At 29.1% G+C, this 72,089-nt stretch overlaps 7 protein-coding genes across 7 annotated transcripts; 6 read left to right on the top strand and 1 right to left on the bottom strand.

Annotated features, from left to right (window-relative positions):
- The first annotated feature begins 5,379 nt into the window (after window positions 1-5,379).
- Window positions 5,380-7,998, top strand: LOC126661042 (EP1-like glycoprotein 3). The gene is made up of 2 exons (XM_050354797.2): window positions 5,380-5,946; window positions 6,819-7,998. The coding sequence occupies exons 1-2, from the start codon at window positions 5,557-5,559 to the stop codon at window positions 7,818-7,820; spliced, it is 1,392 nt and encodes a 463-aa protein (XP_050210754.1). The 5' UTR covers window positions 5,380-5,556; the 3' UTR covers window positions 7,821-7,998.
- A 10,780-nt stretch (window positions 7,999-18,778) lies between these two features.
- On the top strand, window positions 18,779-22,652 carry LOC126661082 (transcription factor bHLH61-like). The gene is made up of 4 exons (XM_050354850.2): window positions 18,779-18,884; window positions 19,043-19,153; window positions 19,335-19,505; window positions 22,499-22,652. Exons 1-4 carry the CDS (start codon window positions 18,807-18,809, stop codon window positions 22,586-22,588), a joined length of 450 nt encoding a protein of 149 aa, XP_050210807.1. The 5' UTR covers window positions 18,779-18,806; the 3' UTR covers window positions 22,589-22,652.
- Window positions 22,653-33,679: 11,027 nt separating this feature from the next.
- On the top strand, window positions 33,680-35,256 carry LOC130014509 (peroxidase 2-like). The gene is made up of 3 exons (XM_050354840.2): window positions 33,680-33,971; window positions 34,054-34,248; window positions 34,517-35,256. The coding sequence occupies exons 1-3, from the start codon at window positions 33,747-33,749 to the stop codon at window positions 35,072-35,074; spliced, it is 978 nt and encodes a 325-aa protein (XP_050210797.1). The 5' UTR covers window positions 33,680-33,746; the 3' UTR covers window positions 35,075-35,256.
- Window positions 35,257-39,372: 4,116 nt separating this feature from the next.
- On the top strand, window positions 39,373-40,845 carry LOC126661051 (peroxidase 2-like). Its single transcript, XM_050354809.2, has 3 exons — window positions 39,373-39,653; window positions 39,740-39,934; window positions 40,088-40,845. Exons 1-3 carry the CDS (start codon window positions 39,429-39,431, stop codon window positions 40,646-40,648), a joined length of 981 nt encoding a protein of 326 aa, XP_050210766.1. The 5' UTR covers window positions 39,373-39,428; the 3' UTR covers window positions 40,649-40,845.
- A 10,026-nt stretch (window positions 40,846-50,871) lies between these two features.
- On the top strand, window positions 50,872-52,421 carry LOC126680551 (peroxidase 2-like). The gene is made up of 3 exons (XM_050375691.2): window positions 50,872-51,133; window positions 51,231-51,425; window positions 51,671-52,421. The coding sequence occupies exons 1-3, from the start codon at window positions 50,912-50,914 to the stop codon at window positions 52,223-52,225; spliced, it is 972 nt and encodes a 323-aa protein (XP_050231648.1). The 5' UTR covers window positions 50,872-50,911; the 3' UTR covers window positions 52,226-52,421.
- Window positions 52,422-53,601: 1,180 nt separating this feature from the next.
- LOC126664803 (aspartate aminotransferase, mitochondrial-like) lies at window positions 53,602-57,204 on the top strand. The gene is made up of 10 exons (XM_050357358.2): window positions 53,602-53,906; window positions 53,997-54,082; window positions 54,576-54,782; window positions 54,944-55,049; window positions 55,146-55,250; window positions 55,335-55,507; window positions 55,911-56,070; window positions 56,236-56,331; window positions 56,568-56,662; window positions 56,787-57,204. The coding sequence occupies exons 1-10, from the start codon at window positions 53,736-53,738 to the stop codon at window positions 56,851-56,853; spliced, it is 1,266 nt and encodes a 421-aa protein (XP_050213315.1). The 5' UTR covers window positions 53,602-53,735; the 3' UTR covers window positions 56,854-57,204.
- A 5,934-nt stretch (window positions 57,205-63,138) lies between these two features.
- On the bottom strand, window positions 63,139-64,065 carry LOC126669013 (uncharacterized). The gene has a single exon (XM_050362294.2). It carries the CDS (start codon window positions 63,925-63,927, stop codon window positions 63,340-63,342), a length of 588 nt encoding a protein of 195 aa, XP_050218251.1. The 5' UTR covers window positions 63,928-64,065; the 3' UTR covers window positions 63,139-63,339.
- Between the last annotated feature and the right edge of the window lie 8,024 nt (window positions 64,066-72,089).

Raw genomic sequence — 72,089 nt, 5'->3', positions numbered from 1 at the left:
AACAAAAATTAATTTTAAAAATAAGATTTAGTTAATCTAAAAGAATCTATAAGAAAGAGGCGATAAATATAATATATTTTAACATTAGCATTTAAAGTAGAGTACAAAATATTTTATATTCCTTTATGTTCAATGGATTATAAATATTACTCCTTCCGCACCAATAGAGTTGTTTACTTTTATATTATCATAAAGTTTACAAAAAATACAATTATTACTATAATTTTTTACAATTCATTTCTTGTTTTTCTATATACTCTTATTTAATATAATCATAAAAATCTCATTTATTTATAGATAGTAATAAATACTATTAGTGAGTTGTAAAAAAGGATAATATAGAAAAAATAACTTTAAACATTGTTACTTTACTAGAAATGAACAAGAAATTTTGGGACAAAATATAGAGAAAATAGACAACTATATTGAGACGAAGAGAGTATTTGATAATAACAATCAATAAAATATAGTTAGGAATATCTTATATAATGAGCACCAACTGAGCAACTAACAAGCGATACAAAAACAACTAAATAAAAACCAATGAGCAACCAATAAGCAACACCAATATATATATATATATATATATATATATATATATATATTAAAAAAGAAAAGAGAGAAGAAGATGAATATGTTTGTTGTTATTGTTAAGTTTATTTTCTATTTCAATTTCAATTTTTTTTGTTTTTTTTGTTGCTCTATTTTTTTGATAATATTTTGATTGCTATTTAATTATTTTATAGTTTCTTTGTGATTGCTCTTTAGTTGTTCTTTGATTGTTTTTTAGTTTTTTTAGTTGTCTTTTAATTATTCGTAAATTATGCTGTTATTTTGTTGCTCTTTACTTGCATATTCAATTTTTACAATGAACATATATATATATATATATATATATATATATATATATATATTCATTTTTTTTCAATAATTTTATTACATTATATGAATATTCGAATAATTTAAATTTTGATTTCGCTTTTTGTTATAGTATAAAAATATAGTACATTTTTTTAACTTGATTGCTCTTTAGTTGCTCTATTTTTAAAATACTTTCTATATATATTTATTTGTACTATCATAAAATTTTGATAAAAAATAATTTTAAATATTTAAAAAAAAATAAAATAACTAAATAAATATATGTGAATTCATTTGTCAAATTCGATTCGTGAATTAATGAAATTTATGCCCAACTTATAAGTACAATAATTTAATCTATTATACAAAATAATGTAGTTACTAGCTTTTAAAAAGAAAAGAAAAAACTATTAAATACTTTTATTTAATAATATTTACAACAATTAACTTGTGAAAAAAATTGTAAAATTTTAGTATTATTTTAAAAGAAATATTTAATTATTTTGTTATAATTTTATATAAGCAAATATCAATATTTAAATTTTTAGTCTGATATAAATAATTTTAATTGGTTAAAAATAATAATTTAAATATGATAATATATTGGTTAAAAGAGAATAATTTATATAAAATAACTCATTTATTTTTATGTTATTTTTATTTTTATAAAAAAATTAGAAGAGATCAAAAGAAAATAAATATATTATAAAACTGTGTGGTGATTTAAAGTCTAAGTCTAAGATCTAAAGTCTAATGCCACGTGTGGGAACCCATTATTTGTAATGTAATTAGACTAATGACCAAATAAAGATGTATGTACATTTGTAAACTTTAAAACATAAAAAGCGTATACATGCAGATAAACTTTTGTAGGCGTATAAATGCCATCCACATCACTAATTCAAGCATATCTGAAGAAAGCCCAAAGATATGTATCAGCCCTGAAAAAATTTATAGTACGGAACTGCAAATAGAAATTTGGGATGATATTTTTAAAATGAACGAAGGATCATTTTACCCCCCTTAACTTCACACAAAGTATCAAAAACGTCTAAATTGAAAAAAATATATTGTTTTTACTCTAAATTTGGCAAAATTAGTACAAAAATCCCCCTCCCCACTCTCACTCAAGAGAGTAAGATACACTCTATGATTTTCAAGTTGGTTTTTTTAAAATGATTTTTAATAGAAAAAGGTTTAAAATGGTCCTACTTTTTTTTCAAAATTTAAAATTAATACCTAATAATTAAAAAAAAACAATTATAATCCCTTTAATTTAAAACCTTTATATAATAAATTAACCCTACAATTTTATATACATAACAAACTAACTCTAAAAATCATATTTTTAACAAACAAAAAAGTCTTAAACTTTTCATGCCGACCACCATTTTTTCCGGTCGGCCACCATCGTTTTCGGCTGTTCTTCACGGATCCGTGAAGAACAGAGATCTTGTTCTTCACGAAAGGTGAAGAACAAGATCTGGGTGAAGAACAGATACGTGCAAAAAATAATGATATCTTGACCATATAAAGAATTTAATTATAAATAATAAATAATAATTAAAATATTTTTTTATTCTAAGTGTTTATTATTTTGTTGTAAGTATAACTTGATGTATGAGATAAATACTTTTGTTTTTAATGTAAGTGGGAGGACATGTCATACTTGCGTTGAAGTAGTGTCACCAAATGCCATGTCAGCAAGTGACTAATACATCCATGCATCTTACACGTGGCAAGTAGAAACTTTTCTTTCGCACTACTTGAAAGGAAGCAATCGATTGTTCCAGCAGAATTTGATGATCCCCTTGTCCCTACCTCTCTATCTCTATGCATGTCATTTTTCTTCTAAACGCCACAGCAAATTTTTCTATATTTCCCTCTATTCACCTGGCCAAATTCATAGACAATATAAGTACAAATACTGGTACTTTTATTTAATTATATAATAAATATAATATCTTTAATTAATTTTTTATAATATATAATACTATACTCAATAAAATGGGTCATTTATATATAAAATTCCCACTTTTAACAATATATTATCTAAAATTATAGTCCATTATCATTTTCCGTCTGTTGGAAGTCCATATGGAAAAATATAATTGGACTATAAGTCGTCAAATTTAAAATAATATATTATATCGCTATAGACGAGAAAAATTAGGCAAATAATTTCAAATAGAGGTGTCAAAATGTCCCTAAATTGCCGATGCATTTTTATATAGACTTCAAACAGCCGAAAAACGGTAATGAGCTACACAATGCAAGATTTAAAAAAGATAAAATGTGGGATGTCATGTTTTAGATGAAGTACACAAATCGCTATAAACATTAACTTTCATAATTTCATATAAGTAATCTAATAAAAACACATATGATATTTACTCATTTATATAATAAAATACACATTTTTAAATAATTTCTTAAATAGTTTTTATTAATTTAAAATAGAAAGTCTTTATTATTTTATACAAATTTCTTTTATAATTAAAATTTTAATATTTTTTTAGACTTAAATGCACAAACAATCACCAACTTTCGCGTATTTTTGGTATTTAATATGAACTTTTAATTTTGGCATATAAATACATGAAATTTCAAAATTTTGCAATAGTGATGCTGACAACATTTTGAGTGTAAAACGAAGCCGTTTTGGATGTAAAACGGCACCGTTTTAGATATAAAACGAGACGATCTAAATGAAAAAAATGCAAATGTGATACATAATTGCAATTAAGTCTTTTTTATTTTGATATTTTATATAAATTGTGTTGGTAACCAACACATGCTTCTTTTTAGCGAAAACTCTCTTTTCATTTATTTTTTAAGGGTGAGAGAAAATAATTTTTCTGGCTAAAACCAGAAAATCATCTTGTCTCCGTCCATATTACTATTTATTCTAGATATATTCTTTATTTTTAATAAGTATTTGTTTTTTTTTTTAAAAATTCGGTTTGAATTTATATCTTGTTTGAATAAATGTTTATGGTCTTTTTTGTACCTCTTTTGATCCGATGTTTTAGATCTCTAAAAAATTGTTAGTGTTTGTTTGGACTTTAAATTTTAATTTCTTGTAGTTCTAAAAAATTGGAAGGTTATAGATCTAACTTTTTAAAATCTTATTGAAGATAAAGATCGGAAAATACTAAACTTCAATGGATCTAGTGGATCGTATGTCAAATCGGAAAAAAATATATTGAAATACCCCGTTTGACGGAACTTTATTCATTGTTGTCTTAAGTTTACTGGAATTATGTCTAGATTTTTCTTATTTTCGATTAATTTTTTTGTTGTATCTTAGATTATTGTTTAGTATTTAAAAGATCATATAATTGTTCTTGTTATATGATTTTCTTCATTTGCACTTTAATCTTCATAAATAGATTCTATTTAAAAAAAACTCATATTCAATTAAATTTTCCTTCGGTTTGATCATTTATATTCAAATACTTTATTGATAAATCGTTAAAGATGAATACATGTATTAAAATTTTACTAAAATTAATTAATTAATAAAAAGTAACATAATTATTTTTATTTAAATTATGTAGTAGTAGTCTACTCTCTAGAAAACTAGCATTATAAAACAGAGTAATTAATAAGAATATTATGGTGCTATATATAGTAGTAACACACAGTAATCACTAATTACCCTACAAGCCTTTAAAAACCCCATAATTTAACGCACTCCTTAAAACCCCTTCACATGGACAGCCTGTGGCCAACTAACTAGAGTTTAATAGCATTACTCTTTTTAACTCACTCCACTCTGCAAAATTATACTACTAAAAAACAGAGTCCCAAAATTAACAATCTTTAATGCCATAATATTAACGCCTTTATAACTAAAAAAATACTCCATTTTTTTTAATTTTAATTATAACTATTTATTTAAATTAGAGTAAAAAAATTATATAAACCTTTTATTTATGAAATTTTATAATAATAAAACGATAAACTGGATCAGTATGATGCAATATGAAAAATATATTTAATTTATTTAAGTTTGATTTAAATGAATGACTATAATAAAGTTTAAAATTAAATTGAAAATTGACGATTTTAATAGTTCAATAAAAAAAAGGCTTAATCATCCAAAAATACTTCAATTTTTTTGAATTTTTTTATTTATAGATTCATCTTTTAAATTTTTAAATTTTAACCCATTTTCTAATTTTCATTTTTAATTGTAACCATGTATTTAATTTTTAGTGAGAAAAAATTTAAATAAACCTCACATATTATTTTATTTTTAAATTTATTATCATAATAATACAAATTGAAACAATACGAAATAATATAAGCAAACACTATATTTGGATTTAGTCCATACCAATTTGGACAAAAGATTATAATTGAAAGTGAATTAGAAAATGAGTTAAAATTGAAAATTTTGAAAAGTAAAATAGAAGATGGAATATTTTAAGGTTATTAACCCAACAAAAAAAGAATCAAAAAGTTAAAATATTTTTAGACGAAGAAGCCTAATGTAATCACTAACCCCACTCCATTAAACCAAAAAAAAAAAAAAACTCACTCCCTTTTTGCGAGTGCAGTGGCAAAAGTTTCCCAACAGTAGTGCCACACTCTGTCCCTCACTTTCTCTCCACACCCATTTCCGAAATTTTCCCGGAAAATCCTAATGCACTAAAAAGACACAAACTTTTCCTCAATTCTTACACTTCCATGGAGTTTTATCCACTGGGTTTCCTTTATTTTCTTCTCTTATTCACTCTAATTCGCAGCAAATCAGATTTTCACATTGGTCACAGAGTCACCATTGCAGTACCAGTCGAGTACAGTGTTGGAATAATTGGGAGAGCTTTTTTGATTCAGACCAATCAAATCGAACCCATTTTTAAAGTTGCCTTAAGTGTTTTGCCAATTAATGGCAATTATTCTTGCTCTTTGGAAGTGTTTCTTGGAGATGTTAAGGTGTGGAATTCTGGTCATTATTCTCCGTTTTTTACCTCGGATGTTTGTGTTGTCGAGTTGACAGGAGATGGAGATTTGCAGTTGAAGGGTGCGAAGGATTTTGTCGGGTGGCGAACTGGCACTTCTGGACAAGGTGTGGAGGTAACACTAACACTGACAGTAACACTAACACTAACCTTGCAATGAAAAATGGGAAATATTTTTATTTATGTTTTGTGGATTTTTTTTTTTGAGTTTTTCTGATAATATTTGTTGTGGGTAATGTGATTGTTAAATTTCGTATGCAGGTGTTTATATTGTTTTTATTTGTGAGTGATTTTTTAGATTTTTGTTTATAGAAAATAGGTGTCTAATTTGTGGCTGAATTAGAGATGTTACTCAGATGGAGTGAAATTTGTTTTAGTCTAGACAGAACAAGATGTTTTTTGACTTTATTGAAAACATTTAGACCAAATGATATTGTAGTTTGACTCAATTTTTTTTTTAAAATAATTCGATCTCTTTGAAAAAATTATTTCATATGCATCGATTTCGGAAAATTCTCGGAACCGGGTGGAACAGCCACCCCACATTGCCCCACTTTAGTTCCGCCAGTGTGTCTAATTTTTATTATTTATCGAAATGGCGTGAAATGTTTATCTGCGGGTTTTTGAGAATTTTGGTTTGTGAAATGTTTCGGAAATGGAAAATGCAGTTTCAAAAACAAAAATGTAGCTTTCTCAAAGTTTCTGTACTTCATGGCTCATATCATATTCTTGCGAAACTCTCATTTCGCTATTTTTCATTTCAGCATATTCCGGTGTTTCATTTCCGTACTTTCCGCTTCAGTTTTCCTCTATTTTCGGGGTTTCATTTCCGTACTTCATAGATTTCTTTTTTCTTGCATAAAGATTTAAGTTTTCTTCCCATATGCCAACTGGGTACTTGAATTGTAGAGTAATACTTCTGATTTAGAGCCAATTAAACAAAAAATTAAAAAATTAATCTATTTTTCATTTTGTTATTTGATGCAGAGATTACAGATTCTGGGTTCTGGCAATCTGGTTCTTGTAGATGACTTGAACCGTATAAAATGGCAAACTTTCAATTTTCCAACAGATGTTATGCTATGGGGACAGAGACTAAATGTTGCAACTCGTTTAGTTTCATTTCCAACAAATTCAACAGCATCATATTCTTTCGAAATTCACCGCAACAAAATCGCTCTTTTTTTGAATTCCGGTAAGTTAAACTACTCTTACTGGGAATTTAAGCCTACAAAAAATAGAAACATCAGTTTTATCCAACTAGGAACACAAGGATTAGACATATTCAACGATAAACATCACAAAATCGCGTCGATTACATCTTTATCGAGTTGGCTTCATCTTCAACCCTTAAGATTTTTAGCCTTGGTGAACAAAACAGGAAATTTAGGACTTTACTTTTACTCACATGAAAAACAAGCATTTCAAGCTGCATTTCAAGCGCTAAACACTACTTGTAATCTTCCGTTAGCTTGTAAACCTTACGGAATTTGTACATTTTCAAATACATGTTCGTGCATTAGACTTTTAACTAAAGATAATAACTCTGATCAGTGTAGCGAAGGATTAAGAAAAGAAAGCGAATTTTGTGGCAAAAGTGAAGTAGATTTGGTTGAATTTAATGATGTGGGTAGTGTACTAAATAGTAATGCTCCTACTAAGGTTAATATAAGTAAAGAAGATTGTGCAAATATGTGCTTACAAGATTGTAAATGTGTTGCTGCATTATATTCAAGATTAAGTGAGTGTTTTGTTTATGGATTGGTGATGGGTGTTAAGCAAGTTGAAAGAGGATTAGGGTTTACTTATATGGTAAAGGTTCCGAAAGGAACTCGTGTTGGGCACGGGAGATCCGGATTGAAGAAATGGATACTGATTATGGTGGGTGTGATTGATGGTTGTGTTATTCTGCTTGTTTTAGGCGGTTTTGGGTATTATTTGATTCGGAAGAGACGAAAGAATGCTCGTGATTCTGATAACACTACTTAAGAAGTTTTGCAAATGGAAGCTGAAACGAGAAACGGCGAAATGAGAATCTGTGAAAAGATAATTTTTGTACAAGATATAGATTAGAAACATAGAGTTTGTGAGTTTAATTGTTAAGCCGAAATGTAGGGCTGAAAAAGTTTTTGTAATATATATAGAAAATTGAAGATTCTGTTGGAAATTTTGTTTTTTGTTTTATTTGATTATAGAGAGAATACAATTTTTTGTTGTCTTCTATGAGATGATTTAATTTAAAGATCAATTATCAAAAAAAAAAAAAAAATTAAAGATCAATGAGCTACTAAGATTGTATTTCTGTTTCTTTTTTTTCCGGCGGTCATTCAAATGTAAGATAATAGAATTTAGTATATGTTTTTAAAATATATACTACAATTTTTAAGATAATAGTGCTTATATGAATGCAACTATATAAATTAAAAAGGGTTAATTCCTAAAAAAAATCACGAACTTTACACGAAATTTCATTTTAATCATGACCTTCAAAAGTTGTCATTTAAAGACACGAACTTTCATATTGTTTCAAATTCATCATTTCAATGTATTTTTATTGACTAAATTCTTCACTAAACCATTAATGAAACACCCAATTTATTAATCAACATCAAATCTTATTATCTTTCAGTTAGAGTATTTAGGATTAGGAATTTTTAGTCAGATAAAATACACCGAATTTTACTTTGCTGATAGATTTGAAATAAAATGAAAGTTCGTGCTTTTAAATGACAACTTTTAAAAGTCATGGTTAAAATGAAATTTCGTGTAAAGTTCGTGATTTTTTTAGGAATTAACCCAATTAAAATAAAATATGGCTATTGTAGTTTTCTAAAAACTGAAGCTAATTAAGATAATAGCAACATGAAAAAAAGGATATGCATTCTTATTCTTTCAAGTTGATTGAATATATTATGTCCAATCAATCTATACTCTTCATTACCAATTGAAAAGTGTAAATTAATTTATAAACTGTTTTAGTTTACAACTATTCAATTTATAATGAACAATATAAATTGATTAAATATGATAGATCATGTTCAATTGAGTTGAGAAGATCGTAATCCTAAAAACAAAATAACCTAAACATCGATAGCTTCAAGTCCAACTACCTAATGTAAAACAAAATGTTTGGCTTAATGTCATAAAAAATTCGACTTTATATCCACTTTTCAGTTTCACCTCTACATTGTAAAATTGCAAATTGTATCCAAATCCACACCTTGGAGTTTTTTGCATCCAGAAACAATTAAAACAACAATTCCTTATAAATGACTTATTTGATCTCTTTTTCAATTGAAAAATTCAAAATAAATGATTTATTTGAACTCTTTTCCAATGAAAAAGAGGTTAATTTAGTACTTGTGAGTACAATTGAAAGTGAAAGATATGAATTTGGATACAATTGACGATTTTACAAAATTGAAGTGAAATTGAAAAATAGCTAAAATGTCGAGGTTTTTTAGAACATTAGGCCAACAAAATATAGCATGCTGAAAAAGTTATTAACACATATGAAACCATTATAGGAGGAGTGTGTATGCGTTCCAAACTGAACTGAATTTTTTTTTTCATTTTCAAAACTAAATTTGAGAAAATATTATTTTCAAATAAAATAGATCAGTCCGTTTGGTTATTTTTGCTTCAGTTTATATTAAAAACTATATAAAAAAATTTAAGGTCGAAATCGATCCAAAATGAACATTCAAATTTTTGTTATAATATCAAATCGAACCAAACCGATAAATTTGGTAAGATTTTTTCATCTTCTCTCATTTTTTGGACATTCCTAATTATAAAGTTTAGAAAGGGAATTTACAGAAATGCCTAAAAAATTAACTCCATAACTGTAACTTGAGAATCTTATCTCAACATGTTTCATAATTTAATTTTTAACTCTTGCGTTTTGGTTTCCTGCCAATTTTTTTTATTTCAGGTGTGTTCTAAACCATTTATAAGAAACGTCTCTTAAATAGTTTCTAAAAGAGTTTCAAACATTTTATACAAATACAATTTGCAACCGTTTCTAAAAAGTGTTTCTAACAGTTTTAAATGGTTTTCAAAAAGTAAATTAAACAGAATAATTTTATAAATTTAGGGAGTATGGATAAAAATATTAAAAAAACTAAAAAAGTTTAAAAACGAGAATATTCATATAAATAAAGTTAGAAATGGATTTTTTTTTAAAAAAATCATCTTCTAGAAATTAGTAGAGTTTAAGGTGTTGGCCCCTTTTCTATCAATCCAAGTTCAGGCTATGCTGGGCTTAAACATGACCATTTTGTGAGGGCTAAATTAAGGATAGTACGGACTTTGGCATTAGGACTTGATCTACATTTAGGGCTTAAACATAGCCATTTTGTGAGGACCAAACCTATGTTATGTTAGAAATGACGATTAGGGGTTGGCAAAAATTTAATTATTCCTAATCATTTCTTTAACATAGATTAGGGGCTGGCAAAAATTTGGTTATTCCTAACCAATCATTCTATTTTGGTTAGGCAAAAGTACAAAAAAGTCATTATATTTTTTTATTTCGTTGTTCCTTACTAGTTACATTTTTGTTATGATCCATCTTAACATCCTTAATCATATATAATAAAAAGGGTTAGTTTTATATAAAATCACCACCTTTACATGTTTTTCATTTTAATCATGTTTTTTTAAAAAGTGTCATACAAATTTACGATCTTTTATTTTTTTGCAAATCTATTTTCGATGTAAAAATTTGGTGTCCTTCTCCTCTCAAATAAATATTCTAAAATGCCATAAAAAAAACACATTTCTCTCTTTTTTTTGTCGATTCCGGTTCTCGAGCTAATAAAATTACATCGGATTTTTACACTCGGTGATAGATTAGCACAAAAAAATGGTAAATTTATATATATTTTTTTTAAAAAAAATATGATTAAAATGAAGAAATATATAAAACATGACGATTTCATATGGAATTAGTCTTAATAAAAATAATGCATTTTCCATCGAATGTAACTCTGAGAATAGATTTCCTAAACTTAAAAAAAAAAAAAGAACTCTGAAAATAGGGCTAGTTTCATTTTGGATAAGCTGCAGAACGTAGCCCGTGAACCTTAATGTCACAACAAAGAAGCGGCATTGTGTGTCGCTTAAGTATAAGTTGTCGTTTTGTCATACATGCACAGCCATAGACCCCACTAATCTAACTCATTAATATAATTCTATGATTAATCAAATATTATGATAAGCATTCGGTAAGTGGTAGATAAAGAGTAACATGTTCTTGTGTAGCTCAATGTCTTATAAATTGACAATTAAATTGGATTTATACAACTTTTTATGAGTTGTTATGATTCTAATTTGAATTTTACATTTAAATTCGACAAAACTCATCTTCAAGTTTTTATATTTTTAATTTTTTTATTTAATCCGTCTCTGATCTATTTTATTTTTTTTAGTTAGTTTTTATATTTCTGCATTTGTCACTGTCTTATGTAAAATTTGTTATTTACTTAGTGTCTTTTAAACTTCATTGTTTATTTACTTAGTCCAATTAAGTACGAAATCATAGTAAAATTTGATTGTAAAAAAGTAAAATAAACATTTTTTTCTAAACGACCAAGTAAATAAAAAAATAAAAATATGGAGACCTAAAGAAGTGTTTTTGCCTTCACATTCTTGAAAAACTCTCCAACCAATTTTATCAAAATGATGATAATCATACAATTATGATCACTAAAGTTTGAGAATAGTTTGTTAATTTTTTTTTTAAGTTCTAATAAATATGGAAGACCTAATTATAACAAAAAAAAAAAACAGAATAATTTATCTATTCATTCTATATGCATATGTCAATATATCATAACTTTAAAAGTTTACCGGTATGATTCATCATCTTTTCGAATATATCAACTACATCTATTTTTAGTTTGCAGCTGATGTGTCGCCATTTATTTATACAAAGTATGCTAAATTTATATATGCGGACGGACATGCCAACTTTATATGAGCTGTAAATATATTTGACAGATGTCGAAAAATTGATAAATTAAACTGACAAAATTTTAAAATTATAGTAATATATTTAACAAACGAGGTATAACTGCGGATGATAAATATAATTTGCCTAAAAATATAGTAAATAGTATAGATCAAATCAATTAACCTAAACACTTTTGATTTTGATCATTCATATTTTTTTGTTAGTTGCCCATCCAGTTTTTAGGATTTCGCCCTGACTAATTCGGATTCGACCGCGTCGCGCACCTGGCATGGTGGGTGAGTATGCCAACGGAGATTTTCTGCATTTACAAGACTCGAACCCGAAACTTTACTTAAGCATAACAAGCCGCTTACCACTTAAACCAACCTGGTTGGTGTGATCATCCGTAATTTATAATGATGGTAGATTAAATGAACTTCATCTCTCATATTCATTAACTTAATTAAAGGATCTTAATTCTATTTTATTCTTATCATGATACTTTTATAATAATTCAATAAAACTATCATGTAAGAGCATCTCCACTCTAGTACCGAAAATACCTCACAATGTTATAATTTAGCATTTAGTATAAAAAATACATTTTCATTGCACTTCTATTTCATATGCTAAATTTAGCATATGCTAAATTTTGTGCCAAATTTATTAGAAAGTTTATCATATGCCAAATTTTATTATATCTAAATTATTTACAGATTTGCCATATATCAACAATGATTATCACTTATAAAATTATAAAATTAGCATTTAGTTTAGCATATTGCAATGGAGTGAATTTTAATAATATGTGCTATATATAGCATTTTATCTTATTTTGTACTAAAAATAGCATAAAAAATACAAAATACAATGGAGATGCTCTAAAAAATAGTTAGTCTGAAATCAGCTAAAATCTTCTTGTTATTAAAAGATAAAGTTTAGTTCTTAGATTTGTTTTATTTATTTTATTGGATTATCCACTTTTATTTATCAACATTGAATTCTTATATTTTAATTTTTATAGATATTAAATTTCTATGTTACAAAAAATATTAATGGTATCAGTTCATACCAAGAAAATTGATTTAAAGACATAATATCATAAAAATAAAAATATTTGGACTAAATTCTAATAACATTGTATAAAAACATTTATTTTAGCCCCACTAATAACGCATGAAATACACATATTTTATTTTCGTGGTAAAGTGACTTAATGTTTATAAAATTAAAGATATAAAAATTCAATATTGATAAATAAAAATTTTAAACTTTAATATCAAAAATACAAAAATATAAAGACCGAAATATGCATTTTAAAGATATAAAAATTCAATATTGATAAATAAATTTAAATTCTGAAATTTTCTAGCAACACAAATGTTATATTAAATAAAGTTTAATTAAGTTAGTTTGTTGAGTAATCCAATCGAGAGTTCAAACTCTAATAATCTATCAGAATTGAACTCTTTACACAATGTACAAGATGAAGTGCACCAACTTTTAAAGAAATTTCATGCACAAGAACTGTTGGATCACTTAGTTTAGAAAATGAAATAGAAAAAGTGATAAATGAAAGGCGAGATGCAACCAAAAAAGGAAAAGAGTTAAAAATATGAAAGGACACATAATGAAAAGAAATTTTTCAAATTAAAAAAGAGAAAATGATACATTTTATTATAGATCCTATAACCAAAACAACCAACATGAATAATAATAATTTGACCTAAGACCTTATAAAATCCTTAGATATGATGGAGAAAGCTTATTTGTATATATTATCCACAAAAAAATTTATATACAAACTTAATCATTCTCGCAGGATAAAAAAGTTTATCATAGGGCTATTATTAGTATTTATAGTGAACTTTTTTTGATACAATTAAGTTTTAATTTATTAAGGAATAACACTTCTAGTCCTAATAGAATATTAAATGCTAAACAAAATTTAGTATCCTAATTCTAATAAAGAATCAATTGACAAATATAAGTGATTATTCAACAAACACATTTATAGTTTAAGGTTCTTAATGGAATGAAGCAACAACAAAAATACAACAGCAAAATTGAGGAGATGGGAAGAATTGGAAGCAGGGGAAGAGACAATGCGGGGCAGGTTGTGTATTTTGATGGGTTTATTGTTTGGTTATGATGATTAATGAGCATACACATGTGAATTGGTTGGTACTTTTGTATTTTTGTTAGCATTAAATGGAACCAGGATCACTTTGTTTCTACAATCAATTTGAAAGGTCTAGAGTTCAACATTTTACTGTCTTTATTTAAGTAATTAAATGTATATAAAAATATGAATGTTTTTTAATGTTTTAACTTCAATATATAATTAGGAATGTGTTAGAGATAATAACTAAATTATAGTAGTTTAAGGCCTTAATTATTTTAGAGGAGGCCTTTGCCCCCTGTATTGCATTGGCGTCTTCGTGGACGGCGTTTTTGGGGCAGTTTTAAAAACACGGTTAATACTTATAGGAGTTGTACCCCACGTAACAAATTAACCGCCTCTATATGCACATTTTGTTAAAATGATTGTTATAGGTAGTTTCGCCTTTCTAATCAAGATAAATCAAATATTTTTTAATGATGTCAAAAAATTAAATAAATCTATTTAAAACTTTTAAAATTTATAAGTCTATCAAATTTGATGATTTAGTTGTAATTTTATCCAATTTTATTAATTTTTTTTGAATTTCTACAGTAACTACTTAGTTAGCAAAAACTAATTTTTAAAATTCTAAATTTAACTTTTAATCTAGAAAAAACCCAAAAACAACAGCAACATTTAATTATAAGTTTTTTTTAAGGGGCCGATGTATGAAAAGAAGTTGATACAATTAACTTGATTAAAAAATATTGGGCAGAATTGTAATGAAATAATCAAATTGAGATATTTGCAAATTTTAAAATAAATTTCTTATTTTAAAAAAATTAATTTTTTTTGGCACGGTTAGACTGTGTTTTTTACTATTTTTTTTGATAAGTCTTTACTTTTTTTAGTCTATTTACCCCAATCAAACAAGTCAAAATATATGATAAATAAGTCTTCTAGAATTAAATATTTTGTATAAAAATTATTTATTAAAATATATTTATGTAATGTGTACTATATGCACAACGGACAGTATTGTACTGCAGTGGATATCTGTTCGCATAGCAACAACAGCCTGCTCTCTGGTTTTTTGTTTCATTCTCTTGCTGCTGGCTGCTGGTTTCACTGCCAATTAATTGATACTATGCACGTCTATGGATTTGATGATCATGCTGAAAATAGTCCGAGTTTAATGGTTAAATCATTTTCACCAAAATGAAAATTATCTTTTTTTGTGTAAAAACCGGTAGATGTTCGAGCTTTCACTGCCCTAACTAATTCGGACCGAGACGGATATGACTCGTTAAGACGACAAAACTCTCTCAGAAACTTATATGCTTATTTCAGAACACAATACACTCAATCAATGTGTTGTTCCGATACAAATCAGCTATAACTCAAATATTATAAGCTGGACAGTAAATTGTTAAGTCGCGAGTTCAAATCATGCCATAAGCGCTCCTCTTATCCAATTATTAAAAAAAATTGTCGTACTGTTCGTTGAAACTGAATGAATCCTCAAAAATTATATTCTCCATAAGACATTGAACTTGAATAAATTGTAGATTTTAAGTGTGAGTACATACAGTATAGCACACTTTAAAATTATTTTGATTTGATATTGTGTATGAATAATTGAGGAAGTTGATATTAAGAGAAAGGGGAGATGACACCCATTATTTTGGAAGGGAAGCAGAGGGGTCACGTGGAGAAAGAAAGGCATGCACGTGATCGGAGAACAAAGAACAAAGAACAGAATCAGCTCGTGATCGGAGAAATATGGAATTGGAACAAATATAGAGGACAGCAATCATCGAAACCGCCTCAGATTTTAGCTGTCAATCCCTCCAAACTCTTCTCACGGGAAAACTTTTATTTTCTCAACTTTTTTCTATTTTCTTTGTTTTTTTTAAAATTTCTTTTAATAAATTATAAAGGTATTATTGTTTTAAAATTAAACTACTATTACTCTACTATAATATTATCACTTAATAATATAATTATAAACATAAATTTTTAATTTTTATAATATAAATTATGCACTTAATTAATAATCTATTATTATAGTTCAGGTGGACTTAAAATAAATTTTATAATATTTTATTCATTTCAGGTTAAATAATTGTTAATAATTTTTATTGGATTGGTAATTTAAGAGGAGTTGATTTTGAAGTTAAATTGAATATAGTTAATTAAACTGATCAAATAAGTAATATACACTTAAAAATTACTTAAAATCCACCTAAAACCTACTCATATATAATATATTTTCTCCGTTTTTTTATTTGTCGATTTAGCCAAATTTATTTGTTTATAATTGCTTGTCCTTTTAGGATTTCTAGATGATTCTAGTTATTATCTTCAAAATTTATTCTTTCCTAATAAATAACTATATGATTCAATTGATAGAGAATTAGTTAGTTAATAGGGTTATTGATGTAGTTTCTGAAGCAGAATTCGACTCCATGAAGAAAAAGGAACACAAAGTGGCGTAGTGACATTTTTGCAATCCTGTCAAAGTTAGAGGTGTACGATTTGGACAGTTTCTCAGTAAAATATATTGAAGATGGAACAACGATCGATACTCATTACCTTTATTTATGATCTACGCCGCTTTTTGGCCAATTTTACCGTTTGATCCACGTTATATCCACCTCAAATTCATTTCAGGAAAAAACGATAATAAAAAATTACCAAAAATAACGACAAATCAACCACCGGAGTCCTTCAGATTAACATCAAATTTAAATTGTGATCCGATTTAAAAATTAAAAAACAAGCGCACAAAACTCCACCAAAATTTTCGACAGCTAACTCCAATGGTGGTTTTGGTGTGTTGTTTTTAGTGGCTTTCAAATTTTAGTAAAGTTTTCTTAAAGAAATTTTGATATTTCAAAAAGAAAAAAATCATATGCGTCTGTATTTTTATAATTATATTTTTCGGACAGTTTAGTAAAAATTCCTAATTTATTATATAAACAATTTTATATTTATCAAAATATGTTAATTTAAAATTTTCACTATTAGTTTATCTAAATAAGCTATTATTCTATTTGATAGAATAAATTATTACTTACTTTCGTCCTACTTTTTAATTTGGAATGTCCATTATCAAAAGTGAAAATTTTCATTTAATTGATTTTTTATTATTTTATTTTAAAGTTATTTTAAAATAAATTATATTGAAAAATCCAATACCATCTGATAAGGATAAAATAAAAAAATTAATAAATATTTTTTTAATTTTGTGTAAAACAAAGAGAACTTTCAAAACTGGGCAAATGAAGTACTATTTTTATATTATTACATAACTTGAGAAAGTAAACTATTTTAATATGATTATATTATTTGATAAATAGATTACTACTATTATAATTTAACTATAATATAAAAATTTAATAAATATATTTTAAGTATTTAGTTATTAATAAAAATATCATATCTAATTTATTATAGCCTTTCCGTCTCGATAGAATTGTCCATATTCTTTTATTCCAAAACTTTTACCAGTTTTTAGTAAACAACAATCTTTCAAATTAATTTTTATATTTTTTGTTGTTGTTATGTATTAAAACTTTATTATAATCTACGTAACAAAATGTGATCTTTTTAGCTATCTGAAGTAAAAACTGATTTTTTTATCAGAGAGTTATTATATACAAATGATTTTATTTGTTAATTACGAGAAAGATTAAATAATGTCTAATTTTCGTATCTGAAGTAAAAATTACGAGAAAGATTAAATAATTGTCTAGCTTTCGTAATTGTGCGGAAGATTAAACAATTTATTAAATCAGTTAAAAATTTAAAAGTTGTTATTTTTCCAAAAAAATAAATAAATTTTGTTATTTTTTTTTTCTATATGCCCCGTAGTAGAGATGTTGTGAAAGTATATCTTTTAGGTATTGATATGTATCAAAGTAAAAATAAAGTATAAGAAGTAATTTTTTAAAATAAAAGTAAATATTTTAGACCTACGATATATATATTTTTAAAAATTAAATGATTATTTTTGAACTGTTTCTGACTTTTTCCAAATATATCCCTATCGCTAGCTAGATAATGCCACAAAACAATTAACTACGTGTATTAGCTAGCAATATTACGAAATTTGATGTAATCAACAAGTTTCCCTCGAGCAAATGATGAATAATATTGGTGTCAAAGAAAAAACTGGCATGGCTGCCATGTTTGATTTTAACTTTTCTTTAAAAACTTACTTATTATGTGACAGATATTATAGTGGTAAAGAAATTATTCTTTAATAGATATGATTTCTTAGCTTATCGTCGTACTACTCCGACTAATAACTCGGATAAAATTTGTTCCATTATGGAGACCCAAAAATTATTTATTCATGTATTGTGAATATACTTGTTTGATTTAGAACCGTGTACACCAAAAACTTGGTTTGATGTAGGGAATGAATGTCCAAGTCGTTTGATTTCTTTCCATAACGAGTATACCTTGTTCCGAGAGAAGGTTATGCAAAAATATTTAAAAGATATGAAATGCAAAAAAAGCGGATTTTTCAGATTAAAAATCCAGCTCCGAATGATATTATATATGGAAGTTTTCTAAAGACGGTCTTCTATTCCACTTACATTGATTTTGCTTTCCGTATTCGGGATTAGATTTTATTAAGAGTCCATATTGTATTTTATTCCGGTGACTTGTATTTTCTTCGCTTGTAAAATCGTTGATTTTAGTGTGCAACTTTTTATGTGTCATTTCTATGTAGTTGAATTCTAGCCACTTCTTACATATGATAACTTATGTAATTTTAATTCAACAAAAAAAACCTTGTCATAATTTGCAGTAGAAAATTAAGGTTAAGAAAAGCCAATTAAGAGAGATATAAATATATAAAGATAAGAAGAAAAACAGAAAAAAACATCACAAAAAAAAAAGTATGTCTTCCCGGAGGCAAAAGAAAGCAGCTCTTTATGAGAAGCTAAATTCACTTCGAGATGCTACCACTTCTACTTCTGTAAATATATACTCTAAATTAAACTTATCTTCTTGCTTTTCTTGAATCTTGATCATCATTTTCATTAATTTTCCTCTATCACGGTTTTGTGATTGAGCTAATAATTCCATCGTTTATCTAAAAATACTATTTTTTCTTTTATATTTTGGTATTGGCAGGTGAATAAAACCTCAATCATAGTAGCTGCATCAAAATACATACAAGAATTGAAAGAAAAGGTGGAAAGACTAAACCAAGAGATTGAAGCTTCCCACAATCAATTGCCTGTGGTAATTCTAGGTTACAATATTTTACGGTTACCAAATTATAGTGTTTTTATACAACGGTATTCATTAAATATCTGCTTATACGGACACCGGAAATAAATTAAATCTTCAGTATATGTTATTTACTTTAAAGTTATCAAACGCTATATGAATAGTTTTCTCGTTTCTTGGCATGCTTGAGCAGGTTACGGTGGAATCGTTAGAAAAAGGTTTTCTTATTAATGTATTCTCAGAAAAGAACTGCCCCGGTTTGCTTGTTTCGATATTGGAAGCTTTGGAGGAATTGGGGCTTGATGTTCTTGATGCTAGGGTTTCATGTGAAGACAATTTCCAACTTGAAGCTGTTGGAGGAGAAGTAAGATCTCATTTCTTTTCCTTTATGTTATTTTAAGCCAAAATGAAGTAATGTTATCTAAGCTATGAATTATGAAATAATTGATAAGTAATTTTGTGAATTATATCATCAATGATAAAAATATATATTCTCTTTCTTTTGATAGTTCATAATTGGAGAAAATTCACATTAGTTTAATAAATTAATTATCTAATTTTATCAAAATATTTATGTTGTGTGAAATTAAAGAATTATGGATAATTATCAAAATATTATAAAATATTTCTTAAAAATACTATTTTATCTTAAAAGTAATTTTAGATGTTGAACTATATCTCATATTTATTAACTATATGTTTCATTTTTTTATTCTCTGCATAACTATAATTGATACCAAATAAAAGTTATTAAATTAAATTGGTATATACTTTTTTATTGCTCTGAATATTTCGGCCTGCCTAATTTCAATATCAATAATAGTAAAAATAACAAATTTTCCAAAATTAATGATCAGTTGTTGACTTTTAATGATAAACATACTCTAACTATCTAGATATTCTCAGCTTCCTTGGATTTTTTGTCCTGAATTAATGAATCATATAGATTTTTAATTACTATTTTAGAGCATCTCCAAAGCCAAATTACTCTTTAAAATTGTCAAACTCTTTAATTTAAAGAGTTTGGCAATAAATTAAAATTTCAATGGACTCTCTATTTTTTAAATTTAGAGAAGAGAGTGAAAATGGCTCTTTAAATTTCAAAAAATAAGTTAGTTAGTTTTATTTTAAAATATATTATTAATTATTTTTAATATTAAAACTGAATAAATAAATAATTTAAAATTAAATTAAATTTATATTATTAATATACATTATTAGTATTTTTTTAAATTAAATTAAATAAAAAACTTTATATTAGAAAATTCATTAAATTAATTTTTAATATTTTTATTATTATGTACGAAAACTAAAAAAGCTTAAATTAAATATAGAGAGTTCATCGGAGTAAAAATAAAAATATCACTTTCAATATTAAAGATGCTCTTTAAAATAAAGAGCACCATTGAAGATGCTCTTACAAAATAATTATTAAATGAGTTCTCATTCATTATAGTATTTTTTTTTTAAAAAAGACAAAACGACAACAATTCTACCATAATAAATAAGTATAAATATGATATATTTAAAAAAACAATTAAACTCATTTATTTAAAAAATTTAAGTTTTCTAATATTCATATTTATTTCAAACTGTATAACAATTTTGGAGTAAAAAAAATAAACTATAATATATTTTATCATTAGGTTAAAACTAGGTAGGTGAAAATGTCTTTTTTTTTTTACAAAGTAGAAACTATTTATAATGATAATGGCTACATCTATAATTAGGTTTTTTTAACTTTATATATTTTAATTAACAGGTCCATAAATTTTTATTTTGCTCTTTCTAATCACTGAACTATGATTTATTGATACATAATAGTTTAAGAACCAGAAATAGCAAAATTGAAGATCATAGAACAATTAATCAGAATATGAATAGTTAAAAGACTTGATTTTTTTTTTGTATTATGAGTTTAACAATACCAAATTATATTTTATAATTATCACTTCGTTTGCATTTCATACATTATTTATAAATCTTTTAATTTTGATGAAACGATGCAGCAAGTGATGCTAATTATATCATTCATTCTTTAAGCTTATTATTCAATATTTTAAGTCTATTTTTTTCTACGTAAATCATTATTAATTTTATTACTTTTTGCTTCATCAAGATTTAAATCCAAGAAAAACGACTCATTATAAAATTCAAAGAAAATGTCTTATTGCTAAATTCTCGTTCAAACCCTTTAAATATTAGCATAATTGTGCACCTTAATGACGACGTCTCTCATCTCCAAATAGTTATCACAACTCAACTTTTGTTTGAACAGAATACACATGATGCATGTCCTGCTAATGCATATAATCATTCATTATTTTCTTTATTAATTATGTATGTAGTGATGCATTTCTATTTATATCGTGGCAATCATACATTACTATATTCAGTTTAGGAACAAATATACTCTCAAAATCGTTTAAACAATAACCTTAATAAGTTGTAAACCTTTAGTTTTCGAAGTTCTCCAACCTTAAACTCTGTAACTATCAAATTCTTTTATTTTCTGAATTCATGCTTTTAGTCAATCATCTCTTGCCACTATTATCGAATATGACACCATCTTCACGTTATATATTGCTAACTACATGAGTCTTGTTATCGAGTCGTATTAATACTAGTCGTCTATCTCGCACGCAATAACACACATATATCACTGACCTATATTTGAAACGGGAAGACTGTAAATGTTAGAAACTAGAAGAACACGTGCAAAGAACATGACTCGAACTCTATGTGTTCTAGCTGTTTATAGATCCAAAAACTCAATTAAAGTTAATGCTCCATTCGATATGTTTTGGAGCTAATGGCCAAAGAGTCATTGACCTTTGAAAGACCCTATGGAGTATGGCAAACCGAATTTTGAGTTGCGAATCAGAAGATTAAAATTCTTTAAAGCGGAAATACGAATTTAGAAGAGGTTAAGAGTTTAGAGGATTAACACAAGAGATTTAGAGTGGTTCGGATCACAAATCGATCCTACTCCACTACTCAATCAAAGATTGAGATTTAGAATCCACTAAAAGAGATCCACAAAAAGTTTTCTAAGCTAACTTCAAACTTTGTGTTTTATAGCTAAACACCACCTATGAGATTTTCTAAAGGTAATCTCTAATTTACAAGGATTGAGTTTTTTCAAAGTTAAACTCTAACTCACAATTGATTTTTTTAAGGCTAATCAAGAATGCATAATGATTTAGGAGTTTATAAGTTTATTCCAAAATTACAACAAAACAAATATGATTTAAAGTTACTCAAAAGTAATTGTATAATGATGTATATGATGTGAATTAAATTAATATTTTCTTTTCAGTTAAAAATTAATTGAATTATGTTAATTAATTTTTGCAGTACCAAGGAGATGGTGATAGTATAGATGCTCTAGCGGTGAAAAAGGCAGTGGTGCAAGCTATCAAAAACTGGAGTGGAAGTAATGATTAAAAATTAACCAAAATCTTGTATATGTTTCCCATAAATAGCCGATGCAAAACAAAAATTTCTCAAAAAAATAATTGGATTAAAATAATTAAAAAATAAATTAAACTTTTTGTCGGCCTAGTTCACAATTATATAAAGAGTAATGTAAAATAAATTCATAAATTATAACTGTTTTTTTTAATTTAATTATAAATTTTAGGTTTAATGGCAAAAAAAACCTAAACCTTTACGACTGTTGCAATTATATCCAAACCTTTTAATTTTTGCAATAATATCCAAATTGCATTATTTTGTTACAATAATATCCAAATTGCACTTTTTATGTGATTTTTTTGAGTTTTTTGCCATTTTTTGGAGACTTTTACTATATTATTATACATCAAAACATAATAATAGGCTAATATCTTAATTGAAAACAACAAGTTTAGCCATCAATTTGACTATTATTGCTACAAAAAATGCAATTTGGATATTATTGCAAAAATTAAAAAGTTTGGATATAATTGCAACAAGTTATAAAGGTTTGAGGTTTTTTTTTACCATTAGGCCTAAATTTTAAAACGTCTCAATTGTATTCAGATAGTTTCATTTTTTTATCAGTTCGATGTATATACTGACATAACACTTATTTGTTGGTATAATTTTGCTGAGGTGACATTATTTTTGGCAGCAACTGCTAGTTTATATGTATACACTTTAATAATAACATGTTTCTAACTATTATAAGAAACATATATATAATTTGTTTATGTCAACAGTTTAGTCCCTCCGTCCATTTTGGTTATTAGTCAACGAAGTCAAAAATTTTAATGATAATTAATTCTCAAATATGGGGGACGAAATCGTTGACAGAAATAAAAGTGAGGGATGAAATCATTAAAAAAAACAAAAGTGAGGGATCATATAGTTTCATTAACTTCGTTTACTAACAAAAAAAATAAAGGGAATATAAATGGGCTATTGGGAGCAAAGCTTAATGGGTTTCCAATTGAGCAAAATCGTCACCTCCCACTAGGGTTGAGTTCGGTTCGGTTCGGTTTAATTTGGTTTGTAAGATGCTGAAACCAAACCAAACCATCCCTATTAATTAAAAACCAAATTCCATCATATCGGTTCGTGGTTATTTCGATTTAGTTAACCGAATTTTTGGTTTTTTGTGGTTTGGTTCGGTCGATTTTTATAAAACCGAAAATTTTAATTCTTCAACAATTTTTCAACACCAGAGAAAAAAATAACAAACATTTATCTTATTTTATTTGATTCATTCCATACAAATCCAAAAACAGATTTGACCTTAACATAATATACAATACAAAATCAAAAAAATCAGATTCTTCAACATCAGTAAAACAAAAATTACACCATTAACATTCCATAGATCTAATACATAAGTGAATAACTCAAACATATATAAACAAAAAGAATAAAAAAACAGAAAATTAATAGAAATTTACTCCATTAAAATCTTCCATATGCAAATCTAGTCTTTGTAAACATATTACTTGACATAAATCAGATGAGAAACGGAAATTGGTGCGAGCGGCTAAGCATCAACGACATTGAAGTTGAAATAAATGAGTTTGGTCATTTTCGGTGGTGAAATGAGACTATAAGATTCCAAGATGGCTAGAAATATGAAATGGTGGGCGGGTTTAGGGCTTCAAAGTAGTGAAAAAGGATAAAATAGAGAGGAAGTAGAGAGAAAAGAAGAGAAAGGAAGAGGCTGGCGGCTGGTAAATGAAAAATTAGGGTTTTTAGGTTAAAAACATGTATATATAGCTTCGTATGTAAATAACTAATATAGCCCCTATTATAATTTCGGTTTTTCGGTTCAGATTGGTGACCGAACCCCAAAACCAAACCAAAATCGAAAACTGTAATATCTATACATCTCAAACCAAATTAAACCATATTAACCACTTATTGTTTCGGTTCGATTTTTTCTGTCCAATTCGGTTCGGTTTTTTGATTTGGGTCGGGTTTTGCTCACCCCTGCCTCCCACTCTCTATTGGTGAGTTGTTGGAAAATCCCGAGCAATATTGAATTTTTGTAGGACGTCTCATCTACTTATTTTTCACGCAACCTAATTTGACTTATTTGGCGCACATTTTGGCATAATTAATGCAAGCACCGCGATAAGACTATTGGAATGCAGATGCTTATATCGTTCCTTACTTGAAAGCCAATCCAAGTCAAGGTATTATACTTCATTCCTATTGTGATCTCTCTTTACCAGGTCGTGTGACTCGGATTGTGTGAGTTTTCCTTTGACCTGCCTTTTTTTGGTTAAAAAGGAGACTGGCCAAAACCAGAAATAACTAGAGAGATCTATACATGCGATCGAGGAAACGAAATTCCCGCATTATCATCAGAGACGAAGCTAGAAATATTAGTTAACAAAGCACCGTAGACATTGAGCCCTAAGTTCTGAGAGAAGCCGTGGTTAGCCATTATGTCAGCTCAACGGTTTCCTTCCCTATGAATATGCTGGATCTTCACACGCCAATCTCGCTTCAAAAGACCTTTGATAGCAATCAACAAATTAGTATTGGCATTAACAGAGTAGTCTTCCTTAAGAATAGCTTCCACTGCAATTAAACTATCCATCTCGAACATAACGTCTCTGAAGCCTTTTTCCCAAGCAATCTTAATACCATCATACGCTCCCCATAATTCAGCTTGGAGAACAGAGCAGTATTTAATGCTCCTTCTATACCCAAAGACCCAATCACCGTTGTTGTTCCTAGCAATTCCTCCGGCAGCTGCGATGTTTTCTGGTTGCCGAACTGCCCCATCCGAATTGATCTTCAAAACAGCCGAGGGAGGAGGGCTGCAACCAATGAGGTGCTATTTTTTATAGCCCAGGCCAAGTTTTGAAAGTAGCAAGTAATGGTGAGCTTGGGTATTATACTCAATCATCCTACGAATCTTCATAACAACCGAGTCCGAGCTACGATTTGAATTCTTGAAAATTAACTTGTTGCGTTGTTGCCAAAGAGACCAACAAGTAATACCAAATATAATGCTCCAACTTCCTGTTACATTCCTTTTAGAGCTCTCCTGCAAGTTACCAAAAATCTAATCTTAAAAATGGCAATTAAAAAATTGAGTAACATTGAGATAAAGATTAGGAGTTATAATTTTCCTCCACACTTCCCTAGCAAAGCAACAAAATCTGAGAATATGGTCAATATCCTCAGTGTGGTAACCGCAAGTGTTGCATGAGCTGTCCTTGGTCAGGTGTCTCCGGCCACGTTCAAAGTTCGTCAAAAGATTTCCTCTAGCAACCAACCAAAGCATAGTGCGGACTCTATGCGCTCCTCGCCATTTCCAAATAACCCGCCATTTACTGTTATCATCTTTCATACAGGTGTTATCTTGCAACTTATAAGCAGAATTCACACTAAGCATACCGTTGGATGAGAGACCCCAAAAAATTTCATCGTTATCGTCGGTCGAAGAAGGGGGCCTGTTCGCAGCGAGGTGAAGAAGAACTGCCTTCTTCTTATTAGTTGGCTTATGTTTGTTGGTAATTTGGGAAATAAAAAAACAAGAAGCAATTTCCCGCTCTTCGGCATAAGCTGAGCATCAGTTCATGGCTTCTATTACATCCAAACTTAAGTGGCTTAAAGTGCTCCTTAGCTTTCTTAGGGTGTTTCATCCGCTTATTATAAAATTATAATTAAGATAAACTACTTCACATAAATCACTAATTTAGTTATTATTTTATATTTTCTATTTATAATCTCTATAAGTAAAATAAATTATTCCTAATTAACTACTTTTTTAATAATTATTTGATATTTTATATTTAAATACAATTTATAATTGTAAAAATAATTATTAATTAAATATAAATATAATATTAATAAGTCATACTGCGAGTCACGTGTAAAACACGTAAAGCAACTCTAGTACATTAAAATGACAAATGTTTTTCTTTTTAAAATAATTTTTGTTTATTAAAATTTCTATTTTAAAATGGTTTATTAATCTAAGGCCTAATGGTAAAAAAAATCCAAACCTTTATAACTTGTTGCAATTATATCCAAACCTTTTAATTTTTGCAATAATATCCAAATTGTATTTTTTTTTGTTGCAATAATATCCAAATTGCATTTTTTTAACAATAATAGTCAAATTTATGGCAAAATTTGTTGTTTTCAATTAAGATATTAGGGTATTATTATGTTTTGATGTATAATAATATAGTCAAAGTCCCAAAAAATGGAAAAAAACTCAAAAAAATTCACATAAAAAGTGCAATTTGGATGTTATTGCAACCAAATAATACAATTTGGATATTATTGCAAAAATTAAAAGGTTTGGATATAATTGCAACAAGTCGTAAAGGTTTGGGTTTTTTTGTCATTAAGCCTTAATCTAATTATATATACAATATACATTAAGTATACAAAAACATTTTAGGTACCGTTTGGATTGAGGATTTTTAAAATCCATGGATTTTAATAAAATTGATGGAGTCTAAATCAATAGAATTTAAATCCATAATTTTAAAATTCCATTGTTTGGATTGAAAACAAAATCAATGAATTTTTAACATTATTTATGAAAAAAAAAAATAGTATAACAATCTATCATTTATAAAAAAAATGGTGGATTTGTATTTTCCTACCTAGTAGGTGGGAAATCAAAATACTAAAAAATGATGAATTGTAAAAAATGAGGAAATTTATAAATTCATGGATTCTATTAATTTTTTTTTCTAAGCAAACGATGGATTTGTCTAAATCCATGGATTGTTTAGAATCCATTGATTAGAATCCATCAATCCAAACGGTGTCTTGAGGTATTATAATTTTATAAATATTTATTTAAAAAAACAAATTTTTGTGAATATTTTAGTCCAAATAATTTATTTTTATAAAATATAGTTAAATCATATTTTGTGATTGTTTTATAATATATTTGTAAAATATCAAAAAGTTTATTTGAACATGAAAAAACCGTAGCCGCTCTTCCTCTCCTCTTCCTCTTCTGGGAAATTCTTACCTAGTCCCGGTCCATGAATTTTCCATGCACCTACCCAATGAAGTGTTAGAAAATCTAATATAATTTTCTCTCTCTTCTCATTATTTTCTCTTTCTTTTCATTTCTCTAACACCTCATTGGATAGGTGCATGAATTTTTCATGAACCGGGTTTAGATAAGAATTTCCCTCCTCTTCTACCCTAACTTTCTACTTATACTAAACCCTAACTTTCTACTTATACTACCAGCAATAGGGAGGTGATTTTGGCTGCCATAGCCAAAGTCACCTCCCGCCCCTTTTTTTTTTTCAAAGTTAGAATATATTAATAAAGATGTAAATACAAACAATGAAAGTCATATCACAAGGATCTCAATATGATCTTTCAAATTTAAACACCAACTACTAAACAACAATCCAAGATAAGCAAAAAATAATCGAAAATAAAGATAAATCTATGACATGAATCCCGATAAATTTAACACAACAAAGAACTATGTTCCCGTTGGACGGGGTACTTAGATCATCCTTTTTCCGATTTGACAAGAAATCCGCTCTATCCGACGAAGCTTAGCATTTTTGATTCATCTTCAAGAATATTTTAAAGAGATAGATTTAAAAACCTCCCCAATGTTTAGATTTACAAGAACTTGGATGTAAAGTTCGAACAAACACTAAATAGTCTTGAACGATCTACAACATCGGATCAAAGAGGTAAGAAAACAAACCATAACAATTTATTTCATAAGATAAAATTTCAAACCATAAAAAACATCTTAAAAAAATCTTATTCAATCAACAAAGAGTAGATCTATACTAAATAAAACTATGGGCGGAGAGAAGATGATTTTCCGGTGACCGGAAAAATCATCTTCTCCCACCCTCACCAAGAATAAGATGAAGAAGATGAACTTTTTTTTTCTGCCACTTTTTATTTTGATTTTTCTACCTTATGTGGGTGTTCCTCTTCTCCAAGGATGAAGCTTATGGTAGAGATTGTCTAAGTTTGGTTTGAAGATCAGTTTACGGTTTTAGAAGATCAGTTTACGGATTTAAACTTTGCAATGTATTAAGATTTTTATAGATCTTGCAAGTTGTTAAATTTGTAATTTTTATAATATTTGTAATTTTATTTGGGTGACCTTTCATAGTTAGTATAGCTCTATTCGATGACAGGTTTTACCGCTCTCATCATATTCTCTAGAATAGTTTACTTAATGTGTTGAAAAACAGTTCATATTTGTAATTTTTATTATTATTAATAAAAAATTTAATCATAAAAAAAAAATGTCGTGTTCCGATAAAAGTTATAGTTCCGGCCTCGACTTACACTCTTAAGCAATCTAATAAAACGTGAAACAGTTCCAAAACGTTATATATATTATAGTATAAAAAAGATGCAGCAAAGTCAGAAAAGTTGGTAAAACATCAAGCTTTTGGTCTAACTAATCACCAAATTGGAAAGTTTAATGTATAAAACTAACAACTATTGCACTATTATCCTCTTCACATAAAGAAAAAACTTCAACTGGCAATTTATCCTAATTTTCTTTTGCCTTGATTAATATATATACACTATATATAAAAGCACGGATGGAGGGGGACAAGCAAATTTACTGAATAATCCTTTTCAGTTTACTACTACATAAAGGTTTTATAGTCATTAACTAATTAGTTATTTAATTAATCACTATTGCTATTAAAGTTCTAATTAGAATAGGTAGCTAAATTATCTCAAATTTAGTTTTTAGTATGTAAAAAATAACTAATTCTCCAAATTAGTAGGAATACCTATTTTTTAATTTGATTGAACTACAAAATTAAAATACTGTATTTGATCAATATATTATTACTTAAATTTCTATTTTATTATTTTTAAAGATATTATTAATAAAATTAAGTTAATTATTTAATTATGATTATTATAAAACTAAAAGAAGAATAAATTCAGTATGGAAAAAAATTTAATAACTGAATATAATATATTTACTTTTACAAAAATTCTTAACTAATTTAATATTAATTATAAATAAAAAATTGATATAATTATAATAAATTTACTAATATGTTTATTGACGAATTACGTTACGAGCCACGTGCATAGCACGTAATGCGAAACTAGTTTAACTAAATGTATTAATATATAAAGGATTAATCGCTGACTTCTCGCTCTCTTTAAAATAATTTCTATAAATCATCTTGGTTAGTTTTTGTTCACCATAATATCCAATATGTTTTTAGTATTAATAAATATATTAGAGTAGTGTAGTAGGGATAACACAAGCCACCAACCTATACCAAATACAAATAAGGGTAGTATGGTCATTTTTATTGTACAACAGAGAGTTGTAGAGTGTGTGTCCATGAAGTGAGTCATGTGAGTTGGGGTAAGCTCAGATTGGTTTCGGTTCGGTTCAGTTTGATGTGCAAATTTCTAAAACCAAACCAAACAACTCTATAAAATTCAAAACCAAACTTCACTAGTTCAGTTTACGGTTATTTTTGTTTAGTAAATCAAAATTTTATTTCGATTCGGTTTAGTTTGGTCTAAACCGAAAAACACAAATTTTTAATTTACCATGATTAAAATTATGTTTATAATTAATATTTTTCTAAATATAATGATTAATAGTGACGATTTAATATTAATTTGTAATAAAATCACTAATAAATAATTATTTTAATAATCTAATTTATATAATCCATATATAAATAAAAATCATAAAAGATGGAAGTTTGGATTTTCGGTTTGATTTGATTCACCAAGGCATAAAAACCAAACCGGAGCCAAAAACCGCAGTTTTTAAAAATCCTAAACAAATTCGAACCATTTTAATCACTTTAATCAATCAATTTTGATTTTGTTCGGTTCAATGGTCCGATTCGATTTTGCTCACATCTGGATGTGAGTAATATAACGAGGAGTGTTATTATGAGCTGACACATGTCATTATTAAATATTAGTATAATCAACTAATAGAAAGAATTGAATTTAGTTAAAATGCCAGTAATTTATGTGATATCTATTTATTGAATAATTTCATTATTAATATACAATATGTCACACATTTATGGATAGTTTATACCTCTACATTATAATTTATATCAATTTTTTTTTAACATTATAAAAGTAGTTCAGTTTAATCCTTCGATTATTTAACATTATATAAATTGCGATGAAATTCAAATTAGAGAACTGATTATTTTTGTTATGGTTAATATATACCAACTAATCATATTGGAAAATTTACGAAATTAATATCAACCAGCATCTTAAGACTCATTAAACTAATCGAGCTCCGACATTACAATTTCTCTTATTTATTAGCTGAACCCATTTATTTACGTAGTCTAAGTATATTAATTAAAGTTATATAATCTTATCAAATAGTACATTATTTTAATGGAACTATCAATTATTTACTCTTCTACCCAACGTGTTGACCTTATCAATATATGAATAATTAACAGAATATGTATATAGATTATAGATTCTATTGTTATATAAACATTCTCATAATCTTGCTCAGCTGTCATGTCTTTGACTTCAGCTTATCTTTAAATACAATTTTCGTGGCATGGGAATTAAACATGCTTAGTTTACAAGTTAATTGTACTTTGACATTCGGAAGGATTTGTGGGTAATTGATTCTGGAGTTTCTGAACTTTCTCATTTTTTCAATTTGGTTTTCGAATTTTGAAACGTAACAAATTAGTTACCATATTATACTTTTAGTACACTGGCCGTCTGCTAATAAAACCCATCCAATTTATATTTATGTGGCAGTCAGATTTCACTCAATTTTAAATTTGAAAGAACTGAAAAGTGATACGGTAAAAAAATTGTGAATTGTCTCTAATTTGTACGGTCAATGTGGAGGTAAGAGTTAAAGTTCAAATCGGCTGCCACAAAGGTATAAGTTTGCCGGGTTATTTTAGAAACATGATGGAGTCACTAAAAACAGGCTAATAATCACCGACGGTCCTCGACTTTTACCCTAACCTTCCGTAAACCCCCCAACCTTTCAAAAGCTTCCCTAAACCCCCCAACCTTTGTGGCGGCGCCATTCACGGCCCTTATAGACGAAACTACCCTTTTGGTTTTGGCGGCTGTCCTTTGTTTTGGAAAAAAACAAATAGTGGCGCCACATGTTAACTGACACGTCATTTAATGTCAAAACAAAATTGAAACACCCAAAATACCCCCTAAAAAATTAAACCAAATCAAATTTACTTAATCAAACCCAACCCACGGTCAATCCGCCCGCCAACCCGAACCACTCACCGCACCCGCCGCCGACCACCACCCGCCGCCCGCCGACCACCACCCGCCGACCACCGCCGACACATCAGAATCTGCTCTTGGAGAGCAGATCTGAATCTGTTCTCCAAGAACAGATTCAGATCTGTTCTTGGAGAACAGATTCAGATCTGTTTTCCAAGAACAGATCTGAAATCTGTTCTTGGAGAACAGATGCACATCTGTTCTCCAAGAACAGATGTGCAGAAGACGAGCAACAGCTCGTCTTCTCAGAGAAGACGAGCTGCTGCTCGTCTTCTGAAAACGGAGAAGACGAGCTGCTGCTCGTCTTCTCAAAAACGGAGAAGACAGGCAGCAGCCCGTCTTCTCAGGGAAGACGAGCTGCTGCTCGTCTTCCCAACCGGAGAAGACGAGCAGCAGCTCGTCTTCCCCTGAGAAGACAAGCTGATGCTCGTCTTCTCAGATCTGAGAAGACGAGCAGCATCTCGTCTTCTCAGATCTGAGAAGACGGCCGTCTTCTCAGGTGAGAAGACGACGAGCTTGGTCGTTTTCTCACCTGAGAAAATGACCGGAGGCGGGTTCGGTTGTGGCGGTTCGGTTTCGATAATTCAGTGGTTTGAATGGGTTGATTTGCTTTGGTTTTTTATTTTTGTTTTAATTAAATTTTAATAGTTGTAAGGGTGTTTTGGGTTTTTCAATTTTTTTTTAGATATTTTGCCACATGTCAGATGACACGTGGCGCCGTCTTTTTTTTTTTTTTTTTTTAGAATTGTAGCCGCCAAAAAAGACGGCGCTTAGGGGTATTTTCGTCCATAAGGACCGTGAATGAGCGCCGCCATAAAGGTTGGGGGGTTTAGGGAAGCTTTTGAAAGGTTGGGGGGTTTACGGAAGCTTAGAGCAAAGGTCGAGGACCGTCGGTGATTATTAGCCCTAAAAACATAGAACGGTAACAATTGTTTTTTATATAGTAGGTGAGGGAGGGCGCTTTTGGTAGAAATTTACAAACTACACTATAAAAGATATTAGAATTAACAGTAATTTTTTTTACTGCTAATAGTGCTAAAATTGTTATTATTAATATATAGCAACAAAATGTTGTTGCTAATAAAACGTTGTCTTAAGTAATTGGTAACAAAATTTGCTGTAAAATGCTTTTATAACATAACTAATGACATCAATTTTCAAAATTTTGCTGCAAAATGTCTTTTAACAGTAAAAGAAAAATTAACTGCAAAATTATTGTTACCAAACACATAATTTTTTGTAGTGTTAATAGATTGGTGGCAAGCGCTATAATACTATTTGAGCTATAATTTATTTGTATAAACAATTTGTTATGTTTTGAAATTCGGTAACCAAATTAGAAAAAATAAAAAAATACAGTAACCTCCAAATTCCAATTACCCATTTTCTTATGTATAATCTACAGTATAAATTAGCTAGAGAGAAGTGTTCAGTATTATAAATTTTAGGTTTAGACATCGTATATTTTATATTTTGGACTATATTTCCTTACCTGCTTCATAAAAAGATATGGACCAGCCATTTAAATATCATCTACTATTATTATGTAAATTAAGATTTATATAGTCGCGAAAATTAACAATTCAGCAATTAGACAGGCTGCTGAGGACTAAATCAAACAGTTTATAATTATTTCTTACAAACAACATTATAATATTTCCCAGTAAATAAAGACAAGGTCTCAAGATTTCTTGCAAATGCACGCAACTCTACAATATGTAGCTTCTCAAACCCAATCACATAGTTGGCCAAGTCCAACAAATTTTAAAAAATAAACTTAGTCTACTCTTTTTCCCTTCTATAAATACCATACCAACTTAGCCAAAACAAAACACATCAATCAAATTACCTTAATTACAATTACTTGCAATCCAAGCAATTAAAAATGGCTTCATATTTCAGCAAATTCGGTCTCTATGCCTTGCTCGTACTGTCTGTTGTTTCTCTAGCAAGCTCTTCAGCTACTCCACTGCTTTCTTCTACTTACTACAGCAAAATTTGTCCGAAAGCTTTACCGACGATTAAACAACTTATCGAAGCTGCTGTGTATAAGGAACCACGAATGGGCGCTTCTTTGTTGCGTCTGCATTTCCACGACTGTTTTGTTAATGTACGTCTACATATAATTTTTTCAACGAGTTGTTTTATTTAAATTTAATCATATAATAATTTTTTAATTAACTAATTTGTAGGGGTGTGATGCATCACTTCTTTTGGATTCTTCATCTACTATTGATAGTGAAAAGAATGCACTTGCTAATTTAAATTCTGCTCGAGGATTTGAGGTTATCGACCAAATTAAGGCGGCTGTAGACAAAGTTTGTGGTCGTCCTGTGGTCTCATGTGCTGACATTTTAACTCTTGCAGCTCGTGATTCTGTAGTTGCGGTAAATTTCTTTCACTTTTCATATTTTATTGTTAAAAGTACAAAAATACCCCTAAACTTTATCTCAGGAATGAAATAAGTTCCTTAGAATCATCAAAACGGCTCAATTATAACCTTATTATTTTAGCACTTTTCATATTATTTTTATTTATTGCTACGTTTGATGCATGTGTCTAGCTTACTATTCTTGTTAACTCGTAACTTTATAGTTATTATTAAAAGAATATGTTGAAGTTTATTAGTGTGATTTATTTATAACTAAAACGCAGCTTGGAGGGCCAACATGGACCGTGCCTCTAGGAAGAAGAGACTCAACAACAGCAAGCAAGACTCAAGCAAACAAAGACATTCCCTCACCATTCATGGACCTCGCTGCCCTAATTAAAAACTTCAAGAACCAAGGTCTCAACGAGAAAGATCTCGTCGCTCTCTCCGGGGGCCATACATTAGGGTTTGCAAAGTGTTTATTGTTCAAAGACCGTATCTACAACGACACTAAAACCATCGACCCTATGTTTGCGAAACAACGTAGATTGACTTGTCCGAAAACTGGTGGTGACACGAATCTTGCACCTCTCGATCCAACTCCGGCACATTTTGACTCGGCTTTCTTCACCGGCTTGACCCAGAAAAAAGGTCTTCTTCATTCTGATCAACAGCTTTTTCTCGGTGGATCCACCGACGGATTAGTAAGGACTTATAGCTATGATGTCAAAGCTTTTTCTGCGGATTTCTCCAAGTCTATGATCAAGATGGGGAACATAAAGCCATTAACAGGCAAGCAAGGTCAAATTCGTACAAATTGCAGGAAGGTGAATTATTACTGAGTATTACAAGAATGTTGTTTTTGTGTAGATTGCTGAAATTGTGTGTATAAGGAGATTGTTTCGTTCCTTTAAGTTATTTATTTTTCATTCAAACAAATATTGTGTTGAATAAGAAAGAAGGTCAAACTCTTCTTTGTGAGAATAAAATCATGTTTTTCAATGTATTAATTTTATTTGTTTTATTGATTGTGTATTTTATTCAATTCATACCAAACACAATCAAACGGATAATAAGCATATATGAATTTCAAAGTACACGAATCAATTAATATATTAATATGTGTAATGCAATTTTATTCATCAAAAACAAAAAACGTAGATCCATTTATCATTATCAATTTTTTATGAAGTTTATTCTCTCTTTATTAAAGGTTTAGTAAATATATCGACCAATTATTAGTTGTATAACACAATATTTTTCAATTGCACATGATCACATAAGAGACGATGTCTATTTACTTTGAAATAGAGTGTTAAAGCGAATTTTTAGACAAATTGATTGCACTAGTGTTACGATTAATTTGTCTATTACATAATACTGGATATTAAACTCTGTAAATCACTAATTTTTTTTTAAATTATAGAAAAATCACTGAACAAACTTTTCTTATAAAATGGTCACTGAAAAATGTTTCTGTTGTTATAAAATGGATATTATACCTTTTGTTACAAAAATATTTTTGTTATAAAAAAACATTATATTTTTTGTGAATTACAAAAAAAGTCATTGAGTTACACTTTTTATTACAAAAAAATCTCTGAACTATGGTTTTTTTTTTTGTAAATTCGGCATGCCACGTAAGTAAAATTGTTGCATTTTTGTATGAAAATGGTATTGTTTTATATGAATGAACCTTTTTGTAATAAAAGGTATATAGTTCAGTGACCATTTTTAACAAAAGTTTATTTGGTAATCCGGCGACCTGTAGAATTTAATATCCGCATAATACTTGTGTGCAACAACAACCTGAGTTTAGGGCTTTGATCGTATTAGGGTTTTGATTGTATTGATTGCTCATGAATTGATAGTATTACAAAATATCACTTCATGTTGCATAGCTGGACATAGTGATATGTCGGAATACCGAGGTTGTTTTACACTATCTCGTTATCTCTATCAATTCACTCAAAGCACAAACAATAGAACTTAAGCAATCCAAAAACACGTGAAAAGGTTCCAAAACCTTAAATTATATAAAGATGCACCAAAGTCAGAAAAGTTGATAAAACATCAAGCCTTTCGTCTAACTAATCACCAAACATCAAGCATTATATTATTTTTTTGCAATTTATAGTGTTTTTGCAATTTAGTAATCAAACTTTAATCTATTTTATTTCGATTGTGGCTGCCGAATTTAATCTTTTTATTTAAAAATTTCTCGCATAATTTGACCTAAATCTCTTCTATAAAATAAAATTATATATACATGATAAGTTTTCAAAACAAAACTAGCAAAATCAGAATGCCGTGTGTTAAAGTCCTCATGCCATATAATGCATTTCAGCTGTAAAAAAAAAAAACTCATTTGGAATCAAATTAAAATTTTATAATCAAAATGAATAAAAATTTAGCCACTAAAATGTACAAAACCAATAGTTTAAATACTTCAATTACCCGAGCTTAATTTTGCATTTTTTATAGTTGACATAGCACCGATATCTTCCCTTATGAGGCAAACAATTTAAGTAGTCTGAGAGGTTAAAGAAATATCTTTTATTCAATCTAATCAAATACATTACTATAATGAAACTGTCAATTATTTACTCACCTACACAACGTGTTGACCTTAACAATATGTGGATAATAATTAGCAGAATATGCATATAGATTATAGATTCTATAGAGCTGAACAAGAACCGAACCAAACTAAAAAACCGAATCGAATCGAATTTTATTGTTTGGTTCGGTTTTTCGGTGAAAATGGTTTGATTTAGTTTCTACTCTAGATAAAGTTTGATGTTCGGTGTTCGGTTTGGTTTGGGTGTTTTGAAAACCGAATCGACCGAAAAATCGAATTAACCGAACTTTAATATATATATATATATATATATTAAGAATAATATACACATATACTTATATTTATATGTTTTTTGTATTTATATCTTAATTATTGTTGATATATGAATTAATAATTGTTATTATAACATATATGGAAGTTTATTATACTCTCTAATTATTTAAAATTTCAATTAATTTTAATATAAAAAATGATGAAATTCGATTTTATCCGAACCGTACCGAACCGAAATTTTCGGTTTGGTTCGGTTGGATTTTTTCACCAAAGTAAAAGTTCGGTTCGATTTGGTTTGAAATTTTTCAAACTAAAAATTGAAAAAATTAAAAAAAAATTAATCGAACCGAACTGACCGATGCTCACCCTAGATTGTATTGTTAAATAAGGTCTAAGGACATTCTCATAATCTTGTTCAGCTGTCATGTCTTTGACTTCAGCTTAGCTTTTCATTTTTGGACATAGAAAATTGCTAAATAGAATTCTGGTAACACGAAAATTAGACATAGACATGGTTAGTGTACAATACTTTGACATTTGGAATGCTTTCTTGTGTATTTATAAAGCTAGAGATTATAAATATTAGGTTTAGACATTTTATATTTTACTATCGAATTATATATTTTATTATTGAATCATGATTGTAAAAGCATATTAGCTACACCACCCTTTCATTTATTAATTGTTTACTCCTTGTTTGTTCTCCGCGTTACTACCCTTTATTTTTTCTTTAATTAAGGCAAAATGTACAAAAAGGACACCTACCTTTTTACCTCTTTTCAATTATACCCTGACCTTATAAAATTATTAATTTTATTCAAATCTCCACCTTTCACTTTCAATTGTATCCAATATTCTAATAGATTTTTTCTATTCGATTTTTTTTAAAAAAAAATTCTTATAAATGATTTATTTGAACTCTTTTCCACTCGAAAAATTTAAATTATATTCAAACTTTTTCAAATGAAAAAAAAGTCAATTTAGTATTTGTGGATACAATTAAAATGAAAAGTACAAATTTAGATAAAATTGATAATTTTATGAGGTTTTAGTATAGTTAAAAAGAGATTAAAAGGTGGGTGTTTATTTAAAATATTTTGCCGTTAATTGATGACTTTGTTGTAATTACAAGTAGCTTAACATATAAGAGTATTAATGCATAAGCTCGTAATAGAAAGCACAAATATGCATCAGTTTAACTCAAAACCCTAAAATAATAGATTAGTTATTTTTTTTTCACTTGTATATTCCTTGTTACACTCATATTTTTTCAATGTGTAATTTTGGATATTAAACACACTAAATCACTGAACTTACATGTTGTTACATAAAGAGTACTGTATTTCATTTTGCCATAAAAAGGTAACTCATATTTGCATTTTATTATAACGGAAGCTTACCCATATAAAATATATTGTATTCACACTAAAACACACCGTTTTTGTTTAAATGGCAAGCCGGAATTACAAAAGACGGTATAACTCTGTGACCTTTTCGTAATTCACAATAAGTTCAATATTCTTTATATAACAGAATTCAATTGAATCAACCGCAGTGAACTCCCGTTAAAAGGTATAATTTAGTGACCTTTTAATAACAAAAAATGAAGTTAAACCCTTTCTATAACAATATATAAATTCAGTGACCTAATTTATCAAAAAAAAAATAAAAAAAATCAGTGACCTATGCCGTTTAATATCGGTGTGATTTCCATCAATCGGTTTAAATATCATTAACCTCCACTTATAAGCTACTTTGGTTTTCTAAAATACTCTTTTAAATGCTACTAATACTGATCTGGACTTCGGTCGCTTGCTTAACATTAATGAAAAACTATTCTATCCTTGATACTTTTGTCCTGTGATTTTGAAGTTAAAGATGGTAACATTCTCTGCTAATCTATATAACTCTATGTTTTACTGATCTGGACCTTTTCATAAGTATTTTGGAATTTATTTCTATTTCCGACATAAAAATGAACGAATATATCTAAAAATGAGTTCATGAGTTCACTATTTTAATGTAAATTGAGATTATTTTAGTTGTGAAAAATAACAAGTCAGCCATTAGACAGGCTGCCAAGGACTAAATCAAACAATCAAATTCTCTTACAGCAACAATGTAATATTTTATTTCCCCAAATGGACAAGGTCTCAAGATTTCTTTGCAAATGGCAATTTTTCAATATGTAGCTTCACAAGTTGGCTAAGTCCAAAAAATTCAAAAAAATAAACTAAGTCTACTCTTTCCCCTTCTATAAATACCCATCCCAACTTAGCCAAAACAAAACACATCAGTCAAATAGCCTCAATTACAATTACTTGCAACTCAAGCAATAAAAAATGGCTTCTTGTTTCAGCAAATTCTGTCTCTATGCTTTGCTCATATTGTCTGTTGCTGCCCTAGCAAGTTCTTCAGCTTCTCCACTGCTTTCTTCTACTTACTACAACAGAATTTGTCCGAAAGCTTTACCAACGATTAAACATTTCATTGAAGTTGCAGTGTCTAAAGAACCCCGAATGGGCGCTTCCTTGTTGCGTCTGCATTTCCATGACTGTTTCGTTAATGTACGTACTATTTTTAACGTCTATATTTACTTTTTTTAATGGTTAAATTTGATCGTATAATAATTTTTTAATTTACTAATGATCAGGGTTGTGACGCATCGATTCTTTTGGATTCTTCACCCAGCATTGATAGTGAAAAGAATGCACTTGCTAATTTAAATTCTGCTAGAGGATTTGAGGTTATTGACCAGATTAAGGTGGCTGTAGACAAAATTTGTGGACGTTCTGTGGTCTCATGTGCTGACATTTTAACTGTTGCAGCTCGCGATTCTGTAGTTGCGGTATTTTCTCTCACTTTTCATATTTTCGTATCTTTTAAGGCAAAAAGTGAAAATATATCCCTAAACTTTATTCTAGAAATAAATAAGTGCCTTGACTTTATTATCTTACATACAATAAAAATGTTAATGTGTGTAATACAAATATATATGCAGCTTGGAGGGCCAACATGGACAGTTCCACTAGGAAGAAGAGACTCAACAACAGCAAGCAGGACTCAAGCAAACAGAGACATTCCCTCACCATTCATGGACCTCCCTGCCCTAATTAAAAACTTCAAGAACCAAGGTCTCAACGAGAAAGATCTCGTTGCTCTCTCCGGGGGCCATACATTAGGGTTTTCAAAGTGTTTATTGTTCAAAGACCGAATCTACAACGACACGAAAACCATCGACCCTATGTTTGCAAAACAACGTAGATTGACTTGTCCGAAAACTGGAGGTGACACGAATCTTGCACCTTTCGATCCAACTCCTGCACATTTCGACTCGGCTTACTTCACCGCCTTGACCAAGAGAAAAGGTCTGCTTCATTCTGATCAACAGCTTTTTGTAGGCGGGTCCACGGATGGATTAGTAAGAACTTATAGCTATAATGTCAAAGTTTTTTCTGCGGATTTTGCGAAGTCTATGATCAAGATGGGGAATATAAAGCCATTAACAGGCAAGCAAGGTCAAATTCGTTTGAACTGTAGGAAGGTTAATAATTATTACTGATGAATTTGGTACTTGTGTATATGGTGAGTATTACAATATTTTCGTTTCGCGTGGAAATTGTTGAAATTGTGTATGTATAAGTTATTTATTTTTCATTCAAACAAATATTCTGTTTAATAAAAAAGAAGGTCAAACTCTTCTTTGTGAGAATAATAAAATCATGTATTTCAATTTATAAATTTTATTTGTTTTATTGATGATGTGTTCTATTCATCTAATATGAAGTGTTGTTGCAATTAACACCAAACACGACCAAACATATAAAGCATATGAATTCAAAGTACACCAATCGATTAATATATTAAAATGTTCAACGCAACGTAGATCCATCTATCATTATCAATTTTCTTTTTTGGGATGTTCATTATCTCTTCATTAAAGGTTTAATTAGTAAATATATCGACCAATTGGTTTATTATATAACACAACATTTTTCAATTGAACAATAATCATGTAGGAGAATATAATCATTTACCAAAAAAAAAAATCATGTAGGAGAACATATCTAATGTCTATATGTTTTGACAAAGAGTGTTAAATCGGAACCTTAAAAAAATTGATCGCACTAATGTTATCGCATTTTATAGAGACACGATTAATTTAAATTCTAAAATCCTTTAATAATGTCTAATACAAAATACTTATTTGTAACAACAATCTGAGGTTGTGAGACCTGCAAAACAATGGGGCTGACTGCTGATAGGACGGTGATAGTTTGATGAGCACTCCAATCATAAAATCAGTCTTTATGGACGATATAGCTTAAAAGCTTTATGAGAAATAACCGATAATCAAATGAATAAATGAATGGATATACAATACCTCAAGATTTATATATATAGTGGTAGGTTTTGGAAATATCTAGTAAAGTTGTAGTATGACTTTTTGTTATGTTCCTAATAGGAATGTATTTACTGTTGATATAAGCTTATTTTTAGAAACTAGTTTCGCATTACGTGCTATCCACGTGGCTCGTAACGTAACTCGTCTATGAACATATTAGTAATTTGTTATAATTATATTAATTTTTTATTTATAATTAATATTAAATCAGTTAAATATTTTTGTAAAAGCAAATATAATATATTCGGTTATTAATTTTTTTTCCATACTGAATTTATTCTTCTTTTGATTTTATAATAACCATTAATTAATTTAATTTTATTAATAATATCTTTAAAAATTATAAGATATAAATTTAAATAATAATATATTGATCAAATACAATATTTTAATTTTTTAGTTCAATCAAACTAAAAGGTAGGTATCCCTACTAATTTGGAGACAATTTAGCTACCAATTCTAATTAGGACTTTAATTATAATAGTGATTAATTAAATAACTAATTAGTTAATGACTATAAAACCCTTATTTAGTAATAAACTGAAAAGGATTATTCAGTAAATTTGTCTGTCCCCCCCCCCTATCCGTGCTTTTATATATAATATAGATGAGGTTCGTCCCATATTGTTTATGAAGGGAGAGGTGGAGTCTTCCTTTACCTATAAAAGGAAGCCCACTCTCCCCTTCATAAGTATCTCATCTATCTCATTCCTTTCTTAAAAGCAACTAGCATATTACTTATAAAGCTTCTGTTTGCTCTCTCTCGTGTTTATATTTTGTTACAAACAAATAGTGGAGTATTTTGGACAGTGTCCGAAAACGTAAGCCGGTTTTTTAGCTGAACCTCGTTAAAATTCGGGTGTTCCGTTTATTATTTATTTAGTAACTAACGTTCAGGCTAGCTGGAGTTATCTATTGTGAAGTTAGTTATATCGAGTGAAATTATGTCTCAGAAGTTTGGTAATTAAGTGGTCCACTTGTGACCCACCATTCTTTCCTGAAATTTTTTCGTTATAATTATTTAGCACAATACGTAACTTGCTAGTAATAATTGTTAAGCTTTCGCAACAGTTAGATAGTCATCATCCTTTTCGGATTAGATCTTCTTTGTAGATTATATCTAGACAAAGTATTTTCCTTTAAGGAAGTTGATTCATAATCCTGATAAATTAATGTTATCTAAATATGTTGATTTCTTAATATATACTGAGGATAGATCTTAGCAAGGTTCGGCCTTGAAAGGCGGATCCTTTAGGGATCCGGTCTTTAATTAAATCATATTAATAGTCGGTTCTTTAATATAGATGTTGGGGATCAGACCATAGAATATGGTGTTCATTAATACTTTTGACCGCAAATGAGTAGAATGATCATTAGGAAAGGATTGAAAATGAACACATAGACACACACTAAATATAATATCATATATACTCGTTGTGAGGTAAGTAGAAGATATGATCATATAACTAGATACTTATTTCATCAAATGGTTTACCACTTTTATCATTGTTAAGTTTAAAATTTATGGTAATCAGAGTTTTGCTAGCTTTACTTCTATCCATGCCAGATCTCTTTCGCCGTATATTTTTCTTGGTTAATGAAGATTCTTTCATAGCTTTACTTGATTTGAAATTCCAAAAAGAATTTGCAATCTCCTATAAGACTTTTTTCAAACTTCCTTGTCATGCACTTCGGTAAGTCCTCAATAAGCAATTCATTAGTAGCACACAAGATAAAATCATCAACATTATATTTTCACTACGAGGATACCAATGACTATTTCATTTAATGAAATGAGTAGTTTCTGACTTACTTTTAGTAAAATCATTAATCGTAAAGAATATGATAAGTCAACCACAAAATAAGGTGATTGCTTCAACCAATAGAGAACCTTTCTAAATTAAAAAAAAAAACTTGAAACTCAAAGTTTTAAAATTCGAGGTTGTTTAACATACACGTCTTTTTGTATAAAAACCGTTTAAAAGTACATTTTTACACTCATTTATAAAGCTTAAAATTCATATGACATGCAAAGGAAATTAAGATTCTTATAGTCTCTTATATTGCAATCAGAGCAAAGTTCTTACTATAATCGACGTTTTCTTCTTAGTTATATCCACTGGCAACAAGTATAGTCTTAATCCTACTAATGAAATAACCATTATCTAATTTATTTCTATAAACTTATTTGATACGAATAGAAGGAGTAGTGTTAGGCCCAATTATTAATGTAAAAACTTTATCTCTTTTAAATTGGTTGAGTTCATCTTGCATTGAAATAACTTAACGTTTGTTATTAAAAGATATTTAAATGGTCTTTGTCTCAATTTGAGAAACAAATGCAAGATTATTATTCACGAGCAATTTTTTAACCTTTGTTTGTTTTAGGGTGTCATTGAGACCCTTGATATTCCAGACAGTGTTTTAAAAACCGGACCGGACCGGCCGGTCGGACCGGTTGAACCGCGAACCGGCCAGTGGTCCGGTCTGAAACTGCGAAAAACCGGATCTTTTGATTGGACCGGTTGAACCGGATTAAACCGATAAAAAACCGGATGTTGAACCGGATCGGACCGGATTGAACCGGTAAAAAACCGGTGAATCAGAATTTTTTTAAATTTTTTAAATTTATCAAACCGGTTGAATCGGTCATTCAACCGGTTCAACCGGTTGAACCGGAAACCGGTGGCCTCACCGGTTCGGCCACCGATTCGGTTTTTAAAACACTGATTCCAGATGAGTAACTTCATTTGCCTCCATCCAAAGGCTTAATAAGCCTCTTTATAGGACCTTTTGCATATGGTTCTTTGAAAAAATACCTCCAGATTTCTCCATAACTCCTGGTAGCCCAGATTTAGCTCTCTCTTTATTGCTTTTAGAGAGCTTCCTATTTTTCTTACTAGTAATAAGCTGGAAACCATCCTCTTGATCAGCTTTAAAGGTAGAGCTGCTCCGAATGGGCTCCTTTTCCTTACATATAACCTCTACAGTCTCTATAGTAACTTTGTCCTTTTTGTTAAGACTGACTTCTTCATCAGTATTCACAGCCTCATTATCATTAGATTTAGCCATTCTATATGATGTTTCTCACAATTTATATATCCCGGTTTCTTACAAACTCCATACATGATTCGCCGACCACTCACAATGTTGTGATCCATCCTCATTCTCAATCACAACTGAATTAGGAAATATACCCTTGATTTTCATGTCAATTAAAACCCTAACATAGAAAAGTTTGGTTCTCTCTCTAGTACATCTGTCAGCAAGCAAAGGCTTTTCTAATATACTAGCAATGGAGTTGAGGGAATTAGTTATTCAAAATTCCCAAGGCAATAAGGGAAATTCAAACAGGAACTGAAGCAACCTCTATGATATCAAAGGACATATTCCTCTTCCATTCTTGCAAGATAAGAGGGTGTCTATTGAAGGTAATAGGACCATATATAACCAACGTCTTCCCTCCTCAGATTCGATTATTAAAGCATAAAGGTTTGTTTTGATTTGGAAAAAATCAATCAACTCTATCTTCCCCAATCTATTCTGAAGATCTGGAGCTTGAAGAACTTTGGGATCAATCGACCCAGAATGGCATGCTTCCATCTTTCCTCTTTCTTTCTGAGTGTCTTCTTCAAAAAAATTCGCAATACGCACAACTCCCCTTACCAAAGAAGGTATAAACTTTAGAGAGTTCTCAGGATCCTTATTACGGTTGGTCTTGAGAAGGTCGACCCGTTTTTTGTCGTCATTCCTATTAACTTGCTTAACCTCGAGATCATCTTCATTTGACAGAATACTAGTGTTAACCTTTTCACCAGCGTGCAAAACATTCTCTTCATTATCCGATTTCTCTTTTTCATTCAAATTCATCTCATTATTTACTTCATCACTGCTCAAAACCTCCTGAACTACTATTTTCTTATCATTCTTGATGCCTTTCTCCTGTTGAGTGTTAGGTTTTCATCCCTGCTTTTTTGCCATAGAAAGGCGTACGATAGCACAACTATGCTATCGTACGCCTTGAAAGATGAGAGAGAAAACTCTTTTTTCAGTTTTTGTTATTTAATTTATTTTAAAAATTATTTATACGGATATTTAAAAAGAAATATTAAAGTTGGAGAAGCTGATAAACATTAAACTTTTGGTCTAACTAATCACCAAACACCAAATTTAATGTATTGAACTAACAACTAGCATTATATCCTTTTTTTTCTTTTTGCCTTGATTAATACATATATTACATGAGAAAAAATCACTGGCTTCTCGCTCTCTGTAACCGTTTTTATCTAATTGTTTTTGATTAAATATTGATACTTCACCATCTGTAATAAGTCTTGAGAATATTTATACTAGTATAACTGTATAAGTAAACTAGAATATCCTCAAGATAAACACAAGCCACAGAACCTATCCCATTCATAGACAAGGGTGATATGGTAATTTTATTTGTGCAAAAAAGAAAGCGTTGTGTGAAATTCTTATGTATATGAGTACATAAATATTATATTATAAGTTTAATCGTGCTAAAAATTCAAACGTTTGTATATATTTATAGTTTAATTTAAATTTTTATAATTCTATTCTGATTTTATTTTACAATAACATAACTTTTTTAATTTTTTATAAATGTATTCAAATTTTTTTAATCTATCTTAATTTGATAATTTTGATGGAATTTTATCTATTTTTAATCAATTTAATTTTCTTATTTCAATACGATACCTATTTGCCTTATTTGGTCTTTTTGGTTATTTTTAACTTTAAACGTTTTTTTTTGCTGCAACTATCAGAAATTGAAAAATTTACGATTAATTTCAACGTTGTTTCTGATTTTTCAAAATTAGAAAATTAAATTTTAAAATTTTAAGAAATAAATTTTACTAATTATGAAATTAATATATAAATTCAACTGAAAGTTAGAATAATAAAATTAATTTAAATCGCTTAAATAAAATTACAGCAAAATAATCAATTTAGGTTAAATTTATAAAATATTTAAGATATTTGATCTTTTTAGCATCATTAAGCCACGTAAAAATGGCACCAACATTGGGCAACCCATTGGAACTCATTTAGTTACATTGGTTGACGTAGCATCGATATATTCCATTCTGACGAAAACAGTTTACATAGTCTAATTAAGAGGAAACTATATATACATATATATAATCTCATCAAATGCATTATTTTAATGGAACTATTAATTATTTACTCTCCTAGACAATGTGTGACCTTATCAATATGGATAATTAACAGATTGCATAGATATAGAGATCACATTCTTAATTAATTAAGGTCTAAGGAAACTTTCATAATCTTGCTTCAGTAGCTCATCTGCCATGTCTATTTATGATCTTTGACTTCAGCTTAGCTTTTCTTTTTTAGACATAAAAAGGTACCAAATAGAATTTTAGTAACATGAAAACTAGACATGCTTAGTTTATAAGTCATTATACTTTGACATTTGGAATGTTTTCTATGTATAAACTACATTATAAAGCTAGAGAGGAGGGTTCAATATTATAATTATTAGGTTAATTTAGACATTGTATATTTTACTATTGGATTGTATTTCTAAAGATATATTAGTTACTTTCATAAAAAAAGAAAAGATATATTAGTTACACCACCCTTTCATTTACTAATTTTTTAACACTTGTACCCTTTCATTTACTTATTTTCTAGTGCTTGTTTGTTATTTATGCTTAAATTTATAAGGTTAATAATCACCCGTGACATCTCACTTTAAGGCTTCTTTATACTAAACACCATAAGTTTTAAAAACATTCAGCAGTAAACTCCCTAGATTATGGGTAAGGGCCCAGTAAAAGTTTTTCATTCAAAAAATGACTAACACCGTCAATTTTGATTAGCTGACACTTTAAAAAAAATTATATACACCTCCACATTATATGACACCTCATCAAAAATCCCTAAAAATTTAAATATCAAAATATTCTCAAACTCTAATAATTTAATTAAAAAATTAAAAATATAAACAAACCACATTTAATCCGACTAAACCACCTACTCAATTCATAACCGCCACCCGTTATCAGCCACACATTGCCGCAACCAACCACCGTCAACCGCCACCCACCACTGATGCCTCCACAAAAAAAGGAGCAACTTCTCCTCAGACGAGTAGGACGAGATGCTCGTCCTCATGCGAGGATGGGCAACTCCTCTTGGTCTTAAAACGAGCAGTGCTCATCCCTAGCTCGTCTTCTCATGTGAGAAAAAGACCAGCTGCTCGTCTTCTCATCTGAGAAGACATCCAGCAACAGTGGGTGGCGTTTAGAAAGATGAATGGATAGTTTGGTTGGGTTAGGTTAGTTTGGAATTTTTATTTTAAATTTATTTTAATTATATTTTAAGGTTATTGGGAGTATTTTGAGTGTTTAATTTTTTAGGGTATTTGGTGAGGTGTCAGCTGATGTGGAGGTTTGTTTAATTTAAACAAAAAAAATAAACAACTCATCAAAATTGACAGTGTTAGTCCTTTTTAGACGGAAGAGGTTTATTGGCCACTTACCCATTAGGAGGTTTACTAATTGTTTTTAAAATTTAAGAAATTTAGTGTAAGGGGATCCTAAAATATGATGTCATGGGTAATTATTAGCCATTTTTAACTTATAAATGGGTTTAACTGTAGAAACTTGATGAGTTTTCAAAGTGCCAAGCCAAATGACAAATAATATCGTTGAATTTATCTTACATAAAATCAATTTCTTTGTATGAAGTATTATTATTTTTATCAGAAATAGACCTACTATAAATTAATTGTTAACGGAAACTAGCATGAGTTAATATGTATTTTTTAAAGTTAAATCAGACAAATCATAGTTTGAGAAGAATTGGGGGTTCGAACCTCTGACCTCATGCATTTTCTATAAGTTATTTGGCTTTCTAATCAAAATAGATCAGAATCATGACTTTCTTTGTCTTGGAAATGATGTTTTTCGTTCAATTAATTTTTTTTTTTAATAACTCTTAGCTGTTTTTTGATTTTTTTTATTTTATCTTCACTGTTTTGTGGTTGTACTAATACAACGATCATTTAAAAAAAAAAACAGATTTTTTTAAATATAACTAGTTTGGAGTAGCTACTTACTTAATATGGATATAAACTTCTTTCATTCACAATACTTTTTGGCTAGTCATTTTTAGTTTGTGACAAGTTTAACTTAATTTTTATTTTTTTGAACAACCAACTCCAAAACTCTTCATTTTTGGGTCAGATTATTCCATAATTTTAATTTTTATTGCAAAAAATAGATTTAGGATAATTTTATCCCAATGATTAGGAAACTTTTTAATTTCTTTTTCGTATCTCTCATCCCCGATTTTTATTTTACGCGTTTTTAAAATACAATTATGGGGTAATCTGATCAAAAAATGAAGAGTTTTAGGGTTGATTGTTCAAAAAAGTAAAAACTAGGTTAAATGACCATGTGTCATAAGTTCAGATGGCGCGATAACTCTTTGTTCGTCATTTTTAAAAGGGGTAATGTCATAAAAATTCACGAACTTTACACGTTTTCTCATTTTAATCATACACTTTAAATTTTCTCATTTTCACGCACGAACTACCACTTTTTCTCAAATTCATGCACGGTGCTGAGGTGTCACGGCTCCATTAGTGTAATTCGCTGAGGTGGAGGTCATTTTACATTAATGAATAAGTGCCACCTCAGCACCGTGTATGAATTTGGAAAAAAGTGGTAGTTCGTGTATGAAAATGAGAAAATTTAAACTTTGTGATTAAAATGAAAAAACGTGTAAAGTTCGTAAATTTTTTTGACATTAACCCTTTTTAAAATTTAAAATAACTAACTATTCCAACTTTTTCTATTGGATAAAAGTGTGGGTGTAAATGAACCGAGCCGAGCCGAGCTTTGCAATGTTCCTGTTCGGCTCGTTTAGCGAATAAGGTATTCATGTCTGGTTCATGTTCAGTCGAACTTTGAACGAAGTGTTCATGTTCGGTTAGTTTAGATTTTATAGTGTTCATTTCGGTTCGTGTTCAGTTCGTGTTCAGTTCGTGTTCGTTTGTTTAGCCGCTAAATGAACAAGTTCGCGAACGAGCTCATGAACGAGCTCGATAAGTACTAAACGAGCTCGTTTACGAACAAGCTCGTGAACGAGCTCGATAAGTACTAAACAAGCTCTTTGCGTGCCCGCTCGTTTAGCGGATAAATGAATAAACCCGAGCTGTTAAAATAACAAATACAAATAAGAGTTGAATAAATTAAAAACAATCTCATCGAGCTCATTCACAAATATGAGCTAAATAAATTAAAAATATAATTATATAAATTAATTTAAATATGAATTAGTTCGCGAACACCTAATTAAGTTTCTAAACGAGTTTGTTCGTGAACTATATACGAGCTCGTCCACGAACTTGTTCACGAACTCTTAATCGAGCTCGTTTACGAACTTATTCACGAACTCTTATTCGAGCTGTTCGTGAACGTAAATGAGCCGAACACCACTATGTTCATGTTCGGCTCGTTTATATTAACGAACATAAAATCAAGCTCGAACTCGGTTAGTTTAGAATACGAACGAATATGAACCGAGCTCTTATCGAGCCAAAAACCGAGCTGCTCGCGAACGGCTCGGTTCGTTTACACCCCTAGGTAAAAGCCCGTCTCGGCTTCAAAGTGGCACAGGGGTCTTCCGAGCAAAAGTATGAAAGTCAAGGGTCAAATGATTTCAAAAGAGGAAAGAGCTAGTCCAACTCTAAAATTCTTTTAAATAAATGATTAATTGGTTCAATCAACTCTAACTCTAAATTAGTTTCAAATATATATCTGAACTTTTTGGCCGTTAAGTCATTTGATGCTACAATACTATGTAGAAATTTGGCCACACGCTTTATCATATTTATAATTTTAATCATTTTATCGAATATATATTTTACGACTTTTAATTAATCAGTCTGAATAAATTTTCAGAGTCGAATAAGTTTGCTTTTTTTTTGACACTATTAAGACTTAAAAAATGAGTTTATCATGATTTGTATCCCTTGCTTCATTAAAATGTATGGATCAGCCATTCAAATACTAGCTCAATATAACACTCTATTTTAATGTAATAATTGAGATTAATTTAGTTGCAAAAATAACAAGTCATCCATTACACAGGCTGTATATACAGGACTAAATCAGACAATTTTTTTAAATTTTTACAACATTAATATATTTCCCCGTAATCAAGGACAAGGTCTCAAGATTTCTTGCAAATGGCAACTCTAAAATATAATACTCAATCACATAATTGGCCAAGTCCAGAAAATTAAAAAAATAAACTAAGTCTACTCTTTCCCCATCTATAAATACCAATATCAACTTAGCCAAACAAAACACATCAATCAAATAACCCTAGTAATAATTACTTGCAACCCAAGCAAAAATGGCTTCTTGTTTCAGCAAGCTCGGTCTCTATGCCTTGCTCATAATTTCTGTTGCTGTAGCTTCTTCAGCTTATACTCCATTGCTCTCTCCTGATTACTATAACACAATTTGTCCACAAGCTTTACCAACAATTAAACAAATCATTGATGCTGTGGTGTATAACGAACCACGAATGGGCGCTTCTCTGTTGCGTCTGCATTTCCACGACTGTTTTGTTAATGTACGTCTACGTTATTGCTATATGTTTGATGTTTTTTAACGAGTCGATTTTATTTAAATTTGATCGTATAATAATTTTTTAATTAACTAATGTACAGGGTTGTGATGCGTCGCTACTTTTGGATCCTTCGCCTAGTATTGATAGTGAGAAGAATGCAGCTGCTAACTTCAATTCTGCTAGAGGATTTGAGGTTATCGACCAAATTAAGTTGGCTGTAGACAAAGTTTGTGGTCATCCTGTGGTCTCATGTGCTGACATTTTAACTCTTGCAGCTCGTGATTCTGTAGTTGCGGTAATTATTTTACTACTTATTTTTTCAATTTCAGTTTTTTTAAAAAAGAGAGGAAAATAGTACTACAAAATACCCTTGACATTTATCTATGGAAATAAACAAGTACCTTCTAAATTTATTGTCTCAAATACAATCTGAAATTTTTTAAAATGGTTCAATTATGACCCTTATAGGTCGAAGCTTATTAGTGTCATTTATATAGATCTATAGTAAAAATGTTAATTGTGTGTATTACAAATACGCAGCTTGGTGGACCATCATGGATAGTGTCACTAGGAAGAAGAGACTCAACAACAGCAAACAGAACTCAAGCAAACAGAGACATCCCATCACCATTCATGGACCTCTCTGACCTAATTACAAACTTCAAGAACCAAGGTCTCGACGAGAAAGATCTCGTCGCTCTCTCCGGGGGCCATACATTAGGGTTTGCAAAGTGTTTATTGTTCAAAGACCGTATCTACAACGACATTAACACTATTGACCCTACGTTTGCAAAAGAACGTAGATTGACTTGTCCATTAGCTGGTGGCGATTTAAATCTCGCACCCTTCGATCCAACTCCTGCACATTTCGACTCGGCTTACTTCACAGCCTTGACTGAGAAGAAAGGTCTGCTTCATTCTGATCAGCAACTTTTTTTGGGTGGTTCCACCGATGGATTAGTAAGGACTTATAGCTATGATGTCAAAACTTTTTCTGCGGATTTTGCTGCGTCTATGATCAAGATGGGGAACATTAAACCTTTAACAGGCGAGCAAGGTCAAATTCGCATAGATTGCAGGAAGGTGAACTACTAATTAAAAAGATTTCGATTCGTGTGGTGTGATTATTATGATATCTTTTGTTTGGTGTGTAAATTATTGAAAATGTGTGTATAAGGAGATTGTTTGTTTCTATTAAGTTATTTTTCATTCAAATAAATGACCTATTGAATAAGAAAGAAGGTCAAACTCTTCTTTAATTTGTGAGAATAAAACCATATGATTCGATGTACTTTATTTGTTTTATTGATGGTGGTGATTCAATTCTATTGTAAGGGTTTATATTTTTCATGACATATAATTAAATTTGTGCTTTTGTGCTATTCAAACACTTTTTGTATTAATTTTTAACAAACAATTGAGTTATAATCTATTTTGTACAAAGCAGCCACCATAACATATAAGCGTTGGTCCGCAAATTATTAGATCGGAGGTTGAATTTCTCACAAACGCTTTCTTCGAATTGTATAAAAAAGGGTTAATGTCATAAAAATTCATCAAGTTTGCACGTTTTTTCAATTAAATCACGTTCTTTAAAACTTCTTATAAAAATACACCAACTTTCATTTTTTCCCAAATTCATACACAGTGCTGACGTGTCACTCATTCATTGGTTAAAAATGACTTACACCTAAGCAGATTGCACTAATGAATGAGTGCCACGTCAGCACCATGTGTGAATTTGAGAAAAAATGAAAGTTGGTGTATGTTTATGAGAAGTTTGAAAGAACGTGATTAAATTGAGAAAACATGTAAAGTTGGTGAATTTTTATGACATTAACCCTATAAAAAAACTATTAATATATTTAAATTAAACTAATTATATACTAAAATTTATAAATTAAAATATATTTATATAATTTATTAATAAACTAAAATTAATTTAATATACTAAAATTTAAACTAATAACATACTACAATTATACAAATAAAAATATGTTTAGACCTTATTACATCAATATCAAAATAAGCTAAGATTATACCAACAATTAACTCATACTGTGCTGTTATAAATATTTCTATATTTTTTATAATTTTACAAAATTTTAAATCAACTTGTTATTTTTATAAAAACAAAATTCAACGTTTATACAGATTAGAACCACGATTCACGCTCATCTCCGCTTCACCTTATAGAGTCGCATCATTTTTTCTATTACTCGACTCGTCCGAGTCTAACATCAGTGTTTATACTATAGTTTATTGATAATTAATCATATTTGTTTTGATAATTAATGTAATTTCCTCTTAATATTTTTGGTAAATGGGCTTCTCTAAACTCATGAAGCCTTTAACCCAAACCCAAATCACCTTCTAGACACTGAGGAATAAGAGTCAACTGTAAACAAAGACAGGAGCAGTCAATGAGTCGCCTGTTTTTTGTTGGCTGTTTTAGAGTAAAAACGATGATCTCTTGTCCAAAACCAACCACTTCAGCCCATAGGAACATCAAAAAAATCCATGCAACAGCAACAACAAGAAGAAAAATATCACAGCTTTATTTATATATACTTCAATAATCTCTTCCCCAACATAAATTTTCATCATGTGGAGATCATATCAATCAATGAGAAGAACAATATCAAGATCATCATGCTTCTCTACTTCTACTACCAAATGGTGGGACCATGTGGCCCCTGCTCCTGTGGACCCTATCACCAGTGTCACTCAAGCTTTTCTTGCTGACCCTGCTCCTACCAAGATCAATCTTGGAGTGGTATTTACTTATTTACTGATTTCATTTTTATTTTTGACTGATAGAGATTCTTTTTTTACTGCTTTAAAGTTTTTATTTGCTTTTTAAAAGGGAGCTTATAGGGATGATGAAGGCAAACCTGTTATACTGCAATGTGTTCGACAAGCTGAGGCTAAGATTGCCGGTTCTGACTTCTTGTGAGTGAGTTCATCAAATGCTTAACTTTCTACTAATTTTTTATTCCTTGTTTGGTACCTACGTAGCAGGATTTTAACTTATAAATATAGTGTTCGACAAGCTGAGGCTAAGATAGCTTGATTTCCTATGATAAACCTGACCAACTCTTCTGACATTGATCGTTCGCTTACTTGTATAATTGTATGTTGCACGGAAATAGAAATGCTGAAAGAAAATTCAGAAATAGAAAACAGAAAAATAATATTTTTTGCACTAGGTTACATTTATAAAATTTCCAGGTTTCAAAAGTGTTTTAGGAAACGGAAACTAAACGTAGAATTGTAGGACTTGATAAGTTTCCGTGAAACATAATAGCTCCTTAGATTGACTACCATATCTTTCATATGGACTTTAAATTTGTCATTCAGTTACTGGAATACTATCAACCTGTTCCTTGAACTAATGGTAGAGTCGCTCTATACATATACTAATTTTTTTTTTTAATTCGGGCAGGGAGTCTGTTTCATCTTCAGTGAGTTCAAAATTGGTCGAAGAGAGTGTTAAATTAGTTTACGGTCAGGATTCAGATGTTGTAGCAGAAGGGAGATTTGCTGGAGTTCAAGCACTCTCTGGAACTGGGGCATGTCGCCTCTTTGCCGAGTTTCAGAGACGTTCCTATCCTGAATCTCGAATTTATTTGCCCGATCCTACATGGTCCAAGTATGTTTCTTCGGCACCATTTCATTTCTTTCTCTGCTTTATTATTGAAACTACAGGTTAAACTATAATTACCTGAATTTAACCTACCAACATAGTTACATAGCTATGTAATTACGCATTTTCGTCTATCTGTTTTTGACACTTGATCCTGTCCAATGCAGCCACCATAATATATGGAGAGACGCCCAAGTTCCCTGCCGTACTTTTTGCTACTACGATACGGGTTCAAAGGGTTTAAACTTTGCTGCTCTCATTGATGATATCAAGGTTTATTATTAGTAGTTCTTATTTTTCTAGTAATGCATCAAATTTGTCATGTTTCTTAGGATAGGCTGCCTCATTTAGTTTGATGGCAATCCACAGAACGCCCCGGATGGCTCATTTTTCCTGCTTCACCCTTGTGCTCACAACCCTACCGGGGTTGATCCTACTGAGGAACAATGGAGAGAAATTTCATATCATATCAAGGTACTTATGACAGACTGTATACTATGCTACATTTTTACTATTTCTGATTATCATGTTAAGTATATAACTTCAATTCTTTTCTAGGTAAAGAATCATTTCCCCTTCTTCGACATGGCCTATCAAGGTTTCGCAAGCGGAGACCTTGACAGGGATGCTCTGTCCATCCGTATATTCCTCGAAGACGGACACTTGATAGGCTGTGCCCAATCCTTTGCAAAGAACATGGGACTATACGGACACCGAGTTGGCTGTCTCAGGTGCACAGCTAAGCCCACTCTTTTCTTGGTAGCTTAGTAAAGATATCTTTGAGGGTACCCAACTATGCTAACTTTGCAGATCACTTACCAACATTCGATTGGTTATATGTTGGTAACCCATCAATGTTTTTCAAAAAACGGAAGGTTACTCAATAAATTCAAGGCCAAATTTTGCCTATATGTCCGACAGATTATCAATGTGCCACTTGGCCGACAGATTACTACATAGGCAAAATTTGGCTTGAATTGATCGAATAACCTGCAAAATATTTAACACAAATAATGGTGTTTGAACCCGCATTGAGTGGTTTGTTGGTGTTACTTAATCGCTTATGCTAATTTTCATAGTTAGGCCATGTTCATTGCTCTATTCGATCTCTTACTCGACCTCAATTTTCCTCAGTATTCTCTGTAATAATAGAAAAGAAGCAGTTGCAATTAAAAGCCAATTGCAGAATATTGCAAGGGCAATGTATAGCAGCCCTCCAGTTCATGGCATTTTACTAGTCTCAACTGTCCTGAGTGATCCAGATATTAAGGAACTTTGGATTCAAGAGGTTAAGGTAAGACAATTTATATCACAAGTTACTTTCTTTTTCCTTATCTAATTAGGGAAGTGCATTCTGTTTGAACCCAACTTAACCAAATTTGTCGTTTCGATTTGGTTTTCGATGGAATACTTAGCATGTAAAATTCTGACGTGCCACTTGACATGTCTGCAACATTAGGCCATGGCAAATCGCATTCGAGAAATGCGGACTGATCTGCACGAAAGCCTTCTAAGATTAGGATCTTCTCTCGATTGGGAACATATAACAAACCAGGTTGGTAGATATATATATATATTCAACTCATACTCCATGTTGCACTGAAAAGAAAAACGCCGAAATGAGAAATGGAAATCTATATCTTTTATATGCTATAAATATTGTGTTTCGAAATTTCAGAAGCGTTTTTAAAAATGAAAATGAAACGTCAAAAAATAAGACTCGAGAAGTTTCCGTGCAACAACATAGATTTGGTGTCTAGCATTTGACTTTTAGCACACTTACTCACGCAGGTCGGGATGTTTTGCTTCTCCGGCTTAACTGCGGAACAGGTCAACCGGATAGTGAGCGAATACCATGTTTACATGACTATTGATGGACGCATGAGGTAAAATTAAACCAAAACAATGTCCAAATATAGTACTGAAAATTGAACTATTATTATTATTGATGATGTGAGATTATATAAGCTATACTAAAGTGTTGACATTTTTGTATGGTGATTCATGCAGTATGGCCGGTGTTACGACAGGCAATGTAAAATATTTAGCAAATGCAATACATGAGGTCACCAAATAAAGTCAGGACTCAGGAGTGGTAGATCTGTTCAAGCAGTCTCAATCAGCGTATTTTTGTGACTTCATGAGGATGATCTATAAACCATCCGATTTTAACTCTTCGGAAACTGAAAAGAGATTGAAAAAGTCTGTTACCTTTTTTACAAAAAAAATTGGAGACATTTGGAAATCGAACATGAGACTTATAATGTCTGGAGAAATATTAAAAAGAATAACTTTAGAAAGTCAACCAAACACGACACTAGACTCTTGTTTTTTTCATTACAATGGGAAGGAAGAATCGAAATATAGTATTTTTATCCATGTGGAGACTGTTATCGTAGCGTATTGAGAAATTTTTAAGTAGATTCAGTCCATCATAACGTGGACTAGTCTATTATATTAGAGCACATTATTAAAATAGTGGTATTATTATAATTTTACTGTTGTTTTTTTATATATTTGAATAATAATAGGGTTAATGTCAAAAAAAATCACGAACTTTACACGTTTTCTCATTTTAATCATGAAGTTTAAATTTTCGCATTTTTATACACGAACTACCACTTTTTCCCAAATTCATACACGGTGCTGAGGTGACACTCATTCATTGGTGTAAAATGACCTCCACCTCAGCGAATTACACCAATGGGTCGTGCATGAATTTGAGAAAAAGTGGTAGTTCGTGCATGAAAATGAAAATATTTAAAGTGCATGATTAAAATGAGAAAACATGTAAAGTTCGTGAATTTTTATGACATTACCCCATAATAATATAATGTCGCTATTTTAATGACATGTTGTAATGTGATAGGTTTATATCACGTATGACGTAGTGGACTGAGTTTATCTAAAAATTTTTCGTATTGAAGAGATGTTATATATGTGAGATTTTGATAAATTGTTTGATAATAAATTATGCGGTATGGAATAAAACTCCTCTAATTCTATGTTACGATATTTTATTTTCATTTTCAACAACACTTTTAATACTTCAAAGGCTTAGTTATTTAAAAATGTCCAACATTTTCAACTTTTTAATTCATTGTCCAACCTTTTTAAACCATTAGATCTAATTTCAATAACAATTCAACTGTAGCCAACTAGGTATATTTATATATAAAAAAAAAATCTTCTTCATTTATGCCCAATGTAGCCTTTCGCAATCAAAAGATACTTATTAAATTATGTTACATTTGACAAAATTAATAGACTTGGTTATAAATGAAAATGAATTGAAAATTTTAAAAAGTTGAAACAATTGAAATGTGCTTATCGAAATTAAACAAAAATGAACATTTTTAATATAAAAAATCAAAAACAAATTAATATTTTTAAGGGTATTCCTACTCCAACACTCTATAAAAAAAATCGTTTTAGAACTTTTCTTTTTGATGATTTTATTTCCGTGCTACATAGACAACGAACGACCGAAGTCTACATCAATTTATTTTTTTCTTTTTAACCGGACACAATTATTGCCCTAAGAGAAAGAACTAAGAAAGATCATAGATACTAAAACAGCATGATCAACAGACCTAGCAAATCTGATCATGATGCAATGGATAACCAAATAATCTCCATAAGAGAATGAAATTTCTCATCACTTTCAAAATAAAAGACTAAATACATGCACATGCACACTTGATTCAAATTTAAAATACCCACAAATCTAAAATCAAGACAAAATTATTAATTGAATGCACCCTTATCTTTGTATTAAATTATAGTAATAAAACAAAAAAAAATATTGAGAAATTAATGAATAATGGTCCATGACCACGTGGAGTAGTTGATGAACATGTCCACAGTCACTAGCAGCAGAACTGCCGACAGTTTCGACATAAAATTAGTAAAACCAAAAAGCTTAGTCTTGTAAGAATCTTGATTAATTTTTTATAAAGTAATAGGAAAAAAAAATTCAAACAGCTTCACCCGCATTTAGGGGCGTAACTGATTAATGTAAACTCCACGAGCTATTCGAAATTTTATTTTAAAAAACTTATACACATAATCGAGTTGAGTCGATCTCGAATATTAATTATTTGAACTCAAACTTCCAACATAAAATTTGATCGAGATTAAGTTAGATTACGAATTTTAAATTTTAAAATCGAATCGAGCTGGAATTTGACAACATTTCAAACAGTAATTAGGTAGCTCAATATTTATTTCAGTATCTTTCTTGCTGGTTAGGGTATTTAAAGTCAGCTTTGATAGCCATTAGATAGAACAAAAAAAAAATAAGGATTTTGTCTTGCTTGGTCTTTTGGTACACAACAATAGGACCTGGTTGTGGGACCTTCTTTTAATAGGTTGATTATGGTTTTTTATGTTTTCTAGAAAATATCTATTTATTACATCTTTCATTAAAAAATAGAATAAACAATTTGCACTCACCTGTCCTTGCAAATTTGTACTGCAGCATCTTGAGATATAAAAAAAATTCCAAAACTGTTTTTTTGTTATTCTTTAGAAATTTCACAATTGTAAATTATAGACGACCTTTATTAAATTAATATTCAACTGCTTTTTGAAACTAAATAAAATATAATACTAGTATTTTTAAATAAAATTATGGAGGTTGGAGTCTAATAATTTTTGAAAATTTTAGATTAATCTTAAACAAAAGATTAATGAATATCTTAAAAAAATATTAAAAGACTATGCTCAAGAAGAAGCTTCCTTCACTAATAGTATTAATGGATCCGAATTTTGTATTATTTTGACGGTGTGACCTTTTTTTATAATTGAAAAGAGAGGTGAACTCATGATCTTAATAGTTTGTTATCCAACGCTTTTACCATTTGAGTTACAATTTATTGGTTTTATGGTATATCTTAGAATTGTAGATTCAGTTAGAACCAAATTAAGATTCTATTTAAAACAAATAAGCGGATTTATAAGAATGTTATTCAATCCCACAAACAAATCGGTTATATTCCATTATTTTAATTCTATTTTATTTCTATAGTTCGATTTATACTAAAATGGACTTTTTTTATTAACTGAATATTATGAAATCAAATCGAACCCATAAATCAATTAGGTTGGACTCTATTTTTTTTATTTGATTCGATTTGTGTACACCATAATGTACTTATCTACAAAATCAAGATTTGATAGTCTTAATTAAACATCTCAATGATGAATTGATTTTTATACGAAGGATGAAGGAAGGATCAAGAACATAATTAAAGAGACATAAGCATTATGATAAATTATAAATTTGTAATTAAACAAGTAGTAGGTGTATTAATTATGATTAATCTATCTGTCTAAATTAAAAATGAAAGATTTTAATTTAAGTCATAAAACGTGGCAAGCTTGTAGAATTTGACGAAGACAAAAGGCATAGCCAATGTGGTAATGGTATCATGGGTAGGAAACTGTACCCATCTTTCCTTATTTGCATTTAATACCAACACACGGGTTTGTGATGCACACTTAACTAATCTTACTCATTTTTATTTCAAATAATTAATAATTAGGTTTGCACAATTATTTAAAAATAACTGAATTAACTGGTAAACTCAAATTAAAATTAAAATTTATGTTATCTTTTAGTTAATTTGTCGGTTATAGGTTAACTTTTTTGAAAAGTTTAATTAATTTGGTTTTATTTGAATTTCATTTTAAAAATATTTAAATTAACCGAACAAATTAAACTAATCTAATTTTAAAAATGCACTAATGTTAAGGAGTTAGAGTATTTTAATTACATTTACATGATTTAAATATTAATTTACCTCTCAAGTTTATATATAATGAGAAATTAACATCAAAATTAAATTATCACTCTTTTGGTAATTAATATTAATAAAATTTGGTCATACGGAACCAAAATAACAGACCAAATTAAATAATTTTAGTCTGGTTATAATTTAGTTTATATGTTTTGTTATTATAATTTTGCAAGAAAAAAAATTAATTTAGTTAATTCGATTCGGTCTGATTGAATATATGAACTAGTCGATTGTCTATCCCTTAAGACAACTAATAAAATGTCTCTTTCCCTCCCATAAAAATAGGCTAAACTTTTATTTTGAGCGTCCCAAAATATAGGCTAAATTTCTACTCCCTCCGTCCCGTAAAGATAGAAAAAGCACACATTTCATAAGAATTAAGAAAGTAGTTATTTATAGGTAACTTGTGATAATTTGTCTAAATTATCCTTTATAATCAATTAGTTATGTACATTTCCCAAAGCCACTTTACTAGTTATAGCACTTATAACTCATTTATTTATCTTTTTAAAATATGCATTTAATGTTTTATGATAAGCATGTAGGGGTATTTTGATAATTTTTGACTTAACTAACTCCACTTTTTCTATTTTTATGGGATAAAAAAAGGTGGTACTTTTTCTATCTTTACGGGACGGAGGGAGTATTTAATTTGGTTAGTTAAGTTAAAATATCAATTTTATCCTTCATTAATTACAACCACTTATATCATATTCTCCTAATCGCATTAATTTTCACTTAATCCAATACAAAAAATAAATATAAATTTCATTTTTCAAAATTTATTTATAATATCAACAAACAATTGATGTTTTTAAAGTGTATAACTAAAATTTTTTAAAATATCTAGATAATTAAACTATGGGTAGAATATGAAGTTTATTAAAAATAACTAATTTAATTTCTATTTTTTAATTTTCGCGTAAATTAAATTTGGCTTATAGGACATAGATAGTAATTAGCTTTATAGTTTGCATGGGATGGTTAGACTGTCAATTTAGTAGTTGGAAAAGAAATAGTAACTTTTCGTCATAAAATGTAAAATTCAAATAATATCTGAGTTTATTGGTTAAATAAATTTATATTAAATTGTTCTAATATTATCAAAATTTCTCAAGTTCGACATTTTGTGTTTTTAATAAATATGTGGTCTAAAAATCAGTTTATAGGTTAATTTAATTCAGTCCATTTTGTGTTTTTTAATAAATTTAGTTATCACTTTAAAACTAAAAAATTAGTGTCCAAATTGTATATTTAACCTTTATTATTCTTATGGTAAAAAAAAGAATTCAGAAAAGTTGGAATTAAAAATCTTCTCCATTTTAGAGATAATTCCGATTCAATCATGAGCTACATCCAATTGATGTAATTGTTCCCTTTTTTTGCTTAATTTTGCTTTCAATTAACAATTTGATTCCTTCCTTCTAGAAAAGAAAACTAAAGAAGGAAAATAAAATAACGGGAAACTTTAATTTGTACATTTAAGCCCCATCCAGTTAGGTTCCTATTCAATTAAGGACATATTATTCATCATGATGTATAAATCTTCCAACAAAACTTACCTAAAGTCAGGTTCTAGTCATATTAAAATAATATTTATTTAGTAGCTAGTACTAATTTCGTTGAGGTTGTAATGATGTCTCAATCACAATGTCATAGCACATTAATTTATGTCTACTTCATGAAAATGCTAAATTGATTAATTATACTGATAACTTAACGAACTTTAACCCAATTTACATCATGAAAAATGACACTAAATTGCAAATATTACTTCCTCTATCTTATTAGTTATAGTATATGCATTATAAAAAAGGTTAATTCCTAAAAAAATCACGAACTTTACACGAATTTTCATTTTAATCTTGACCTTTAAAAGTTGTCATTTAAAGACACGAACTTTCATTTTATTTCAAATTTATCACCAAAGTAAAATTCGGTGTATTTATCTGAATAAAAATTCCTAATTCTAAATACTCTAATTGAAAGATAATAAGATTTGATGTTGATCAATAACTTGGGTCATTCATTAATAGTTTAGTGAAGAATCTAGTCAATAAAAATACATTGAAATGATTAATTTGAAACAATATGAAAGTTCGTGTCTTTAAATGGCAACTTTTAAAGATCATGATTAAAATGAAATTTCGTGTAAATTTTGTGATCAATCTAACTGATAAAAAAATGAATGTTCCAATTAAATTGACAATTTTTTAATTTAAAAAAAATAAAACTATACGTTATTTATTGTATTTTATAAAATTATGTATATGAATTTTTTAAGTAGATTAGAAGAGATTAATATCATATTGATAATTTTTTTCGCTGTTGCTTCATTTTATTTTATTTATATTTTATTGATTTCAACATGGAATGAAATAAATCGTTAAATAGTTATAAGTGGACCAAATAAAATGCCAAAGTAACTCTAGAGAGCACCTATTCGATTACTCCATTAATTAATTATAAAGGAGTTGAACTTTTACCAAATTATATACAAAATTTAAAAGTCATAAATAATGACATGCTATTAATTGAACTTATACTAACAAAACCAAATGTTAAAAACATTTACAAACAGATTCTTCATTAAGATCAAACAATTTGTGTTTCCACAGACCACTTTCAAGAAAATACATTGACATAAGAGTAAGAAAAGAAGATCAAATTTCAAGAAGTACCTAGAACCAGATCCATGGCCAAATCACACTCATAAATTAACTTATATTATAAAGTAATTAATTCTTGATCATAGTGTTTGATCACCATCTATTTCCTCTACTACCACCAAAGCACAAGGTAGAATTAGGTGACTCAAATTCTTGCTCCTCAAAAATCAAAGCCCTTGAATCAAATGAAGAAAATCTACTCCTCACTGATCCATTTCTACATTTCCTAGTAGGAGTAGCGGTCCAAAACGACCAAGAAGACGAAGCAGAAGACGCGAAAGATGGTGATGAACTTAAACTCGAAGCGGAAGAAGATAAATAATTGTTATCTCTTGGCTCGTCCATGGTCTTACTGGTTTTCTTGTGATGGATTCTTGAGAAAAGGAAGTGAAACAGATTGGATCTTGAGTGTTTCTTGACGGGTCTTTGTTTCGCATTGGAGAAATATGAAGGAGGTGGTGTTAATGGAGGGAGTGTGGCTTCGGACAAGGAGTGTTTAGGAGTACCAGGTTGTGACTCCCATGTGAATGGAACAGTTACTGCAATTCCTCCATGGTAGACTCTGAATGATGGGTTCGCCATTGATGTTTCTTTTGAGAGAAGTCTGCAGAAGAATTTGTCATCTTCTTTGATTTGGAGTGGTTTTTTGTGAGGAAGAAGATCTGTGGTACTGGCTAGCATATTTAGGTTTTAATTTGTTTCTTCTTGGTTTCTTTTTGGTTTCTTATTGGTTTCACTGAATAAGAGGGGAATGGAAGAGAGAAACAGGAGAAGAAGCTTTGTTTAATGTATTAGATATAGTGTATGGAATACCCTCAAGGATTATATATAGTGTGAGATGTGCATATTAAACAACTCTTGTTGTTTATAATAAAAATGGAAAGAGAGACCCACTCATGAGTGAGCAGAAATACGGTTAAACCGAATCAACTGATCTATTTCGGTTAATTCGGTTTTGTTATTTTGATTAGTTTGTTTTGTTTAATTATTTAAAAACAACAGCTTAATTACACTTAAAATTATAAAAGTATTTGCTTAACTAAATTAACTGAATAATTATTTTTAATAATAACATTTTATCTTTTCCATCGGTTAAACCCAAATTAATTGACTAATTTAGTCGATTTGATTTTATAGTTTTAAGACTTCGTTTCGTTTAATCAATTCAAATTTGATTTATCCGATTTAAAAATGAAATAATTCAGTTTTAATTAGATAGGTCGACTTTAAATTGAAGTGGCTGTTTGCTCACCCCCTCGGCCCAAATGAGGGATTGCTTTGATTCCTATTTCTGATATATGAGAGTTTATAAAAGTATCGAATTTAAACTTTTAAGTGTAGATAAAGTAAAATTTCACCATTTTTATAATAAATTAGTACTATTTTACGAGATTACTATATGGCTCGTAATATAACTTATCAATTTATATTTTTATTATATAAATATAATTAACATCAAAAGTGAGATTTATTACTCATTACAATTAATTTATATTATAGTTTTATCAAAAAATAATTAAAGTAGTTGTTTATTAGTAGTAGTATTTTATGAATATAAGGAGGTAAGAGTATTCATAATATAATGCTAAATTATTATGCTAATGTAATAATTTAGCATTGAGTCTTGAAATTCGTCTACAATAAAATGCTATACTCAGTGTTACATTTAACGGATGCTATATCATGTGCTAAACTTAGCATTAATTTTAGCATATGATAAGTTTCAATATCCAATCAAAATTCATTATTAGTTACGATTTTTTTACTATTACTTCTTTTTTACATTTTTTATTTTTATTTCTATTTTATTTTTTCATTTTAACTTTTATACTTTTTTTACAATATTGATTAATTAATTTTTTTAATAATAGACCACGCACCAATATATTAAATAATTTATAACATAATTTATTTTCATACAATTCATCGATTTTCTTAACAATTATTTAAAAAAACTCATTATTATATCAAATAAAAAAATAAAAGTTATAATAAAAAAATTATAAAACAAAATAATTAATTTTTTTACAAAATAATACAAAAATTAATAAATAATAGTCGTAATAAGTAATCATAATATTTTTTTAACATTTTGCATTGGAGATAAAATTAGAATGTTATACTAAATATAATATTTTATTATTTTTTCATGCTAAATATAGCATAAAAAATAGTATTGCATTGTGGATGCTAAGCACCACTAGATTCAAGTTTAGAGTATCTCAAAAAGTATTTCTTATTTTAAAGAGTATCTATAATTATAAATAGTACATATTTAATTTAGATTTAATGGATTCCTTAAATTTAAGGACAATATTATTTGAAATTCAAAATATAAAATAAAAATAATAAGATATTGGTTTTTAAAGATGGAGAGTTGGTTTGACTCTTTATTTTTATTTGGCCAAACCCATCCTCAGGTCCCTCTATTCTTCACTTTTTTTTCATTAGGTCCCTATACTTCAATTTGACATTTACAGATCCTTTGAATTTCAATTTCGTTGTTATTACACCCTTTTATGGATGGAATTTGGAGAGTGTACCTCACTCTCCGTTATTGAGAGTGTAAAAAAATATATAATATTTTTAACTTTCAAATGAAGTAAAAAATACTTTACAATCCTTATATTTAGTTTATACTACATTAAAATCCTTGTACTTACTCTACAAATTAAAATCAAACCTTATTTCTTTTGAATTATTTATTATATTATTATAAATTCATATATTTATAGATAATTAATAGTGTAGCACTAACTAATTAAAATTCATCAAATAATTACAATTAGTTTATTATTTCAATTTATTTCGGAATTTAATTTTTATTTTGAAATAAAATTTAATCCGTAATTTTAGTCCCGCCATCGTTCTCTCCCCCACTCCGATCGGCACCCATAAAAATTTTATTTAATGAATTAAATCTCAGTTTATTTGAAAATTAAATTTGTATCTACTTAAATATAAATTTAAATCGAATGTTTTATACCGGAAAAAAAATTCGGCAGGCCATCACTGCAATGTGGTGGCCTTTCTCTCTTCCATTAATGGAGGAGAGACCAGCAGGTCTCTCCTCCATTAATGGAGGAAACTGATGTTTCCTCCATTATGGAGGAAATATGGTTTCCTCCATTTGGAGGAAACGAGCACAGAGCTCGTTTCTTCAATGGAGGAGACGACCTGTTCGTCTCCTCCATTGAGGAAACGCAGATCTGCGTTTCCTCCATTAATGGAGGAAAACGCAGATCTGGTTTCCTCCATTAATGGAGGAAACGAGATCTGCTCGTTTCCTCCATTAAAGGAGGAAACCAGCAGGCTTCCTCCATTAATGGAGGAGAGACATGCTTCTCTCCTCCATTAATGAAGGAATCCGGGCAAAATTATTTTTTTTCTCGACAATAATTTTTTTTTGGAAAAAAAGCGTTATTTGGTCCTTCAATTTTAGCCACATTATTTTTTTATTTTGACACGTCATTATTTAACGGAGTGTATTATTTAACGGAGAGTGTAGTACACTTTCCACATTTTCTGCATATAGGGGTATAAAAACAACAAAAATTAAAGTGTAGGGATTCAAAAACGATAAATTGAAGTATAGGGACCTGATGAAAAAAAAGTGAAAAGTAGAGGGACCTCAGAACGGGTTTGGCCTTTTTATTTTTGAAAGTCAAACTCACTCTTTACTTTTATTTTTATTTTTATTTTACTAAATAATATTTTTATAAAAATAACAAAAAATGACAAAAGCTCTTTTCAATTTTAATTTTTAAAAATAAGAAATTTATTGGAGCACATTTTTATTGCCATATTCTTTATGATAAAGAGTTTTATATTTATATAAAATCAAATAAATGAGTATAGATTAAAATTAAAATTTATTCATTTACAATAACAAGTAAGGTCGAGTTGGTCTTTAATCAAGTCCATTATTAAACAACTCGTGAATGGCTTATTTCGTTTACAACCTTAAACATTGGTAAAAACAATAATTCTCATAGTTTAAAAAAGATCTTTTTAGATATTCTACCTTAAATACTTATTAATGGGAACCGAATTCCAGCATAACTATAATGAAACCGAATCGTACATGATCTACTTTTATGGAAGAATCCTAGCACTCGCCTACAGACCTGATGGTATCAACACCTGATTTCATGAGATTCGCCAAACTCGAAAATTAAAGAAAGATTCTCCTGAATCTTCAAAAAGACCGACTCCCATAGTATTCGGTAAAAATGCACCGCCCAAGCATATTGCGTGAAATCTAATGTACGAACTCCTATTCAGGAGGATAAGCTTATTCAGGAATATATTCTTAAATAAGACTTCATTTGAATAAGGAATCTATTTTTTGTGCAAACATAATGCTAGTAAATATGAATTACTTTCCTATTTGAACTCTACAAAGTATTCTTCTAACTACTATATAAAGAGATTGAGGTATGAGTGAAAACAAAATTACATTCATATATACAAAAACGTTGCTCAAAAACTAAACTGACTTTAGCATCGGAAAATTAATCAGACAACCATCCGGTTAGCTATCTGGTTTAATCAATAGATCAAAAGGCAGCCTCCATCACTTATTTTTATTTTTTATAATTTTTAAATTAAAAAAATATATTTTTTTGTAATTTTTAGATAATTTATTATTATTATTTTAACATAATTAATAATAATAATTAATATATATATATATTTATATATATAATATGTAATTTTTCAAAATAAAATGTAGAAATGATTATTTAATCATAGAAATAGTATACTAGCTATATTGGGATTTAGTGGGACAAAATGGGGTACAATTAAAGTACCACCAGATATGGGCATTGAGATCCCCTTAGGTGTTTGACTTTGATAAATTTAAATTATGTTTAGTTTAATTGAATTAAATTTAATAGTTAGAGAGAGAAACTCAATTTTCATCGTTTTCGAGTGCAGGAGACGGTGATTTACGGCTTTTAGCCGGAAATCATCGTCTCTTAACTCGTTTGTTTCACTGTTTTTCTTGTTTTTTGAATAAATTGCTCTGTTTTGGTAGAGATTTATGTGTTTTTGTTCAATTTGTAGTTTGTTTGTGTGTATACTTGGATCGTTCAAGATTTTTCAGCGTTTGTTTCGAACTTCAGATTCAAGTTTTTGAAGATTCAAGGTTTTGATATCATCGTCTGAAGTATATTAGTAACGGAACAAGGGATCAATAGAAGTTCAGAGGTTCAATTGGTGCCAGGGAATTCTCAATAGTCGAATTCTTCCTGTTTATTGTCACCTGTGAAATTTGTATCTTTAAATTTCTGTTGTTGTTTCGTTTCTTTTCATAGATCGATTATAGAATTTCAATGTATTTTTATCTTTTTGTAATTTTGATCTACGATGTACTTTGACGGTTAGGTTGTATACCGGGTTTAATTTCTTAATATCATAATCTGTTGATAAAAAAAAATAAATTTAATATAAATTTCATTCTTTAAATTGGATTAATATGAAATTTAAAGACAATATTTTTTTTTTTGAAAAAATTTGAACTGACTAAACTAACTAGTTTATTTAATGAAATTTTGTATTTGATTTGGTTAGCTTAATTTTATTTGTATTACAATTATCTTGTTCTACCCCTTCAGTTTTTAATAATTTTTGCCACACCAGCTTCAATATGTATAAAATATTTTAATTATTTTGTGATACATCATTTGAGGGGATAAAATAAATTAAAATATCAAAATTTAGAATTTTTTTAATTTTAAATCTTATTTTAATTGATTTTTCTTGTGTTGAATTCAAGAGAAAAATTAAGCTTTGTTTGTTAAGATTGTATCTTCTCTGCCTGCACTTTCCAGTTTACTTCCATATAATGCACCGATCAAATAGCCTCTTTCAATTTGTTTCAACTCTTTTTAGTTACACCTATACATATACAACCACATCACTTGACAAGAGAGAAAACCAATTATTCAATCTGATTCGATCTGTAACAGGAAATACTATAAATTGATAAAAAAAATTAAAAGACATTTTATTTAAAGTATGAAAGTGTAAGAAGTGTAAAGGATGGATAATCGGTTTCCAAAGCAAACGTTCAGATAGATAAACAGGATAAAGTTATAATTAAAATACTTAACCGACATAGAAAATATATTCCTCTCATATACAAAATCTAACATGATATAGCTAGACAATATAGGATTAAGCCTCTCTTCTCTCTTTTTTTCTCTAAAAATATCTTAACCGTCCATAACTCTTTTCTCAATTTTTCTTCAGCTGTCATCGATGGTTAGATATGCCGTTAACGGTAGCCATCTTTTCTTTTATGTTATTTTAATTTAATATAGTATAATAAGTAGCCAATTTTTTTTAATTTTTTTCTTGATGGATTAACATTTATCGACGAAACGCAAATCATATTCAAATTTTCATAAATCAAAATTCGAAGATATATTGAGGATCTTTCAATAACAAAGATGAAATCGTTCATCAGTTATAGTAGTTTTTTTTGTTTTTTTTTAATATTTTTTTTGTTTGTTTGTTTTGAAAATTTTATTTTGTCCTGACTATATGAAAGGTTTGTTGTCCTTTTTATGTGAAAGGTTGTTGCCCCTTTTTTATGAAGGGTTTTTATGTGTTGGTTGCCTTCAATATCATCGTTGTAGTTTCTGATTTCATAAAAATCAGTTTGCGGGTGATGGTGAAGATTGAGCGAATACAGAACTTTATTGGCGAAATAGTTCGATAATTTATTTTTTCTTGTCTTAAGTAGATCTGCGAATTAGGCAGCATGTTGTCTGTTCCATGTCAGGTCATCTGATTTAAAAAATAAAAAAACTCGTTTATTATGGGCAGGTTTCGAATTTTCCCAAATTTTTTATAAATATAAGTGTTTCATATTCAATTAATGAAATTTGATGAATTCTCAAAAAAGAAACCAACATTACCCTAAAAAAAGGCAATGTGAGCCTGATTTAATTGGTTAAGGCGTCTCCAAATGCATTTTGAGGTCATGGGTTCAAACTCCACCTTCGTTACTAACTTCTAACAAAGGAGACTCTAGTAGTCGAATGCTATCTATGATAAAAAAAACCTAATGATTTTATAACTTTGATAGATTTTTTTATTTATTTAATTTAAAATATGTCATACTGATGACAAAATAAAACATTTAGAATAGTTAAATAAACTCAAATATGTATCACTTCTTTAGTTCTAAAATTTAAATAATTTAAACTATATATCGTAAATCAATTAATTTAATATGATAATTTCAGTTTAAATAAGAATTTTTGTATCTTAACTACCACATATCATTAATTACACAATCAGAGTTATTTAAAAATATTGACTTTAATACTTCAATCGGGGGCTGAGTGATCAGTGATTAATGGATCAATTAATTTAACTACTAACCGTTTAAACAAACATATAAATATTTATAATTTGTACAACTTTAATATAGTAAAGCTTATATGCATAATATTATATGCATAAGACTCTCTTAAAGTAATAAAAAAATATAATTAAAAAATTTAAATTAATTGGTTTTTACAGTTTAACTTTTACTGGTTTAAATTGTTTTTTTTGGTTTAGGTGGTTAAATTTTTTTATGTATTTTTAGGGATAATTCGAATTGGACTTGCTGAACTGGTCGGACCAGCTCGGTTTTTAGTTTTACAACACCATTCCTATAGTTGCTTTCAAAATTATGAAGAAATCCTAGTATTTCATATTCCCAATATTATCTCAAAGCATTGAGTAATAAATTAATAATAATAAAAAGTAACATATCGTATAATTATAATTTATTAAAGCTGCGACGCTATAAATGCTCATGAGCATTATTTAATATCATGCGGCTCTCTAGTATACTTGTTCATGGGCATAGGTATCCGGTCCGCCTGCTCAGGCTCATCCTCTTAGAATCGGGCTTGAACATCATTATTTGGTCCTAAGCCCGGCCCGAGCCCGAGCCCGCAAAAAGCCCGTTTTTCTATGGATGAACTCGGGCTTTCAATATCGTAAAAAATCAATGTAAGCCCGCCCAATCCCGGCCCGAACCCGTAAAAATAATGTATTAGGGTCGGGTTTGGGTAGCATATTTAAAGCCCGAACCGGGCTTGGGTTTGCCTTTAAAAAGTCAAGCCCGCCTAAATCCGGCCCGAGCCTGCTCAAACCCGGCTCATGAACAAGTCTACTCTCCAGTGATGAATAAGGAGATATTGAATGGTACGTTATTAATCAAGAAGCGGTATGACTAAAACAGTCTCATTTCACAAAAAATATTAAAGGTAAAAGGTACAAAAATAAATATTATGTATAACTCGTGTTTTCTATTGGCATTTCATATATTTCACATTTTAAATATGATCCTAATGTTGTGAGAAAATATAAAAACAAAACAAAAAAATATAGTATTAAACAAAAATATGTACGACATTAAACAGCGGAAGGTTCATTTTCGATAGTTTTTCAAAACGTTAGAGTCATTTTTGAAATTCAAAATACATGAATTGCCAACAGTAAACACGGGCTGTACATTAAGATAATTTTTGTACATTTTCCCATTATTACGGCAACATTCATTTACATATAAAAGTTTATCATATTTATAATAAATATGGAAAGAATTGTAATTTACAGCCTTAAATATAGTTCATTTAACGTTGGATGAATCAAAAAGCTTCTAAAGTACATTAAATATTTCACGAGGATGTATTGTGTAGCACCATAACCATTGATGACTTACCAGTAGCTGTTGCTGCTCAGTACATAGGACCCTCTGGTTTCTGGTTTGCTCATACAAACAACCCATGTCCATGTATACAGAACAGTACTGTCCAAATGAAATTTCATTA

The sequence above is a fragment of the Mercurialis annua genome, linkage group LG1-X, assembly GCF_937616625.2.
Source record: "Mercurialis annua linkage group LG1-X, ddMerAnnu1.2, whole genome shotgun sequence".
In the NCBI taxonomy this organism is placed as follows: domain Eukaryota; kingdom Viridiplantae; phylum Streptophyta; class Magnoliopsida; order Malpighiales; family Euphorbiaceae; genus Mercurialis; species Mercurialis annua.
The sequence above is the reverse complement of the archived record's forward strand: the minus strand, read 5'-3'. Positions and strand labels throughout refer to the sequence as shown.

Bases quoted from the DNA above. Each gene is read 5' to 3' on its own strand.
- LOC126661042 (XM_050354797.2), top strand. From the start codon at position 5,557: ATGGAGTTTTATCCACTGGGTTTCCTTTATTTTCTTCTCTTATTCACT. The intron at 5,947-6,818 runs GTAACACTAACA...TATTTGATGCAG, and splicing joins CTTCTGGACAAGGTGTGGAG to AGATTACAGATTCTGGGTTC.
- LOC126661082 (XM_050354850.2), top strand. From the start codon at position 18,807: ATGTCTTCCCGGAGGCAAAAGAAAGCAGCTCTTTATGAGAAGCTAAAT. The intron at 18,885-19,042 runs GTAAATATATAC...TGGTATTGGCAG, and splicing joins ATGCTACCACTTCTACTTCT to GTGAATAAAACCTCAATCAT. The intron at 19,154-19,334 runs GTAATTCTAGGT...ATGCTTGAGCAG, and splicing joins CCCACAATCAATTGCCTGTG to GTTACGGTGGAATCGTTAGA.
- LOC130014509 (XM_050354840.2), top strand. From the start codon at position 33,747: ATGGCTTCATATTTCAGCAAATTCGGTCTCTATGCCTTGCTCGTACTG. The intron at 33,972-34,053 runs GTACGTCTACAT...ACTAATTTGTAG, and splicing joins TCCACGACTGTTTTGTTAAT to GGGTGTGATGCATCACTTCT. The intron at 34,249-34,516 runs GTAAATTTCTTT...ACTAAAACGCAG, and splicing joins CTCGTGATTCTGTAGTTGCG to CTTGGAGGGCCAACATGGAC.
- LOC126661051 (XM_050354809.2), top strand. From the start codon at position 39,429: ATGGCTTCTTGTTTCAGCAAATTCTGTCTCTATGCTTTGCTCATATTG. The intron at 39,654-39,739 runs GTACGTACTATT...ACTAATGATCAG, and splicing joins TCCATGACTGTTTCGTTAAT to GGTTGTGACGCATCGATTCT. The intron at 39,935-40,087 runs GTATTTTCTCTC...ATATATATGCAG, and splicing joins CTCGCGATTCTGTAGTTGCG to CTTGGAGGGCCAACATGGAC.
- LOC126680551 (XM_050375691.2), top strand. From the start codon at position 50,912: ATGGCTTCTTGTTTCAGCAAGCTCGGTCTCTATGCCTTGCTCATAATT. The intron at 51,134-51,230 runs GTACGTCTACGT...ACTAATGTACAG, and splicing joins TCCACGACTGTTTTGTTAAT to GGTTGTGATGCGTCGCTACT. The intron at 51,426-51,670 runs GTAATTATTTTA...ACAAATACGCAG, and splicing joins CTCGTGATTCTGTAGTTGCG to CTTGGTGGACCATCATGGAT.
- LOC126664803 (XM_050357358.2), top strand. From the start codon at position 53,736: ATGTGGAGATCATATCAATCAATGAGAAGAACAATATCAAGATCATCA. The intron at 54,783-54,943 runs GTATGTTTCTTC...TGTCCAATGCAG, and splicing joins CCCGATCCTACATGGTCCAA to CCACCATAATATATGGAGAG. The intron at 55,050-55,145 runs GTTTATTATTAG...GGCAATCCACAG, and splicing joins CTCTCATTGATGATATCAAG to AACGCCCCGGATGGCTCATT.
- LOC126669013 (XM_050362294.2), bottom strand. From the start codon at position 63,927: ATGCTAGCCAGTACCACAGATCTTCTTCCTCACAAAAAACCACTCCAA.